Source organism: Somniosus microcephalus, unplaced genomic scaffold (genome assembly GCF_052327205.1).
Source record: "Somniosus microcephalus isolate GS21.2 unplaced genomic scaffold, FLI_Smic_1.0 scaffold172, whole genome shotgun sequence".
NCBI lineage: Eukaryota > Metazoa > Chordata > Chondrichthyes > Squaliformes > Somniosidae > Somniosus > Somniosus microcephalus.
In genome coordinates, this window is record NW_028225359.1 from 499988 (window position 1) to 570940 (window position 70953).

A 70953-nucleotide genomic window follows, 5' to 3' on the forward strand; every position below is an offset into this window, starting at 1 on the left:
GCACCAACGTCAGTGTTCTTGCTCAGGCCAACATCCCCAGCATCGAAGCTCTGACCATGCTCGATCAGCTCCGATGGACGGGTCACATTGTCTGCATGCCCGATATGAGACTCCCAAAACAAGCGCTCTACTCGGAGCTCCGATACGGCAAGAGAGCCCCAGGCGGGCAGAGGAAATGCTTCAAGGACACCCTGAAAGCCTCCTTGAAAAAGTGTAACATCCCCACCGACACCTGGGAATCCCTGGCCCAAGACCGCACAAAGTGGAGGAGAAGCATCCGGGAAGGCGCCGAACACCTCGAGTCTCTTCGCCGGGAGCAAGCGGAAGCCAAGTGCAAACAGCGGAAGGAGCGCACGTCAACCCAAGCACCCCACCCACCCGCCCCTTCAACCACCGTCTGCCCCACCTGTGACAGAGACTGTAGGTCCCGCATTGGACTCATCAGTCACCTGAGAACTCATTTTTAATGTGGAAGCAAGTCATCCTCGGTTCCGAGGGACTGCCTAAGAAGAAGAAGTACTGAGGGAGCCTCCGTTGCACTGTCGGAGGTGTAGTCTTTCAGATGATACAATAAACCCTCTCAGGTGGCCGTAAAAGATTCCATGGCCATTATTTTGAAAAAGAGATGGGGAGTTTGCCCTGGTGTCCTGGGCCAACATTTATCCCTCAACCAACATCGTTAAAAACAGATAACCTGGTCATTATCACATCGCTGTTTGTGGGAGCTTGCTGTGCACAAATTGCGATTCCTACATTAGAACAGTGACTACACTTCAAAAAACGACTTCATTGGACTATAAAACGCTTTGAGACGTCCTGAGGTGGTGAAGGGCGCTACAGAAACGCAACTCTTTTCTTTTTCTTTCTCTAGAAAGGAGCCAGCAGAGACACAATGGACTGAATGGTCTCGTTCTATGCTTGCTGCTGCACCAGATATGATTGAGGGAGCTGGTCTGTGCGACACTTTGAGATAATTTCCCAAGAAGTCAGCACTGAATCTGCAGATCAGCACATCCTCGACTGAACCTGCCCATCAACCCTACTCCCGCAGCAGATTTCTTTCTCTCCTGAAAACCACGTTATATTTCTCAATCCTTGGCAGACAGTGGATTAGGTTTACAGTTTATAATTGATTTACTTGGAGCTAAAGCCTTCGAATGAATTCCTCTTCATTCTTCCATTTAATTTAATTAACATTTTCCGATAAGTTTTTTTTTAAAGAAAAATGTAGGCTTGCTTTCTTTCATGGAGCAGAAAATGCACATGAGCAGTCAGCCGTGCTTGTTATTTAGCATTTGGAAACCCAGGAGAGGTTGGGCATTGACCCCTTGGTTTGATTTAGCAGAGTAGGGATGCCTATCCTGGCACAGGGTGATGGTTGAATCGATGGACAAACAATGCTGACTTGTGCAGGGGAAAAGGGGACACATAGTCCAGTGTAAAGGCCGGACATAAACACTTGCTATACACGCAAGCCATTGCATGTACATACATATTATATAAAGACAGAAATATGCCGGTTATAAAGTACTTTTGGCCGCGTATAGAGGGCTTGTTTTGTTCTTGCGGAACGGAGGTGAAGGGTCAAAGATGAAATTTAACTCAGAAAAATGTGAAGTGACACATTTTGGTAGGAAGAACGAGGAGAGGCAATATAAACTAAAGGGTACAATCCTAAAGGGGGTGCATGAACAGAGAGACCTGGGGGTATGTGTGCACAAATCATTGAAGGTGGCAGGGCAGGTTGAGAAAGCCGTTAAAAAGGCTTACGGGATCCTGGGCTTCATAAATAGAGGCACAGAGTACAAGAGCAAGGAAGTTATGATGAACCTTTATAAAACACTGGTTCAACCGCAACTGGAGTATTGTGTCCAATTCTGGGCACCGCACTTTAGGAAGGATGTGAAGGCCTTAGAGAGGGTGCAGAAAAGATTTACGAGAATGGTTCCAGGGCTGAGGGACTTCAGTTACGTGGATAGACTGGAGAAGCTGGGGTTGTTCTCCTTGGAGCAGAGAAGGTTGAGAGGAGATTGGATAGAGGTGTTCAAAATCATGAGGGGTCTGGACAGAGTAGATAGAGAGAAACTGTTCCCATTGGCGGAAGGGTCGAGAACCAGAGGACACAGGTTTAAGGTGATTGGCAGAAGAACCAAAGGCGACAGGAGGAAAAACTTTTTTACGCAGCGAGTGGTTAGGATCTGGAATTCACTGTCTGAGAGGGTGGTGGAGGCAGATTCAATCATGGCTTTCAAAAGGGAATTGGATAAGTACCTGAAGGAAAAAAATTTGCAGGGCTACGGGGAAAGGGCGGGGGAGTGGGACTGACTGAAGGGCTCTTGCAGAGAGCCGGCATAGGCTCGATGGGCCGAATGGCCTCCTTCTGTGCTGTAACCAGTCTATGATTCTAAAGCTCAATGTGCGGGACAGCACTATGGCTGGATAAAAGGAGATCAGGAATCGTGTGTCCTCCAGTTTGGGTTTGAAGAGGCAGTAGGTGGTTGGAAGAAGGGAAGGCCGAGGGAGGTGAGGAGTTCCGCAGCTTTGAGCCCCTAGAGAAGAATGAGTTGGAGCAAGAGATGGTGCGATGAGTCTCGATTGCAACACAGGGAAGAGAACGAGTATGTAGGGTGGAGATAAGAGAGGACACTGACCAAAGTAATATTGATGAAAGACAGACAAGAACAATTGAGATCCAGAGATATAGAGAAGTTGGAAGCTCGAAGTAGGGAAAACATTCCCACCGGGGGGCAAGACTTCCCTTGTATAGGGGTATGAGGGATGGTCTGAAAGAGCCTTCTAAATATAAGAACGTGCATTTATATGGTGCATTATTATTTCCCTCAGAAAGGTACCAAAATATTTCATATGGTATGAATTACAGAGTGCAGTTACTGTCGATAATGTATCATAAAGCCACGTGTAGAAATGGGAGCAGGACACATATCTAGGGATGGACCTGCAACGTGTACAGACTTGTAGTTGTGCAAATGTGAATATACAATGCACAGACATGCATAAAAATACTAACAAATAGATCAAATAGCAATAGAACGTGTGTTTACATTATGTAAATACAAGCATATGCCACACACAATCACCCACACTCACAACAGGTTCAACTTTTAGATTCCCCTCTTTTCCATTTTGAGGCTCTGCTTGAAAACTCGCCAGATTGTTTTTGCACTCATTGCTTAAAAGTTGTAATATCTGAGACTGTACTCCTGTTTGACGGATGTGAAAGATTTAATTCTATACTTAATTACTGTCCTTTTGTTTTATAGTCACTCAGATTTTTTGTATCATTTATCGCACAACCGGGTGTCGGGCAACTATAAGTGCGTATACAGCGACACCCTCTGGTCTACACTTCCTGCACATACGCCTGTTAATTACACAAGTGGGGGAGTGTCAAAACTAGGGGTCATAAATATAAGATAGTCACTAATAAATCCAATCGGGAATTCAGGAGAAGGTTCTTTACCCAGAGAGTGGTTAGTAGGTGGAAATTGCTACCACAAGGATAGTTGAGGTGAATAGCGGGCAGCACTCTCACCTCTGAGTCAGAAGATCGTGAGTTTAAGCCCCACTCCAGAGACTTGTGCACGTATTCCAGGTAGACACTTCCAGTGCAGTACTGAGGGGGCGCTGCACTGTCGGAGGGGCAGTACTGAGGGAGTGCAGCACTGTCAGAGGGGCAGTACTGAGGGAGCGCCGCACTGTGGGAGGGGCAGTACTGAGGGAGCGCCGCACTGTGGGAGGGGCAGTACTGAGGGAGCGCCGCACTGTCGGAGGGGCAGTACTGAGGGAGTGCCTCACTGTCAGAGGGGCAGTACTGAGGGGGCGCTGCACTGTCGGAGGGGCAGTACTGAGGGAGTGCAGCACTGTCAGAGGGGCAGTACTGAGGGAGCGCTGCACTGTCGGAGGGGCAGTACTGAGGGAGCACCGCACTGTCGGAGGGGCAGTACTGAGGGAGCGCTACACTGTCGGAGGGGCAGTACTGAGGGAGCGCTGCACTGTCGGAGGGGCAGTACTGAGGGAGCGCTGCACTGTCAGAGGGGCAGTACTGAGGGAGTGCTGCACTGTCGGAGGGGCAGTACTGAGGGGGCGCTGCACTGTCGGAGGGGCAGTACTGAGGGAGCGCCGCACTGTCGGAGGGGCAGTACTGAGGGAGCGCTGTACTGTCGGAGGGGCAGTACTGAGGGAGCACCGCACTGTCGGAGGGGCAGTACTGAGGGAGCGCTACACTGTCGGAGGGGCAGTACTGAGGGAGCGTTGCACTGTCGGAGGGGCAGTACTGAGGGAGCGCTGCACTGTCAGAGGGGCAGTACTGAGGGAGTGCTGCACTGTCGGAGGGGCAGTACTGAGGGAGCGCCGCACTGTCGGAGGGGCAGTACTGAGGGAGCGCTGCACTGTCGGAGGGGCAGTACTGAGGGAGCGCCGTACTGTCAGAGGGGCAGTACTGAGGGAGTGCTGCACTGTCGGAGGGGCAGTACTGAGGGAGCACCGCACTGTCGGAGGGGCAGTACTGAGGGAGCGCTGCACTGTCGGAGGGGCAGTACTGAGGGAGTGCAGCACTGTCGGAGGGGCAGTACTGAGGGAGCGCCGCACTGTCGGAGGGGCAGTACTGAGGGAGCGCCGCACTGTCGGAGGGGCAGTACTGAGGGAGCGCTGCACTGTCGGAGGGGCAGTACTGAGGGAGCGCCGCACTGTTGGAGGGGCAGTACTGAGGGAGCGCCGCACTGTCGGAGGGGCAGTACTGAGGGAGCGCCGCACTGTCGGAGGGGCAGTACTGAGGGAGCGCTGCACTGTCGGAGGGGCAGTACTGAGGGAGTGCAGCACTGTCGGAGGGGCAGTACTGAGGGAGCGCCGCACTGTCGGAGGGGCAGTACTGAGGGAGCGCCGCACTGTCGGAGGGGCAGTACTGAGGGAGCGCTGCACTGTCGGAGGGGCAGTACTGAGGTGGTGCTGTACTGTCGGAGGGGCAGTACTGAAGTGGTGCTGCACTGTCGGAGGGGCAGTACTAAGGGAGCGCTGCACTGTCGGAGGGGCAGTACTGAGGGAGCACCGCACTGTCGGAGGGGCAGTACTGAGGGAGGGCTGCACTGTCGGAGGGGCAGTACTGAGGGAGCGCCGCACTGTTGGAGGGGCAGTACTGAGGTGGTGCTGCACTGTCGGAGGGGCAGTACTGAAGTGGTGCTGCACTGTCGGAGGGACAGTACTGAGGGAGCGCCGCACTGTCGGAGGGGCAGTAGTAAGGTAGCTCTGCACTGTTAGAGAGGCAGTACTGAGGGAGTGCTGCATTGTTAGAGGTGCTGTCTTTTGGACGAGACGGATGAGGCCCCCGTCTGCTCTCTCAGATGAATGTAAAAGATCCCACGGCCACTATTTTGAAGAAGAGCAGGGGTGTTCTCCCCGGTGACCTGGCCAATATTTATCCCTCAATCAACATCACTAAAACAGATTATCTATTCATTATCACATTACTGTTTGTGGGAGCTTGCTGTGTGCAAATTGGCTGCTGCATTTCCTACATTACAACAGTGACTACACTTCAAATGTACTTCATTGGTTGTAAAGCGCTTTGGGATGTCCTGAATTCGTGACAGGCGCTGGAGAAATGCAAGTTCATTCTCTTTAATGGGCATCTGTCTCAGAGTGGGATGGGGGCAGGAGGGGTGCGGTGGCTGTGTAATAGCTACACCCTGGACATTTTGTTTTATTGTACAGCAAACTCAATTTTGATCCTGAAGGGCCGGTGTGATTAATTCTTGAAAAGTTCAAGTACAGAACTGGGAGCTGGAATTGGCATTATTGGTGCCCACAGACCGTGGTGTTCCAATTGTAGTTAATTGTCAAAAAAGAGAGAGCATGTTCAGCAGACAATACAGAGAGGGGCAGGATCCAGGTGGAAATGAAGGACTTCAAAGGAGAGATATATGTTTACAACACAGAAAGAAAATGAAGATCACGATTCATTGCGTGCACCGTGTTAAAATTGCAAATGTCAGTTTCATTGAGAAATAATAACACATTGGTCTTTTTTTTAAAGAGAGGAACACATCTTTTGTCGTGCTAGATGTCTGAGAAATAGAATGCTTTAACAATTTTGAATGTGGCATTAATTTCTCCTCCCGCAGCCGCTCGCTGTTGGTGGTGGGGGGGGGGGGGGGGGGGTAGAGACAGGTGGCGAACACTCGCTCAGCTCCGAGCAAGCAGTCAATCCTCCCCATCTCCCTCTCCCCATCCAAGCACAACTGCGGACACTGGGCCCCCGCAGTGTCTCAGCAAACATCGCGAGATTCTTCCCATTTGCTCATCATCATCATCATCATTATTATTATTTCCCCCCCCGCTCTCCAGACACACAACACAACCTTGGATCAAACGACACAGACAGCAAGCAAGTCTGTCCTGTCCTGCTCGCTCATTGTCTCCGAACACCTGCAACTGACTGTCCAGTGTGCGTCTCCCCAGTCAGACACCGGTAAGGCGCCTGTCTCGCCTCGATTCATTTCTCCATTCTGCACAGAATGCATGCGGTTTTAATGAGCAGGGACATCTCATTCTGTGTGTGTGTCTCTCTCTCCCTCTTATTTTGAATGCATCGCCTTTTGGGAAGGGGCTGTGGGGAGGAGGCTGTGAAATTACCATTGCAGTCTTTCAGTTGCAGTCGGCGTGCAAGAGCTTGACAGGAGCTGTTTCATTGTGTGTGTGTGTGTGTGTGTGTGGTGATTGTTGCGAGCGAATCCCACAGGAATATCCATTTGAATCGGTGGTGTGTGTGTGCAAGGCTCTGAAAATGTGTAAGGCATCACCTTGCACGAGAAATAGAGAGGCAGGAAGCAATCGATCCCTCTCAGTGCCCATGGCAACACCATCATAATAAGGCGCCTGTGGTTGACAAAAAAAGACTTAAGGTTGTTTTCTTTTTAACCCTAGCTGCAGCAGGTGATGGGAAAGAGTGCTAAATATCACCCTGCCAAATCCCCAGCACCTTCTGACAGTGCTGGCTGCCGGCAGCAGGGACCCACACGGCTGGCATGGATGTACGTTCGCGAGAGATTTTAACACAGGCGGCAGTCGTTGTGTTTGAGTAACATTGAGGCGGAAGGGACAGAGTGGGAGGAGTGTGGTACAAACGGGTTAAAGCGTCTGTTGGTTGGATAATCATTCCTGGGCCTTTTCCCACCAGGGCTTTCACGCCATGAACTCGGTCTGGAGTCCAGTAGCTGTTGTCAGGCCCACTCGCGGCCCTCTGGTGGCGTTGCTCATCGCGACAGCAGCTCCGTTGAGCAAAGTGTGAGGAGCAACCTGTTACAGGAGAGAGAGCGAGTGTGGGACTGGCAGGAAGGGTGCCCTCTTGTGCAAGAACTTTAACAGATTATTTTTACACCTGCGTGCTTGGTACTTCAGTGAAGTGCAACAAAAAAAAATAGGCCGTCTCCAAATGGTTAAGTGCAAGGGACAGATCGGGGAGGGGCATTCTGGTCAGGGGTAGTGTTCTCCGAATGACTGCACGCTCTGCTAGAAGCTGCTGCCCAGTTACTGTGGGGAGCAGCCTTTTCCTTTTCATTTAATGCAGCTTGTAAGAATGATTTGTTTTTGCAGTGATTTTGCTGATGAAGATGAAAGGTGGAGCACTTTCCATTTCAGGTACCAAGCATGCCCAGACCAGAGGATGCAAAGTAAAGGTCCCTCTGGAACATTAGGAGCAGGAGGAGGCTATTCACCCCCACCAGCCTGTTCCGCCATTCAATTGGATCATGGCTGATCTGTACCTCAACTCCAATTACCAGCCTTTGCTCCATATCCCTTGATATCCTCACCCAACAAAACCTATTGATCTCAGTCTTGAAGATCCAGATGTCCCGAAGCATCCACAGACATGTGGGGGAGAGAGTTCCAGATTCCCACCACTCTTTGTGTGAAGAAGTGCTTCCTGATTTCACCCCTGAACAGCCTGGCTCTAATTTTAAGGTCCTGCCCCCTTGTTCTTGACTCCCCCGTGAGAGGAAATGCTTTCTCCGTATCTCTCCTGTCGGATCCTTTTAACATTTTGAACACCTTGATCAGATCACCATTCCATCTTCTAACCTCAAGGGAGCCTGATGGCTGATCCCACTCCTTGATTCACACATCAACTTCAGCATCCCAATGCAGCAAGAAACCACCCCCCTGCGATATTAAAGTTAGCGCGTTAATGCATCCCAAACGGGTTCTTCGTGATCCATGAAAGGAAGGGGCTTGATCATTCTCATTCCGTGCTTAAGCTGTTAGCAATCCAATGGAACACTTGTAATGAATCTTTGGGTCGAGAAGGCGTAGGAACATAGGAACAGGAGGAGGTCATTCAGCCTCTCGAGCCTGTTCCGCCATTCAATTACATCAGGGCTGATCGGTATCTTGACTCCATCTACCCACCTTGGTTCTGTAACCCTTAATACCCCTTACCCAACAAAAATCTATCAGTCTCAGTTTTGAAATTTCCAATTGATCTCCGGCCTCAACAGCTTTTTGGGGGAGAGAGTTCCAGATTTCCACCCCCCTTTGTGTGAAGAAGTGCTTCCTGACATCACCCCTGAATGGCCTGGCTCTAATTTTAAGGTTCTGCCCCCTTGTTCTGGACTCCCCCCACCAGAGGAAATAGTTTCTCTCGATCCACCCGATCAACTCCTTTAATCATCTTCAACACCTCGATTAGATCACCCCTTAATCTTCTAAACTCGAGGGAACACAAGCCCAGTCTGTGAAACCTGCCCCTGTAATTTAACCCTTTTAGCCCCGGGTATCGTTCTGGTGAATCTGCGCTGCTCCCCCTCCAAGGCCGAGATATCCTTCCTGAGGGGCGGGGCCCAGGACTGAACACGGTCACTCCAGGTGGGGTCTGTGTAGTGTCAATGTGGGGCTGAAGTTACTAGGGGAGGACTTTATTGAACTCTGATATTAGAGGGCCATGTACTGTCCAACAATAGAACCAGCATGGAATGAATCGAGTGGTTTCCCAGTGAGCCTTTACTCGGCTATCTATTCAGAGACGGCTACAAATGCTTCTTCCCTATTGTGTGGAGAAGGAGTCAGTGTCCACAGATGTGATAGAAGGCCTCGCCCCTCCCTATCTCTGTAACCTCCTCCAGCCCCACAATCCTCCACAAGATCTCTGCGCTCCTCCAATTCTGGCCTCTTAAAGGTGCTATATAAATGCAAGTTGTCATTGTTGTTGTTGGACGGGGGTGGGGGGGTACGAGTCCTAATCAATAACAAGCAGTCTAACAACACAGGCTGTGGTGGGGTCGAGAGCAGTGATGGAGAGGTAGAGCTGGGTTTCGTCAGCGTACATGTGGAAGCTGAGCCCAAGGGGGCGATCTCGCCAGCCCTGGGGAGGCGGGTATGGAGGCGGAACTGCCGGGAAAATGGCAGAATCTGGGGGCGGGTACCCATCCTGCCCCCAACCCGCCTCTGTGCCATCTTCCCAGGAGGCGGGTAGCCGACCCGCGCCAGGTCCCGTCTCCTGGAGGCGGGAAGGGGGTTACAGCCACTCAACTGCCTGTTAACAGGTAGTTAACAGGCAGTTAACAGGTAGTTAACAGGTAGTTAGCAGGTAGTTAAGAGCATTATCCCCATTTTTCCACCAGAGGACGTTGGGAAACCCCGCCAGGGTCACCGAGGCGAGTAGTTGGTCTGCGGGGGTCTGCGGGGTGCAAAAGTGCGCTGTGGAGGTGAGTGATGGGTGCAAGTGTGGAGAGGTGAGTGAAAAGTGATAGAAAATGTTTACTTACCTTTGTTTCTTCCTGCAGGCTTCAACACTTGGGGAACCGGAGACTCCCGCATCTCACCGGCAGAGATGACAGATGGCTGCTGCATTCTCCGATGCAACAACCATCTAATTTCTGCTCAGCAGATAGGTTTGATGAGTCTTGAACACAAGGACTCATCAAACAACAGAGAATGTCAGTGTTTGACAGTTTCACAGAGCTGTCAAACGATGACAATTCATCTGTCAAAATTTTTTGTCGGATGAAGCGACATATGCTGACGTTCTCTGTAACTGGCTTCCCTTTAATTGGCCTGCTGGGCCCACTGGGCGGGCTTAACAAGGTCAATCAAGGGAAAATAGCGTGGATTGGCCGTAAACATAGAAATATAGAAGATAGGAGCAGGAGTAGGCCATTCGGCCCCTCGAGCCTGCTCCGCCATTCAATGCGATCATGGCTGATCATCCAAGTTCAGTACCCTGTCCCTGCCTTCTCCCCATATCCCTTGATCCCTTTAGCCTTAAGAAATATATCCAACTCCTTCTTGAATATATTTAATGAATTGGCCTCCACTGCCTTCTGTGGTAGAGAATTCCACAGGTTCACCACTCTCTGGGTTAAGAAATTCCTCCTCATTTCTGTCCTAAAAGGCCTACCCCTTATCCTTAGACTGTGACCCCTGGTTCTGGATTCCCCGGCCATCGGGAACATCCTCCCTGCATCTAGTCTGTCCAGTCCTGCCAGAATTTTATAAGTTTAAATGAGATCCCCTCTCATTCTTCTAAACTCCAGCGAGTACAAGCCCAATCGACCTAATCTCTCCTCATACGTCATTCCTGCCATCCCAGGTATCAGTCTGGTGAATCTTCGCTGAACTCCTTCCATGGCAAGAACATCCTTCCTCAGATAAGGCGACCAAAACTGCACACAATACTCAAGGTGTGGTCTCACCAAGGCCCTGTACAACTGCAGCAAGACATCCTTGTTCCTGTACTCGAACCCTCTCGCTATGCAGGTGCAGCAGGCGGTTAAGAAGGAAAATGGTATGTTGACCTTCGTAGCGAGAGGGTTCGAGTACAGGAACAAGGATGTCTTGCTGCAGTTGTACAGGGCCTTGGTGAGACCACATCTTGAGTATTGTGTGCAGTTTTGGTCGCCTTATCTGAGGAAGGATGTTCTTGCCATGGAGGGAGTGCAGCGAAGATTCACCAGACTGATACCTGGGATGGCAGGAATGACATATGAGGAGAGATTGGGTCTATTGGGCTTATACTCGCTGGAGTTTAGAAGAATGAGAGGGGATCTCATTGAAACTTATAAAATTCTAACGGGACTAGACAGACTAGATGCAGGAAGGATGTTCCCGATGGCGGGGGAGTCCAGAACCAGGGGTCACAGTCTAAGGATAAGGGGTAAGCCATTTAGGACTGAGATGAGGAGGAATTTCTTCACCCAGAGAGTGGTGAACCTGTGGAATTCTCTACCACAGAAGGCAGTTGAGGCCAATTCATTAAATATATTCAAGAAGGAGTTAGATATATTTCTTAAGGCTAAAGGGATCAAGGGATATGGGGAGAAAGCAGGGACAGGGTACTGAGTTTGGATGATCAGCCATGATCTCATTGAATGGCGGAGCAGGCTCGAGGGGCCGAATGGCCGACTCCTGCTCCTATCTTCTATGTTTCTATGTAAGTCGATGGAGGCGGGACTGAAACCCGACAAGCAGCAGTCCCGCCTCCAACACGCCCCCATTGGCAAAATCAGCCCCCATGTCTCTGAATGATGTCACCAGGGGCAGTGTGTAGATGAGGGAGAGGAGGTGGCCAAGGATAGATGGTTGGGGGACTCCAGAGGTAATGGCGCAGGGTGGGCAGTGAAGCCATTACTAGCGATGCTCTGGCTATGATTGGATAGGTCAGAGTGGAAGTAAGTGAAGGCAGTCCCGCTAAGCTGGAGGAGGATGGTGTCATCGGCCAGGTCAAAGGCTGCAGATAGGTCAAGGGGAATGGAGAGGGATAGGTCACCCCGGTCACAGTCACAGAGGATGTCATTTGTGACTTTGTTGAGGGCTGTTTCAGTGCTGTGGCAGAGGTTGAAACCAGACTGGCGCGATTCAAACGTGGAGTTGCAAGAAAGGTGCGCATGGATTTTGGAGGCGACAACATGATCGAGGAATTTTGGAGAGGGAAGGGAGGTTGGAGATGGTGATGGCAAGGAAGGACAGAGGATGTTATTTATGTCTTTTGGTGCTGTTTCAGTGCTATGGTAGGGTCGCCCGAAAGATGGGCATGGATTTGGGAGGTGACACTACCTTCAAGGACTAGAGAGGAAAGCAGGTTGGGGATGGGGTGGTAGTTTGCAATGGCAGAGGGGTGGAGGGTGGGTGTTCTGAGGATGGGGGGTGCTGACGGTGGTTTTGGCAGCACCTGAGAAGAGGGAACCATTTACAATGTTAATCTAATAGCAAAATACTGCGGCTGCTGGAAGTCTGAAATAACAACAGAAAATGCTGGAAACACTCAGCAGGCCAGGCAGCATCGAGAGAGAAACAGAGTTAACGTTTTGGGTCGAACCCGTCATCAGAACAGGCAACATGTAGACGAGGGAGAGGAGGTAGCCAAGGATAGATGGTTGGGGGACTCCAGAGGTAATGGTGCAGGGTGGACAGTGAAGCCATTACTGGAGATGCTCTGGAGATGTTAATCTAACTTGGGGGCCAGGAAGGGAAGTTGAGCAGTTCATCCGCTTAGTAGGAATGGGATGGAGGGAGCAGGTGGTGGGTCTCATGGATGCGAGGAGCTCGGAGAGGGCATGAAGGTAGATAGGAGAGAAACTAGAGAATGACATGGGTTCAGGGCTAGGGTAGGGGGGAAACCTGAGGTAAGATTTGACTTCATTGGATAAGAAGAAAAGGGGAGACAGCCTTTGCTCTATTAGTTAGGAAATATGTGCATACACATCCACCTCTGCATGTATACATGTTACTTCAGTTCAGTGCAGAGATGAGAAAAGCTGGGATTAGAGCAGAGAAAGTCAAGGGGAGATTCAGTAGAGATGTTAAAAATGATCAAGGGTTTTGATAGAGTAAATAAGGAGAAAATGTTTCCACTGGCAGGAGGGTCGGTAACCAGAGGACACAGATTGAAGATAATCGGCAAAAGAACCAGAGGGGAGATGAGGAGAATGTTTTTACGCAGCGAGTTGTTGTGATCTGGAACACGCTGCCTGAAAGGGCGGTGGAAGCGGATTCAGTGGTAACTTCCAAAAGGGAATTGGATAAATACTTGAAAAGGAAAATATTGCAGGGCTGTGGGGAAAGAGCAGTGGGGAGTGGGACTAATTGGAGAGCTTGTTCAAAGAGCCGGCACAGGCAGGATGGGCCCAATGGCCTCCTCCTGTGCTGTAAGATTTTATATAAATTTACATGAATACATATATTTTACCTGGTATATCAAATAAGTACATGAATACTTCATTCATGTGTATACCACATGTGGATATTACTCTACTTTTTCATATATAGCAAATATTATTCATAGATTCAAATATCAAAAATAGATACGTGAAATAGGATGCATAATTCAAACATGAATATATTATACTACATCCATATATTGTAGCTGTGAATGTGTACATATAAACGTAATAAACGTGCCTTTAGCTATCTAGGCCCTAACTCTAGAATTCCCTGCCTAAACCTCTCCGCCTCGCTCTCCTCCTTAAAACCTCCCTTCTGGACCAAGCTTTTGGTCACCTGTCCGAATGTCCGCTTCTTCAGCTCGGCGTCAGTTTTTTGTCTAATTACACTCCCGTATAACGCCTTGGGGATGTTTCACCTCGCTGCAGGCGTTCACAGCACTTTATTTATTTCATTATTTATCGGGCCCTGTTCTTTTGGACCTTTCAGTTTGAAAATAAAGGAAAGAGAACTGGACGGATCCTGTAAGGACAGACCCCACATGGAGCAGAATCTGCGGAAACCTCCATCCCTAATGTCACCTTCAGTGAAATTAGAGAAGCATCTGACAGATTTTAAATAAGCCGCTTAATATAACCGGAGCCACTTCACATAGAGGGCGTTATATGTTGTTACCAAGGAGCGAAATGTGTCCCCCTAAACTCAGTGGCCTGTGAATGGTGATGTGTAAATCCTCTGATCTTATTAATAGATGACTCTCTCTCTCTCTCTCTCTCTCTCCCCCGCGGAAGGCTGTGTTACTGGAAATGTAATTACACTGCTGTGTAACCAGTCCAGGGGAGCTGGCAGCTTCACTTAATCCAGTTATGCTGCATTCGCCCACCCCTTGAGAGGGGAATTAACGGAGTGAGTTCATAGAATTGTGCAGGCGTACCGAGTAAACATCCAATAATTCACTTCCATTGCGTTTCGAACTTACTTCATTGATGATATTGAGTAATTGTGGAGAAAATTGCAGGTTTGACATAACTGGGAAACAGGATACATATACACAGACACAATCTGAGCTATCAGCCAAGGTTAGACAGATATAGAGATATGGAAGAGGGAGTCAAATCAGGAAAGGCATGGATAAGGATATTGAAATGGATAGAGAGTCCGATATAGAGATAGTCAGACAGAAATAGAGAAATGTAGATAGAGTGGCTGATACAGAGAGTCAGCCAGAAATATGAGAGTGCAGATAGAGTCAGAGATAGACTTGCATTTATGTAGCACCTTTCATGACCACCGGATGTCCCAAAGTGCTTTACAGCCAATGAAGTACTTTTTTGAAGTGTAGTCACTGTTGTAATGTAGGAAATGCGGCAGCCAATTTGCAAGCTCCCACAAACAGTAATGTGATAATGACCAGATAATCTGTTTTAGTGATGTTGATTGAGGGATAAATATTGGCCCAGGACACTGGGGATAACTGCCCTGCTCTTCTTCGAAATAGTGCCCGTGGGATCTTTTACGTCCACCTGAGGGAGCAGATGGGGCCTCGGTTTAATGTCTCATCCGAAAGACAGCACCTCCGACAGTGCAGCACTCCCTCAGCACTGCACTGGAGTGTCAGCCTAGATTTTTGTGTTCAAGTCCTGGAGTAGGTCATCCAAAGCTCGGCTGCCCATGTCCTAACTCGCACCAAGTCCCGTTTGCCCATCACCCCTGTGCTCGCTGACCTACATTGGCTCCCGGTTAAGCAGCGCCGCGATTTCATAATTCTCATCCTTGTTTTCAAATCCCTCCATAGCCTCGCCCCTCCCTATCTCTTAAAATCTCCCCAGCCCCACAACCCCCCAAGATACCTGCGCTCCTCTAATTCTGCCCTCTTGAGCATCCCTGATTATAATCGCTCAAACTTTGGTGGCCGTGCCTTCCGTGGCCTGGGCCCTAAGCTCTGGAATTCCCTGCCTAAACCTCTCCGCCTCGCTACCTCTCCTCCTTTAAGACGCTCTTTAAAACCTACCACTTTGAGCAAGCTTATGGTCAACAGCCCTAATTTATCCTTATGTGGCTCGGTGTCAAATTTTTTTGTCTTAAAATACTCCTGTGCAGCGCCTTGGGACATTTTACTATGTTAAAGGTGCTATATAAATACAAGTTGTTGTTGTTGTTGAAGCCACAACCTTCTGCCCCAGAGGTGAGGGTGTTCCCAACTGAGCCATTGGCTGAGAGAGGCAGACCTGGAGATTGATAACGGATAGAGAGAGGTAGTCAAATGAATAGAGAGTAACGGGGAGTTATTCAAGCAGAAATAGAGAGTTACAGATGGAAATAAATCAACATAAATCGAGAATTACTGATATGCAGATAGCCCATCATAAAAAGAGAGTTCAAGATAGAGAGTAAAACAGGAATAGAGATATAGATTGAGTGAGCTAGTAAAACAGGAATAGAGATACAGATTGAGTGAGCTAGTAAAACAGGAATAGAGATACAGATTGAGTGAGACTAACAAGATGGAGAGATAGACATAAATAGTGCGTTAAAGATAGACAGATGGAGAGTTAGACAGAAATAGTGCGCAGACAGGAAGATGGATACAAAATAAAGCGAGGGACAAAGGTAAGATAGATTGACATCGAGTGCTCTCTCCTGACAGGCAGAGCTTGATTCACAAGCCTCAGTATAACTCTGGTCCTGCCAGCTGTGGTCGCTACCCTATAACTAGTTTGTGGAACAGAGACACGCCGTGTCGGTCGCCTTGTTCTGTTTAATTGACGCCTCCAGTGTTGGCGGGTTTTCTTTAAACTCTTGAGTTTTGGGGCGAGATATTTTAGTCAATCATTTTCTGCGCGTTTACTGCAATTAAAATTTGAAACATCTTCGGGGAAATTTTCACCTTGAAATAGTAGACCGTCAAAATTTAAAAATAAATAAAATCACTGTATAGAACCGTGACAGCGAAGTTATTACCCGGGAGCGACGGGAAAGAATTTCCGCAATTGGAAAATCTATCATGAGATCCTCTAAATTCAGACTGGGCGATGACAGCTGGCGCTCCTCTTAACACTGCGCCCGACCTCCGCATGCCAACTGCATGGGGTGTCAATGACAGGCCACACGGAATACTTGGGGAAATGTCACCGGAAAGAATGCCGATGCTATTCACGCAGAAAGGCAACATGGGTCTATTGTTACTCTCCCAGCTTCCTCCCCGGTATAATTAGCCCAGCTCTGGTGTTTACCTCTCCAGCTCGCCCAGAATCCACAGGAAGATCTCAGATGCAATGTCTGGCTGATTGGAAATGCCTGTCCTGTTCCTCTGGCGCGCGCCAGCGGCTAGTTTGCAGTTTCTCTGTTGCGGCAGTGTGGCTTTGTTGGGCTATTTCAGCCAGTTCCTGCCGGCGTGTTTCTGAATCGGTTGGAGTGGGCACACAGGCACCGTAAGGTATCTCTGAAAAAGAAAGACTCGCATTTACACCACGCCTTTCACCACCTCAGGACCTCCCAAAGTGCTTCACAGCCAATGAAGCACTTTCTGAAGTGCAGTCACTGTTGTAATGTAGGAAGCGCGGCAGCCAATTTGAGCACAGCAAGATCTCACAAACGTCAAAGTGATAATGATCAGATAATCTGATTTTTAGTGATGTTGGTTGAGGGATAAATATTGGCCCAGGAAACCCGGGAGAACTACCCTGCTCTGCTTCCAATAGTGGCCGTGGGATCTTTTCCGCCCACCTGAGAGAGCAGATGGGGCCTCGGTTTAACGTCTCATCCGAAAAACAGCACCTCCAACAGTGCGGCACTCCATCAGTACTGCCCCTCTGACAGTGCAGCACTCCCTCAGTACTGCCCCTCTGACAGTGCTGTGCTTCCTAAGTACTGACCCTCCAACAGTGCGGCGCTCCCTCAGTACTGACCCTCCGACAGTGCAGCACTCCCTCAGTACTGCCCCTCCGACATTGCTGTGCTCCCTAAGTACTGACCCTCCAACAGTGCAGCGCTCCCTCAGTACTGACACTCCGACAGTGCTGCGCTCCCTCAGTACTGCCCCTCCGACAGTGCAACACTCCCTCAGTACTGCCCCTCCGACAGTGCGGCACTCCCTCAGTACTGCCCCTCCAACAGTGCGGCACTCCCTCAGTACTGCCCCTCGACAGTGCGGCGCTCCCTCAGTACTGCCCCTCCGACAGTGCGGCACTCCCTCAGTACTGCCCCTCCGACAGTGTGGCGCTCCCTCAGTACTGCCCCTCCGACAGTGCGGCACTCCCTCAGTACTGCCCCTCCGACAGTGCGGCACTCCCTCAGTACTGCCCCTCCGACAGTGCGGCACTCCCTCAGTACTGCCCCTCCGACAGTGCGGCACTCCCTCAGTACTGCCCCTCCGACAGTGCGGCACTCCCTCAGTACTGCCCCTCCGACAGTGCGGCGCTCCCTTAGTACCGCCCCTCCGACAGTGCAGCGCTCCCTCAGTACTGCCTCTCCGACAGTGCGGCGCTCCCTCAGTACCGCCCCTCCGACAGTGCGGCGCTCCCTCAGTACCGCCCCTCCGACAGTGCGGCACTCCCTCAGTACTGCCCTTCCGACAGTGCGGCGCTCCCTCAGTACCGCCCCTCCGACAGTGCGGCGCTCCCTCAGTACTGCCTCTCCGACAGTGCGGCGCTCTCTCAGTACTGCCCCTCCGACAGTGTGGTGCTCCCTCAGTACTGCCCCTCCGACAGTGCGGCGCTCCCTCAGTACCGCCCCTCCGACAGTGCGGCACTCCCTCAGTACTGCCCCTCCGACAGTGTGGCGCTCCCTCAGTACTGCCCCTCCGACAGTGCGGCGCTCCCTTAGTACCGCCCCTCCGACAGTGCAGCGCTCCCTCAGTACTGCCTCTCCGACAGTGCGGCGCTCCCTCAGTACTGCCCCTCCGACAGTGCGGCACTCCCTCAGTACTGCCCCTCCGACAGTGCTGCGCTCCCTCAGTACTGCCCCTCCGACAGTGCGGCGCTCCCTCAGTACTGCCCCTCCGACATTGCTGTGCTCCCTAAGTACTGACCCTCCAACAGTGCAGCGCTCCCTCAGTACTGACACTCCGACAGTGCTGCGCTCCCTCAGTACTGCCCCTCCAACAGTGCAACACTCCCTCAGTACTGCCCCTCCGACAGTGCGGCACTCCCTCAGTACTGCCCCTCCAACAGTGCGGCACTCCCTCAGTACTGCCCCTCGACAGTGCGGCGCTCCCTCAGTACTGCCCCTCCGACAGTGCGGCACTCCCTCAGTACTGCCCCTCCGACAGTGTGGCGCTCCCTCAGTACTGCCCCTCCGACAGTGCGGCACTCCCTCAGTACTGCCCCTCCGACAGTGCGGCACTCCCTCAGTACTGCCCCTCCGACAGTGTGGCGCTCCCTCAGTACTGCCCCTCCGACAGTGCGGCGCTCCCTCAGTACCGCCCCTCCGACAGTGCAGCGCTCCCTCAGTACTGCCTCTCCGACAGTGCGGCGTTCCCTCAGTACTGCCCCTCTGACAGTGCGGCGCTCCCTCAGTACCGCCCCTCCGACAGTGCGGCACTCCCTCAGTACTGCCCCTCCGACAGTGCTGCGCTCCCTCAGTACTGCCCCTCCGACAGTGCGGCGCTCCCTCAGTACTGCCCCTCCGACAGTGCGGCGCTCCCTCAGTACTGCCCCTCCGACAGTGCGGCGCTCCCTCAGTACTGCCCCTCCGACAGTGCGGCGCTCCCTCAGTACTGCCCCTCCGACAGTGCGGCGCTCCCTCAGTACTGCCCCTCCGACAGTGCGGCGCTCCCTCAGTACTGCCCCTCTGGCAGTGCGGCACTCCCTCAGTACTGCACTGGGAGTGTCAGTCTGCATTATGCAACCTCTGTCTGAAAGGCGAGAGTGCTACCAGTGAGCCGAGGCTCACTCTAGCAGGACAGAATGTTGACATGAAAAATGCTACCTTGACTTTGCAGAGGGTAGTGGATTGGGATTGTATGATGCACACTGGGAGAGATTCCCTCTGACCTATCCGGGTCTGTGGGCCACTGTCGGAGGTGCCGTCTTTCGGATGAGATGTTAAACCGAGGCCCCGTCTGCCCTCTCAGGTGGATGTAAAAGATCCCACGGCACTATTCGAAGAAGAGCAGGGGAGTTCTCCCCGGTGTCCTGGGGCCAATATTTATACCTCAACCAACATCACTAAAAGCAGATTCGCTGGTCATTATCACATTGCTGTTTGTGGGAGCTTGCTGTGCACAAATTAGCTGCTGCATTTTCTACGTTGCAGCAGTGAATACAAACGGCTATGTCACGCTTTGGGACGTCCTGAGGTCGTGAAAGATACTATATAAATGCAAGTCTTTCTTTTATAAAAAAAAAATGGTCTGAAGTATTATAAGTGTGATATTGTCCAGCGGGATCCAGCTGTATTTTACCATTTTAATACATTCAGTAGACGCCTAATTAACACGATACACTCAAATGTCAGGGCCGACTTGATGTCAAGAGGTCAGCCGAGGGGTTAGGAAGTTACATTTCCCTTGACGGTTTTTTGAAAGCTAGCCTGGCCAGATGAACAAGAAAACCCCTGTGACTCTAAAACAGTGCAGCCTCTCTCTGGCCAGAGGGCCCTCACTCCCCCTTATTAGGAGCCACTAAGTCTCTCCCCCCCCCCCCGATTTGCATCGACGCTCAAACCTTGGAGTGTTCCTGCGGGACAGCTGCTGCCTTTAAATAGCTTCAGCTGGTGCAGGGGGCTTGAAGCAACTCTGACTGCTGGTATCGATGCCGGTATGTGTCCTCTTATTCATTTCTGTCTGTCTCTAGGTAACAATTATCGGGGGGGGGGAAATGGGCAAGAACGAAGGGTTTTGATCAGGGTAGAAAAGGGGAAGCTGGGATTGTTCACCAGCGAGCAGAGAAGGTTAAGGGGAGATTTAATAGAGGCATTCAAAATTCTGTGGGGTTTTTGATCGAGTAGATCGAGAGAAACCGTTTCCAGTGGCAGGTGGGTCGGTAACCAGAGGACACAGACTTAAGATAATTGGCAAAAGAGCCAGAGGATGAGAAGAGAAGAATTTTTTTTTACGCAGCTGGATCTGGAACGCGCTGCCTGAAAGGGCGGTGGAAGCAGATTCAATAGTAACTTTCAATTAAGGGGAATTGGAGAAATACTTGAAAAGGAGAAATTCACAGGGCTGTGGGGAAAGAGCCAGGGGGAGTGGGACTAATCGGAGAGCTCGTTCAAAGAGCCAGCACAGGCACGATGGGCCGAATGGCCTCCTCCCGCGCTGTAAGATTCTATCATTCTAAGAAAGCGGGAGAGGGGATAAAGATTGTCTTTATTATGTCCCACAGAAAGATTTAGTCCCATAACTAGTTGCCACTAATTGAGGTGAAAGGGCGCGTAATCCGCTCCGCAGTTGTCGTAATTGAGGCGTAACCCCTTTATTTTAAAAGAGTGAATGCCTCTGATAAACGGCACAGAATGAGGGGGAAGGGGCTACGCCTCATCGGCGATGGTAATTTCTAGATTTCAAGCGTGTTCTTCGCAACATTATATAAATCGATAAGCGGCGCAGCAAAAATCTGTCAATGGCCGATCTTGAGTGGCGTTGCACCCGGGAAGTCAAGAGCGAAAAGGAAGAAAGCCTTTCATTTCTCCAGCGCCTTTCACCACCTCAGGACGTCCCAAAGCGCTTCACAGCCAATGAAGGACTGTTTGAAGTGTGGTCACTGTTGTAGTGTACTGTTGTACTGTTGTAATTTAGGAAACGCTAATTTGCGCACAGCAAGCTCCCACAAACAGCAATGTGATAATGACCAGATAATCACTTTTTAGTGTTGCTAGCTGAGGGATTAATATCGGCCAGGACTGGGAGAGAACTCCCCTGCCCTTCATCAACTTAGTGCCCTGGGATCTTTTATGTCCACCTGCCTTTGATCTGCCGTCCGTTGAACGCGATAGACGGATATTCATGCGCACAGATTTCCTGTATGCGCTAGCGGCCAGCATGATCCCCACCTCTGCCACAGTTACTTAGAAGATGTAGAACTCTAGGATCATTGGAATAGCTGGAGGCCATTCAGCCCCTCGAGCCTGCACCCCCATTCAATCAGATCTTCATTGCTGATCTGTATCTCAACTCCATTTTTCCGCCTTTGATACCCTTACCCAACAAAAATCTATCGATCTCAGTCTTGAAATGTTTTCAGTTGACCCCCCCGCCGAGCCTCAACAGCTTTTTGGGGGAGAGAGTCCCAAAGATCATAACAAGATCATAAACCTGTGACGCACGGGTGAAATCTTACTGAAGTCCTGATTTGTGGAGCAGTGGAAGGTAGATTTGATCCTTGGACCCCCCCCCCCCCCAAGGTGAAAGGTCACTGTCACCGCCCACACGGGCTCTCAAAAACAAATGTTTAATGTGGTGCAGCCTGCTGATCATCCATGTCTAGCCTCACTTACGCAGGTGAGGTAATGGTGGCCCAGCATCAGCTAAAGCCTTGAGGGGAGCAAACAGCCCCCCCAAGAAAGGCCTACAGATTAAAGTAGCAAGGACTGGTAGCCCCTTATTGAACGCAAGTATTATTAGTCGGCCTGCCAAATCCCATCTATCCTCATGACAGTCAGGAGCTCTGATGAATAATGTTTGGGATGTAATTGTGCAAGTGTTGTTTCGGAATGAGTCCCAGAAGTCCCATTGATCTCCCTCTCACGCAGTCCCCACATCGGTTCAGAATCCAATAACCACCTTCCTGCCTTTTGAAATCCTGAGGGGGAGATTTCCTGGGTCTGGGGGTGAAATTAGACTTGAGGCGGTAGCTCAAGACGGGCGATAGCGAATCAGGCGCCTGCTTTTCACTGCGCCCGAAGACCGATTTCATCCCTTTTGTTGACTGTCTTTACAAGCTCACTACAAGTACTAAACAGAGAAAATCTCCCCACTGCAATAAATAAATGGCACCCCCTCAAATGGGATCCCACTCTCCCTCCCTCCACTTTAAGGGTGGCTCTCCCAATTAAACAAAGAAAGATCTTGCATTTCTACAGCGCCTTTCACATCCGCAGGACGTCCCAAAGCGCTTCGCGGCCAATGAAGTACTTCTGAAGCGCAGTCACTGTTGTTCTGTAGTAAAACACAGCAGCCAGTTCACACACACACACAGCAAGATCCCACAGACAGCAACTGAGGTGAATGGCCCCAACCAGTCATTTGTTTGGTGACGCTGGTTGAGAGAGAAAAGCCGGCTGGGACACCAGGGAGAACCCCCCGGCTCTTCTCTGAGATAAAATAATCCTTCAAGACTCACCGTGATTTAACGTCTCATCCGAAAGCTGCACCCCTCTTAAAACGGGAGGGTCCGGCCAATTGTCTGAACGGCGATATGGCACTGTGTTGCCCAAGCCCAAGAAGTCCCCTCAGTTTGATCGCCGGTCTCCGCTTTTTTGGCTGAACTAATTCAACGCAGAAAAGTGTGAAGTGATACATTTTGGTAGGAAGAACGAGGAGGGGCAATATAAACTAAAGGGTACAATCCTAAAGTGGGTGCAGGGACAGAGAGACCTGGGGGTATATGTGCACAAATCGCTGAAGGTGGCAGGACAGGTTGAGAAAGCCGTTAAAAAAGCTTACAGGATCCTGGGCTTCATAAATAGAGGCAGAGAGTACAAGAGCAAGGAAGTTATGATGAACCTTTATAAAACACTGGTTCGGCCTCAACTGGAGTATTGTGTCCAATTCTGGGCACCGCACTTTAGGAAGGATGTGAAGGCCTTAGAGAGGGAGCAGAGGAGATTTACAAGAATGGTTCCAGGGATGAGGGACTTCAGTTATGTGGATAGACTGGAGAAGCTGGGGTTGTTCTCCTTGGAACAGAGAAGGTTGAGAGGAGATTTGATAGAGGTGTTCAAAATCACGAGCAGTCTGGACAGAGTAGATAGAGAGAAACTGTTCCCATTGGCGGAAGGGTCGAGAACCAGAGGACACAGATTTAAGGTGATTGGCAGAAGAACCAAAGGCGACGTGAGGAAAAACTATTTTACACAGCGAGTGGTTAGGATCTAGAATGCACTTCCTGAGAGGGCGGTGGAGGCAGATTCAATCACTGCTTTCAAAAGGGAGTAGGATAAGGACCTGAAGGAAAAAAATTTGCAGGGTTCCGGGGAAAGGGAAGGTGAGTGGGACTAGCTGAAGTGCTCTCGCAGAGAGCCGGGACCGTCTCGATGGGCCGAATGGCCTCCTTCTGTGCTGTAACCATTCTATGATCTCAGCCAATGCGTCAATCCTATTAGCCTAAGTGCCTCTGTGATCGGGAGAGATAAATTTCATGGTGTTCCATCGCCGGATCATTAGCCACTAACCGCTGCCGGAAAGTGGCTCTGTGCCAATTCCGGGTGAGAGCAGAATCGGCCTGGGGTAAATCCCCCTGCGGTCGAAGAGCCCGGAGCTCATTTACCAATAGACACTGCATTATTTTGATGGCAGTTTTCTCCCGAAGCTTTCTGAGAGCACAGACTGTTGCTAGGGAACGGGCATGATGCCTGTCAGTGGGCTGTTCTACCATGGCTGGCATCACAGCCACGCCTCATCCTGCCCTCACCAGACAATTGCACGCAAGCACAAGTTCTCAGCCGTGGCTGAGTGGGTCGCACTCTCACCTCCAAGGTTGTGAGCCAAAGTCCCACTCCAGAGTCTTGAGCACAAAAATCTAGGCTGACACGGCAGTGCAGTACTGAGGGAGCGCCGCACTGTCGGAGGGGCAGTACTGAGGGAGCGCCGCACTGTCGGAGGGGCAGTACTGAGGGAGCACCGCACTGTCGGAGGGGCAGTACTGAGGGAGCGCCGCACTGTCGGAGGGGCAGTACTGAGGGAGCGCCGCACTGTCGGAGGGGCAGTACTGAGGGGGCGCCGCACTGTCGAAGTGGCAGTACTGAGGGAGCGCCGCACTGTCGGAGGGGCAGTACTGAGGGAGCACTGCACTGTCGGAGGGGCAGTACTGAGGGACTGCTGCACTGTCGGAGGGGCAGTACTGAGGGAGCGCCACACTGTCGGAGGGGCAGTACTGAGGGAGCACTGCACTGTCGGAGGGGCAGTACTGAGGGAGGGCTGCACTGTCGGAGGGGTAGTACTGAGGGAGTGCCGCACTGTCGGTGGGGCATTACTGAGGGAGCGCCACACTGTCGGAGGGGTAGTACTGAGGGAGCGCCGCACTGTCGGAGGGGCAGTACTGAGGGAGGGCTGAACTGTCGGAGGGGCAGTACTGAGGGAGCGCTGCACTGTCGGAGGGGCAGTACTGAGGGAACGCTGCCACTGTCGGCGGGGCCGTACTGAGGGAGCGCTGCATTTTCGGAGGTGCAGTACTGAGGGAGCGCCGCACTGTCGGAGGGGCAGTACTGAGGGAGTGCCGCACTGTCGGAGGGGCAGTACTGAGGGAGTACCGCACTGTCGGAGGGGCAGTACTGAGGGAGCACCGCACTGTCGGAGGTGCAATACTGAGGGAGTGCCGCGCTGTCGGAGGGGCAGTACTGAGGGAGTGCCGCACTGTCGGTGGGGCAGTACTGAGGGAGTGCCACACTGTCAGAGGGGCAGTACTGAGGGAGTGCCACACTGTCGGAGGGGCTGAGGGAGCGCCACACTGTCGGAGGGGCAGTACTGAGGGAGCATTGCACTGTCAGAGGGGCAGTACTGAGGGAGCGCCACACTGTCGGAGGGGCAGTACTGAGGCAGCGCTGCACTGTTGGAGGGGCAGTACTGAGGGAGCGCTGCACTGTCAGAGGGGCAGTACTGAGGCAGCGCTGCACTGTTGGAGGGGCAGTACTGAGGGAGTGCCGCACTGTCAGAGGGGCAGTACTGAGGGAGTGCCACACTGTCGGAGGGGCAGTACTGAGGGAGCGCTGCACTGTCGGAGGGGCAGTACTGAGGGAGCACTGCACTGTTGGAAGGCTGTACTGAGGGAGCGCTGCACTGTCGGAGGGGCATTACTGAGGGAGCACTGCACTGTCGGAAGGCCGTACTGAGGGAGCGCTGCACTGTTGGAGGTGCCGTCTTTTGGATGAGACGTTAAACCGAGGCCCCGTCTGCTGTCTCAGGTGGATGTAAAAGATCCCATGGCCACTATTTGAAGAAGAGCAGGGGAATTCTCCCCGGTGTCCTGGGCCAATATTTATCCCTCAACCAACATCACTAAAAAAACAAATGATCTGGTCATTATCACATTGCTGTGTGTGGGAGCTTGCTCTGCGCAAATTGGCTGCCGTGTTTCCTGCATTTCAACAATGACCGCACTTCAGAAGTATTTAATTGGCTGTAAAGCGCTTTGGGACGTCCTGCGGTTGTGAAAGGCGCTATAGAAACGCAAGTCTTCCTTTACCATTCCCTGCCGGAAAATGCCTGGATGTCGGGTGAGAAGATCGGGCTGTGATAGCCCCCGGAACCCCATGGTCGAATAAGCGTGCCCAGGTCTGAGGAACAGCCACTTGAGCACGATAATCGAGGGCTGCTGGTGCACGGGGTGGGGTGGGGGTGGGGGGGGGGTCACTGAAACCTCTAGGAGCGGGGGTGGTGGCGACGGGGGGAGGGAAATAAAGTTAAATAACTGTGCCCATTTAAATTGGATCCATTCTTAATATGTAACCACCTGGAAAAGACTTCCTAGATTTTTGTGACATGCTTCTGACAGGGTGATCTGGATGTTATCTTATCTTGCTAATTCAGTTACAAAACAAATCAATAAAATCCCAACATTATCAGCTCACAGGAGCAGTCAGGCTCGTCCTTGCCCAGGGTCCTTGAGTTCAATTGAGCTAGACGAGCGAAGTGGTTGTCTCTCTTGCTATCTGGCTGGTGACGGTGGCTCACTTGAACCTTTCACCATTTTTGTCGGTCGAGGGGGGTCAAGGGATACGGAGCGAAAAGCAGGTGAGTGGCACTGAGGTGCAGCTCGGCCATGACCTGGTTGAATGGGCGGAACAGGCGCGAGCGGCTGTGTGGGCCTACTCCTGTTCCCTGCCTTCTCAGAAAGGCATAGAATGTGCAGCACAGAAACAGGCCATTCGGCCCGACTGCTCCGTGCCGGTGTTTCTGCTCCACACCAGTCTCCTCCCACCCCTCTTCATCTCACGTCCTATCAGCATATCCTTCTATTCCTTTCTCCCGCATGTGTTTATCCAGCCTCCCCTTAAATGCATCTGGGCTATTCGCCTCAACCACTCCCTGTGGCAGCGAGCTCCACATTCTCACCACTCTCTGGGTAAAGAAGTTTCTCCTGAATTCCCGATTGGATTTATTAGTGACTGTCTTATATTGACGGCCTCTAGTTCTGGTCTCCCCCACAAGTGGAAACACCTTCTCTACGTCTACCCTATCGAACCCCTTCACAATCTTAAAGACCTCGATCAGGTCGTCCCCTCAGCCTTCTCTTTTCTACAGAAAGGAGCCCCAGCCTGTTCAGCCTTTCCTGATATTTACAGCCAGGAACTGGATTGGCCCCTGCTTGATTCTCGCACTGTGCAATCCGCGAGGTTCAAAGTTTACTCAGGGCAGTTGGGTTACATGCAGGTGCAGCAGGCGGTTAAGAAGGCAAATGGTATGTTGGCCTTCGTAGCGAGAGGGTTCGAGTAGAGGAGCAAGGATGTCTTGCTGCAGTTGTACAGGGCCTTGGTGAGACCACATCTTGAGTATTGTGTGCAGTTTTGGTCACCTTACCTGAGGAAGGATGTTCTTGCCATGGAGGGAGTGCAGCGAAGATTCACCAGGCTGATACCTGGGATGGCAGGAATGACGTATGAGGAGAGATTGTGTCGATTGGGCTTATACTCACTGGAGTTTAGAAGATTGAGAGGGGATCTCATCGAAACCTATAAAATTCTGTCAGGCCTGGACAGACTAGATGCAGGAAGGATGTTCCTGATGGCGGGGGAGTCCAGAACCAGGGGTCACAGTCTAAGGATAAGGGGTAAGCCATTTCGGACTGAGATGAGGAGGAATTTCTTCACCCAAAGAGTGGTGAAACTGGAATTCTCTGCCACAGAGCGCGGTGGAGGCCAATTCATTAAATATATTCAAGAAAGAGTTGGATATATTTCTTAAGGCTAAAGGGATCAAGGGATATGGGGAGAAGGCCGGGACAGGGTACTGAATTTGGATGATCAGCCATGATCTCATTGAATGGCGGAGCAGGCTCGAAGGGCCGAATGGCCTACTCCTGCTCCTATCTTCTATGTTTCTATGTTTCTATTTGAGATGAGTTTGAGGGCACCTGGCATTGCATTGGCCAATCAAAAGCTTGGCCCTGTCGCTGAGGTGGTGCCCGGTTTGGGCTATGGTCTGTGCCCATGAGAAGTTGGCCTGAGGCCTCCTCAACTCATCCCACATGGGATGTTTCCGATCAGCAGGCAGAAGGAGAGTCCTGGGCTGTTAGTCGAGACTGACCTCCAAGAGGCCTTTGAGACTTTCTTACAAACTAAGGTCAGTGGGTGTCCAGGGTAAGAATGCACCTGGATTGGTAACTGGAAGCAGAGGGTAGTCTTAAAGGGAGTTAGGTTGTGGAGGTGATGAGGGGGCTGTCACAGAGGTCTGGAGTTGGTCCCACATGGTTAGAGGAATAACTTGATAGGCTTCATCAGTCTCAAAGGGAGAAGTCTCCCACCTTCCACCTTCTGTAATCTTGAGCTCATCCAAAACCCTGCTGCCTGTATCCTAACTCCCGTTCACCCATCACCCCTGTGCTCACTGACCTATGTTGGCTCCCAGTCCAGCAACACCTCAATTTTAAAATTCTCATCGTGTTCAAATCCCTCCATGGGGACTGTGCCTTCAGCTGCCTAGGCCCCAAGCCCCTCTACCTCTCCTCCTTTAAGACACTAGTTAAAACCTACATCTTTGACCAAGCTTTTGGTAACCTGGCCTAATTTCTCCTTGTGTGACTCGGTGTCAAATTTAATCTGATGACACTCCTGTGAAGAGCGTTGGGATGTTTTAAAAGCGCTATATAAATGCAAGTTGTTGTTGTTAAAGGGGATCTTGCTGGAGCAGAGGAGTCGCTCTGCAGTACAGACTGAGTAGCTGGGAGAGGCAAAACTGAGCAACTACAGTGCCGCCACTGCTGGGAGGATGTAATTACAGCGTGACGAGTTTACATGGGAAGTTCCAGTAGAAATGTGGACATAGGAATACATAAAGGGGGGAAAAGAATTACACAGAAATGTGGCAACTGAAATAAAATTTTGCAGACAGGAAGTGCACAAAGAAAGCAAGCAAGAAAGATAGAATTTACACCACGCCTTTCACGGCCCCAGGACGTTACAGCCAATGAAGTACTTTTGAAGTGTAGTCACTGTTGGAATGTGGGGAACTACATTATTGAAGTAATATAATACATTATAGATCTAAAACTTGAGGGATGATTTATTTTTTCCTTTAATGAAAAAACAGGAGAATTATTGCTTACCATGACCAAGCAAATTTGCATTCTGAGCAATCGGACGTTTCAAAGCTGCACATTCTATGGTTTTGCCAGCAGGTTGTGAGTTGGCCTGGTCCAGTTAGTCATTTAGAGAGGGGTCATGTTTGTGTGTTTTTCAGCAACGACGGAGATGAGTTACGAAAAGCATGGGCACAGGAGCAGGCAGAGTCCCAGCTGGGAAATGGAGAGTGAGGAGGTGGCAGGGACGGACTAATAGTGAATCCCAACCAGGATGTGGAGAAGCTACACAGCAAAATCACTCGCAGACTCCTTCCAGCAGATCAGATTTAACTGAATGTGACCAGTGTTGCATCTCAGTGAATTTAGTCTGAACACAGTTATTATTGATTTAAGATGGAGGTCTACTTTCCTCTTTCAGTGAATTACGCTCCGTATCTTGCACAATTCATTGGAGCAGTTTCACAGTGGTGGCTGGCTGGTATTTTGCTTGACCATTGAGAACCTACCTGTAATAGACCTGTTCTCCCGTTTGTTAAAGCGCATGAATTGGCATTTAGTTGCTGTATAAATGGAGATTTACCCAGCTCTGACGGGCACGAGTCCTGGAAGAAAGAATTAGTATTTCTACAGCACCTTTCACGACCTCAGGACGTCCCAAAGCGCTTTACAGCCAATGAAGTACTTTTGAAGTGTAGTCACTGTTGTAAAGTAGGCAACGCGGCAGTCAATTTGCGTACAGCAAGCTCCCGCAAACAGCAAAGTGATAATAACCAGATAATCTGTTGTTAGTGATATTGACTGAGAGATAAATATTAGTCCAGGACACCGATTGAGAGTGAATGGGAGGGGATTTGGTCCATTGGGATTCTAAATAATGGGAGTGATTGGGAAAGGGTTTGGTCCATTGGGATTCTGTACAGTGGGCGTGAATAGGAAGGGGCTGAGCCCATTGGGATTCTGTACAGTGGGACTGAATGGGGGGGGGGGGTTGGTCCATTGGGATTCTGTACAGTGGGAGTGAATGGGAGGGGTTTGGGTCCATTGGGATTCTGTACAGTGGGAGTGAATAGGAAGGGGCTGAGCCCATTGGGATTCTGTACAGTGGGAGTGAATGGGAAGGGGTTTGGTCCATTGGGATTCTGTACAGTGGGAGTGAATGGGAGGGGGTTTTGTCCATTGGGATTCTGTACAGTGGGAGTGAATGGGAGGGGGTTTGGCCCATTGGGATTCTGTACAGTGGGAGTGAATGGGAAGGGGTTTGGTCCATTGGGATTCTGTACAGTGGGAGTGAATGGGAGGGGGTTTTGTCCATTGGGATTCTGTACAGTAGGAGTGAATGGGAGGGGGTTTGGCCCATTGGGATTCTGTACAGTGGGAGTGAATGGGAGGGGGTTTGGTCCATTGGGATTCTGTACAGTGGGAGTGAATAGGAAGGGGCTGAGCCCATTGGGATTCTGTACAGTGGGAGTGAATGGGAAGGGGTTTGGTCCATTGGGATTCTGTACAGTGGGAGTGAATGGGAGGGGGTTTGGTCCATTGGGATTCTGTACAGTGGGAGTGAATGGGAGGGGGTTTTGTCCATTGGGATTCTGTACAGTAGGAGTGAATGGGAGGGGGTTTGGCCCATTGGGATTCTGTACAGTAGGAGTGAATGGGAGGGGGTTTGGTCCATTGGGATTCTGTACAGTGGGAGTGAATGGGAGGGGGTTTGGTCCATTGGGATTCTGTACAGTGGGAGTGAATGGGAGGGGGTTTGGTCCATTGGGATTCTGTACAGTGGGAGTGAATAGGAAGGGGTTTGGGTCCATTGGGATTCTGTACAGTGGGAGTGAATAGGAAGGGGTTTGGGTCCATTGGGATTCTGTACAGTGGGAGTGAATGGGAGGGGGTTTGGTCCATTGGGATTCTGTACAGTGGGAGTGGATGGGAAGGGGTTGGGCCCATTGGGATTCTGTACAGTGGGAGTGAATGGGAAGGGGTTTGGTCCATTGGGATTCTGTACAGTGGGAGTGAATGGGAGGGGGTTTGGTCCATTGGGATTCTGTACAGTGGGAGTGAATGGGAGGGGGTTTAGTCCATTGGGATTCTGTACAGTGGGAGTGAATGGGAAGGGGTTTGGTCCATTGGAATTCTGTACAGTGGGACTGAATGGGAAGGGGTTTGGTCCATTGGGATTCTGTACAGTGGGACTGAATGGGAAGGGGTTTGGGTCCATTGGGATTCTGTACAGTGGGAGAGAATGGGAGGGGGTTTGGGTCCATTGGGATTCTGTACAGTGGGAGTGAATAGGAAGGGGTTTGGGTCCATTGGGATTCTGTACAGTGGGAGTGAATAGGAAGGGGTTTGGGTCCATTGGGATTCTGTACAGTGGGAGTGAATGGGAGGGGGTTTGGTCCATTGGGATTCTGTACAGTGGGAGTGGATGGGAAGGGGTTGGGCCCATTGGGATTCTGTACAGTGGGAGTGAATGGGAAGGGGTTTGGTCCATTGGGATTCTGTACAGTGGGAGTGAATGGGAGGGGGTTTGGTCCATTGGGATTCTGTACAGTGGGAGAGAATGGGAAGGGGTTTGGTCCATTGGGATTTTGTACAGTGGGAGTGAATGGGAAGGGGTATGGGAGAAGGGGAAGTGCAACGAGACCTGGGTGTCCTTGTGCACCAGTCGCTGAAGGTAAGCATGCAGGTGCAGCAGGCGGCTAAGAAGGCAAATGGTATGTTGGCCTTCGTAGCGAGAGGGTTTGAGTACAGGAACAAGGATGCCTTGCTGCAGTTGTACAGGGCCTTGGTGAGACCACATCTTGAGTATTGTGTGCAGTTTTGGTAGCCTTATCTGAGGAAGGATGTTCTTGCCATGGAAGGAGTTCAGTGAAGATTCACCAGGCTGATACCTGGGATGGCAGGAATGACGTATGAGGAGAGATTGGATCGATTGGGCTTGTACCCGCTGGAGTTTTGAAGAATGAGAGGGGATCTCATCGAAACTTACAAAATTCTAACAGGACTAGACAGACTAGATGCAGGAAGGATGTTCCCGATGGCGGGGGAGTCCAGAACCAGAGGTCACAGTCTAAGGATAAGGGATAGGCCATTTAGGACAGAAATGAGGAGGAATTTCTTCACCCAGAGAGTGGTGAACCTGTGGAATTCTCTACCACAGAAGGCAGTAGAGGCCAATTCATTAAATATATTCAAGAAGGACTTGGATATATTTCTCAAGGCTAAAGGGATCAAGTGGTATGGGGAGAAAGCAGGGACCGGGTACTGAATTTGGATGATCAGCCATGATCGCATTGAATGGCGGAGCAGGCTCGAGGGGCCGAATGGCCTACTCCTGCTCCTATCTTCTATGTTTCTATGTCCATTGAGATTCTGTACAGTGGGAGTGAATGGGAGGGGGTTTGGGTCCATTGGGATTCTGTACAGTAGGAGTGAATAGGAAGGGGTTTGGGTCCATTGGGATTCTGTACAGTGGGAGTGAATGGGAGGGGGTTTGGGTCCATTGGGATTCTGTACAGTGGGAGTGAATGGAAGGGGGTTTGGGTCCATTGGGATTCTGTACAGTGGGAGTGAATGGGAGGGGGTTTGGTCCATTGGGATTCTGTACAGTGGGAGTGAATGGGAGGGGGTTTGGGTCCATTGGGATTCTTTACAGTAGGAGTGAATGGGAAGGGGTTTGGTCCATTGAGATTCTGTACAGTGGGAGTGAATGGGAGGCGGTTTGGTCCATTGGGATTCTGTACAGTGGGAGTGAATGGGAGGGGTTTGGGTCCATTGGGATTCTGTACAGTGGGAGTGAATGGGAAGGGGTTTGGTCCATTGGGATTCTGTACAGTGGGTGTGAATAGGAAGGGGTTTGGGTCCATTGGGATTCTGTACAGTAGGAGTGAATAGGAGGGGGTTTGGGTCCATTGGGATTCTGTACAGTGGGAGTGAATGGGAGGGGGTTTGGGTCCATTGGGATTCTGTACAGTGGGAGTGAATGGGAAGGGGCTTGGTCCATTGGGATTCTGTACAGTGGGAGTGAATAGGAAGGGGTTTGGTCCATTGGGATTCTGTACAGTGGGAGTGAATAGGAAGGGGTTTGGTCCATTGGGATTCTGTACAGTAGGAGTGAATAGGAGGGGGTTTGGGTCCATTGGGATTCTGTACAGTGGGAGTGAATGGGAGGGGATTTGGTCCATTGGGATTCTGCACAGTGGGAGTGAATGGGAGGCGGTTTGGTCCATTGGGATTCTGTACAGTGGGAGTGAATGGGAGGGGTTTGGGTCCATTGGGATTCTGTACAGTGGGAGTGAATGGGAAGGGGTTTGGGTCCATTGGGATTCTGTACAGTGGGAGTGAATGGGAGGGGTTTGGGTCCATTGGGATTCTGTACAGTGGGAGTGAATGGGAAGGGGTTTGGTCCATTGGGATTCTGTACAGTGGGTGTGAATAGGAAGGGGTTTGGGTCCATTGGGATTCTGTACAGTGGGAGTGAATGGGAAGGGGTTTGGGTCCATTGGGATTCTTTACAGTGGGAGTGAATGGGAGGGGGTTTGGTCCATTGGGATTCTGTACAGTAGGAGTGAATGGGAGGGAGTTTGGTCCATTGGGATTCTGTACAGTGGGAGTGAATGGGAGGGGGTTTGGGTCCATTGGGATTCTGTACAGTAGGAGTGAATGGGAGGGGGTTTGGGTCCATTGGGATTCTGTACAGTAGGAGTGAATGGGAGGGGTTTGGGTCCATTGGGATTCTGTACAGTGGGAGTGAATGGGAAGGGGTTTGGTCCATTGGGATTCTGTACAGTGGGAGTGAATGGGAGGGGGTTTGGGTCCATTGGGATTTTGTACAGTAGGAGTGAATGGGAGGGGGTTTGGGTCCATTGGGATTCTGTACAGTGGGAGTGAATGGGAGGGGGTTTGGGTCCATTGGGATTCTGTACAGTGGGAGTGAATGGGAGGGGGTTTGGTCCATTGGGCACAATCCACTCACAGTTCAGCTCAATTGATCACAGAGCGAGTGGGAATGTCTCCCTGGTACAGCCAGGGGAACTCTACTGATACAGAGGTTAAGGTGCATTCAGGAGCCGAATAGAATGGGCTTTAGGTGAAATTGTACTCGATAAGATGGTCCCATGCATAATGCTGATAACAGCAACATACATTCACTCCACCCCTCCCCCGCTCCTCATGTCTTTTTTTAAAGTTAAGATTGAATCTTTATACACGCTTTATATACCATACAGCTGCCCTTTCCTGGGGCCTTTCCTGACACTGTCACGTGTACTCCTACTCCATTACAAGGCAAACAGCTGGCACTCCATTTCTGCTCTTACACATTATTCACACATGCCAACTTGACATCTCCCGGAAACGATTCACGTCAGGTTTTCCGAAGTTACAGTTACCCACAGCTATTTCCACAAGGTGTGTTATGGATGCTGTTGGCAACTGGCATTACAGAGTGGGAGCGGGGGGGGGGGAAGTCGTTGACAGGCCGGCTATTCCACCGTGACATCAGACACAGGAGAGCTCTTTACATCGCCAACCATCCGACATTGTTTCCTCCACTCTCCAGACTCAATCTAGGGGGTCCACCGGACTGTCCGGTACCTCACCTCATATATATTCATTCTCGGGATGTGGACATCGTTGGCAAGGCCAGCATTTATGATCTATCCCTAGTGATCCTGAGAAGGTGCTGGTGGGTCCTCTTCTCTGTAGTGGTTTATATAACTGAGTGACTTGCTAGGCAACTTCAGAGGTCAGTTAAGAGTCAGCCACATTGCTGGTGCGGTCTGGAGATTTCCTTCCCTAAAGGACATTAGTAAACCAGATGGGTTTTTACAACAATCCGGTAGTTTCATGGTCACCATTACAGGAAACTTTGGTTTATCCGGAGGTTAAATGTCCGGAATGCTCGAGCCACCGGCAAAAATCAGGAGCCGTTTCGTGAGGTTTTTTTTCTTTTCGTTGCTTTTTTTTCACCAGTCAGGCTCTGCAAGGTCTCGCTGAAGCTGTTGCTAAGCTACAGAGATGCTTGCAAGGTACGGCCGACTGTTCAGAAGCTGTTGCTAAGCAACAGGGTTTGTTGCCAGATACGGAGCTCAAAATCTCCGTATGTTTCAACATTAGCGCTGGTTTGTCCGGCAGTTTTGATGGGACGGCAACAGCTCGGCCCCGTCGGTGCCGGATAGCACAAAGTTTCCTGTACTGACACTGGCTTTTTAATCCAGATTTATTTAATTAACTGAATTTAAATTCCCCCGCTGCCGTGGTGGGATTTTGAACTCCTGCCTCTGGATCATTAGTCCAGGCCTCTTGGCTTACTAGCCCAGTAACATGACCACTATGCTACCGTGCCCCCTATTTTGAACTCGCGTTCTCTGGATTATCAGTCCAGGGTCTCTATAACTAAAAGAAAGACTTGCATTTATATAGTGCCTTTCACGACCTCAGGACATCCCAGAGAACTTTGCAACCAATTACAGACTTTTGAAGTGTAGTCACTGTTGTAATGTAATAAATGCAGCAGCCAATTTGTACACAGCAAGCTCCCAGAAACAGCAATATGATAATGACCAGATCATCTGATTGGTACAAATGAAAGTTCTTGCTGTGGTACGAAGGATTTAACTGTAGACCAGAAAGCCAGCAGCTATTTTCATTCCTCTCTCTCTCTTTCTCTCCTCATTTTTCCTTTCAGCTCCATCATAGCCCCAAGAAAAATGAAGATGCTCGTCGCCTCTCCGCTAGGCGTGCTTCCGCTCTTGATAGCCCTGTGCCAATCGCAGCATCCCGGCGAACTTCTAGTCAGCACCAAGTCGGGGAAGGTGTTGGGCACGAGAATGCCTGTTCTGTCCAGCCACCTCAGCACTTTCCTGGGAATACCCTTCGCTGAACCTCCAGTTGGGAACTTGAGGTTCAAGAAACCCGAAGCCAAGACGCCGTGGTCGGGAACCTGGAATGCTTCCTCCTATCCCAAGAACTGCCAGCAATATGTCGATACTCAGTTCCCCGGATTTCCCGGCTCAGAGATGTGGAATCCAAATAAAGAGATGAGCGAAGACTGTTTGTACCTCAACGTGTGGGTCCCCTCTCCAAGGCCAAAAAACGCAACCGTCATGGTGTGGGTCTACGGAGGTGGTTTCTACAGTGGGGCTTCGACCTTGGACATCTACAATGGGAAGTATCTTGCTCACACCGAGAAAGTGGTGGTAGTCTCCATGAACTACAGGGTTGGCACTTTTGGTTTTCTTGCCCTACATGGAAACCAAGAGGCGCCAGGGAACGTTGGGCTTCTGGACCAAAGGCTGGCGCTGCAGTGGGTGCAGGAGAACATCCAATTTTTTGGTGGAAACCCAAAGACGGTGACTATTTTCGGAGAGAGTGCCGGAGGCGCTTCCATTGGCATGCATCTGCTCTCTCCAGGGAGCAGAGACCTCTTCAACAGGGCCATCCTTCAAAGCGGCTCGCCGAATTGTCCATGGGCTACCATCTCCGTCGCTGAAGGTCGCAGGAGGGCGGTCGAATTAGGAAAACTCCTCAACTGCAACATCAACAGTGACGAAGAGTTAATCTACTGTCTTCGGACAAAAGAGCCTCAAGAGCTCATTGACAAGGAGTGGTCTGTCCTTCCCTACTCCAGTGTCTTCAGGTTTTCCTTTGTTCCGATCATCGATGGGGACTTCTTCCCAGACTCCCTGGACTCCATGCTGAACTCGGGCAGCTTCAAGAAAACTCAGGTCTTGCTGGGAGTCAACAAGGATGAAGGTTCCTACTTCCTTCTGTACGGAGCCCCGGGTTTCAGCAAGGACTCGGACAGTATCATCACTCGTGAAGATTTCATGGAAGGGGTCAAGCTAAGTGTCCCTCACGCCAGCGACCTGGGGCTGGAAGCTGTTGCCCTTCAGTACACGGACTGGATGGATGAGCACAACGGCATAAAGAACAGAGATGCGATGGATGACATTGTAGGAGACCAAAACGTCATCTGTCCCTTGATGCACTTTGCCTACAAGTACACTGAATTTGGTAATGGCATCTACATGTATTTCTTCGATCATCGAGCCTCCAACTTGGCTTGGCCGGAGTGGATGGGGGTCATCCACGGCTATGAGATTGAGTTTGTCTTTGGGCTCCCTCTGGAGAAACAACTAAACTACACAGAGGAGGAGGAGATGTTGAGCAGAAAGATAATGCGCTACTGGTCGACATTCGCAAGAACTGGGTAAGAGTAACACTAGATACAAAAATACCGTAATTCACAAAAAAATGACATCTTACATTTCTATAGTGCCTTTTGACGTAATAAAACTCACTACGCACTTGGTTTGAGTATAAAGCAAGGCTTTAATCAACTTGTTTCAGAACATGGAGGTCCAGTTGTACTTCACTAGTTCCTGTCTTACAAAATGTCCCTGGCAAGCTGGGCCCATGCCGAGTATTTATACTCCTTGGACGGCGCCACCAGCTGGCCGTCCAGCGTTATTTCATGAGTAGTTTCTTGATGAATGATGAGATTTATAACACCTTTCACGACCTCAGGACGTCCCAAAACGCTTTACAGCCAATTAAGTACTTTTGAAGTGTAGTCACTGTTGTAATTTAGGAAACGTGGCAGCCAATTTGCACACAGCAAGCTCCCACAAACAGCAATGTGATAATGACCAGCTAATCCGTTTTACTGATGTTAGTTGAGATATAAATATTGTCCCAGGTCGCCGGGGAGAACTCCCCTGGTCTTCTTCGAATATTGCCGTGGGATCTTTTGCATCCACCTGAGAGGACAGAGGTATTGGTTTAATGTCTCATCCTAAAGACGGCCCTCTCCGACAGTACTGCACACCCTCAGTACTCACTGGGAGTGTCAACTTGGGTTATGTGCTCAAGTCTCTGGAGCGGGGCTTGAACCCACGACCTTCTGACTCGGAGGTGAGAGGGAGAGAATGCTACCCACTGAGCCACAGCATGGTTCAGCTTTTTAATTTCCAGATGTATGAGAAGTACTGAACTGAAATTCTCAAACTACTGTGGTGGAAGAACCCCTGTTACTCCAGATTATTAGTCCAGGCCTGTAGATTACTAGTCCAGTAACATAACCACTACACCACCGCACCCTAGTTTAGTGGGAATCAAGTTCAAATCAAGCCCAGGTCGACAGGAGGAAAGCCTCTTTGCCAGATATAAGGGTGAAATGCGTTTGACATGGACTCAGTTCAGTTGAATAGGGGACTACACCCCGTCAGAATCTAGCCATACTTTGTCAGTAAGCTCCAGAAATACCTTAAATAACAACAGAAAATGCTGGAAATACTCAGCAGGCCAGGCAGCATCTGTGGAGGGAGAAACAGAGTTAACGTTTCAGGTCTGGGACCCTTCATCAGAACTGGAAAAAGTTGGAGATGTAACAGATATTAAGCAGGTGCAGAGACGGAGGGTGGGGGGGGGTTTAGGAGGGGAGGAAGGAATTGAAAGAACATACTGTGAAAATGTTGCAAATGGGAATGGCAAAATCATACTGCATGAAAAATGGGGGCAGGGATAATTACCTGAAATTGTTGAACTCGATGTTGAGTCCAGAGGGCTGTAAAGTGCCCAATTGAAAGATGAGGTGCTGTTCCTCGAGCTTACGTTGAGCTTCATTAGAACAATGTAATAGGCCGAGGACCGAGAGGTCAGAGTGGGAGTGAGGTGGAGAATTAAAGTGACAGGCGACCGGAAGCTCAGGGTCACCCTTACAGACTGAACGGAGGTGTTCCGCAAAGCGCTCGCCCAATCTGCGTTTGGTCCCCCCAGTGTAGAGGAGACCGCATCGTGAGCAGCGAATACAGTATATTAAATTGGAAGAAGTACAAGTAAATCGCTGTTTCACCTGGAAGGGGTGTTTGGGGCCCTGGACAGTGGGAAGGGAGGAGGTAAAAGGGCATGTGTTGCATCTCCTGCGCTTGCACGGGAAGGTGCCAGGTGAAGGAGAAGGGCTGTTGGGGGTGATTGAGGAGTGGACCAGGGTGTCGCGGAGGGAGTGGTCCCTTCGGAATGCTGAAAGGGGAGGTGAAGGGAAGATGTGTTTGGTGGTGGGATCACGTTGGAGATGGCGGAGGATGATCCGTTGAATGTGGAGGCTGGTGAGGTGAAAGGTGAGGACAAGGGGAACCCTATCATGGTTCTGGGAGAGAGGGGAAGGGGTGAGAGCAGAAGTGCGGGAGATGGAACGGACACGGTCAAGGGCCGTGTCAACCACAGTAGAGGGGAATCCTCGGTTGAGGAAAAAGGAAGACATGTCGGAAGCACTGGTATGGAAGGTGGCATCGTCAGAACAGACGCGGCGGAGATGGAGAAACTGGGAGAATGGAATAGAGTCCTTACAAGAAGCGGGGTGGGAGGAAGTGTAGTCCAGGTAGCTGTGGGAGTCGGTGGGCTTGTAGTGGATGTTTGTTGAAAGCCGATCGCCAGAAATGGAGACGGAGAAGTCAAGGAAGGGAAGGGAAGAGTCGGAGATGGACCATGTGAAGGTGAGGGCAGGGTGGAAATTGGAAGTAAAGTGAATGAACTTACCCAGTTCAGGGCGAGAGCAGGAAACGGCACCAATACAGTCATCGATGTACCGGAAAAAGAGGTGAGGGAGGGGACCTGAGTAGGACTGGAACAAAGAATGTTCCACATATCCCATGAACAGGCAGGCATAGCTAGGACCCATGCAGGTTTCCATAGCAACACCTTTGATTTGGAGGAAATGAGTGGAGTCAAAGGAGAAGTTGTTCAATGTGAGAACAAGTTCAGCCAGGCGGAGGAGGGTGGTGGTGGATGGGGACTGGTTGGGCCTCTGTTCAAGGAAGAAACGGAGCGCCCGAAGGCCGTCCTGGTGGGGGATGGAGGTGTAGAGGGATTGGACGTCCATGGTGAAAAGGAGACGGTTGGGGCCAGGAAACTGGAAACTGTTAAAGTGACGGAGGGCGTCGGAAGAGTCGCGAATGTAGGTGGGAAGAGACTGGACAAGGGGAGAAAAAATAGAGTCGAGATAGGAAGAGATAAGTTCCATGGGGCAAGAACAGGCTGAAACGATGGGTCTACCAGGGCAGTCCTGTTTGTGGATCTTGGGAAGGAGGTAGCAGCGGGCTGTGCGGGGTTGGGGGACTATGAGGTTGGCGGCCATGGAGGGAAGATCTCCAGAGGAGATGAGATCAGTGACACACTTGGAAACAATGACTTGATGTTTGCTAGTGGGGTCATGGTCCAGGCGGAGGTAGGAGGAGGTGTTGGAGAGTTGGCATTCAGCTTCCGCACGGTGGAGGTCGGTTCGCCAAACAACAACAGCACCACCCTTATCAGCAGGTTTAATGATAATGTTAGGGTTGGATCGGAGAGAACGGAGTGCAGCAAGTTCAGAGGGAGTTAGATTGGAGTGAGAGAGGAGAGCAGAGAAATGGAGGCGGCCGATGTCACGGCGGCAGTTAGCAATGAAAAGATCTAGAGAGGGCAAGAGGCCAGGGGGAGGGGTCCAGGTAGAACGAGAATTTAGAAAGCGGGAGAAAGGTTCAGCCGTGCGGGGGGAAGACTCCTGGCCAGAGAAGTGGGCACGGAGACGAAGGCGATGGAAGAAGAGCTCAGCATCGTGCCGAGCTCGAAATTCATTCAGATGGGGGCGTAAGGGGATGAAGCTCAGGCCTTTGCTGAGGACTGATCATTTGGGGTCAGAAAGGGGAAGGTCAGAGGGGATAGTGAAAACATGGCAGGGGGTGAGATTGGAAGAAGGGATGGGATCAGAGGAAAGTAACGGGGAAGAAGGTTCTGGAGGGGCGTTAGTGTCCAAGAGTTGATGAAGCTTGCGATCCTTGACATCAGAAAGGAAGGAAAAAAGTTTTTTGTTGAAGCGTCAGATGAGTCGAAGGATGAAATGGAACTGTGGACCCGGACAGCTTTGAAATAGAGTGCGTCGGTGCTGCTGAAGAGAGAGGTCAAGGTTGTTCATGTGGCGGCGCATGGCGTTGAGCGTGGATCTCAAGACGCGGCGAGAGCAGTAGTTCTAGAAATACCTTTGTGGATGCTGGGGGTGAATTGGAGCTTTCGAGTCTGGGATGGATAGATTTTTGTTGGGTGAAGGTATCGAGGGATGTGGAGCAAAGGCGGGTAAATGGAGTTGAGGTAGAAGGTCAGCCATGATCTGATAGAATGGCGGAGCAGGCTTGAGGGGCTGAATGGCCTCCTCCTGTTCCTGTGTTCCTATCCCGTTAGGTACCTGTGTTTGAAGCACAATAGTTGAAGGCCCATCTAACAAGTATCTGATTGTGGAGTTTCTTTTCTCTCCAGGAACCCAAATGAGCCTCACACGCAAAAAAGAAGATGGCCGCCCTTCACCACCAGTGACCAGAAGTTCATTGACCTCAACGTGGAGCCCATCAAGGTCAATAAAGGTCTACGAGTTCAGATGTGTGCATTCTGGAACCAGTTCCTCCCCAAGCTCCTCAATGCCACAGGTAACGTGTTTCCCTCCTCGGTGCGGCCAGGCTCTAATCCACGCTGAGTTTTATTGATGCTCTTCGCCCGCTCTTCTCTCCCCCAAGACGCTGGGTTCGCTCCCACGGGCGCTCTGGTACCTCACCTGTCCGTCCATCCTGGGCTATCCTTGTGGGCTGAGAGTGGGCCCAATAGTCGGTGGGCAGGTAGAACCCAGGCTGGGTTTTTGCCCCTCTCCGATGCGGGGAAGGGGGACCAGTTATAGTTTCCTCCCACCCCCCACCACCACCCACACTGGCCCAGCTCACTCAGAACAGGCCGGGATGCAAACCTGGGACCATTCCGTGTGACTCAGTTCCACATTGTGCAGGGTAGTTACCATCGACACCACCGGTGAGCTGTTTCCACCTGCGTTTCCATTTAATGGGTAATTCATCCATGTGCTGCGATGTAAAAGGTTTTTAAAACAAATGGACAGCAATATTCTTAAGACTTTGCTAAGATGGTAGTTTGGGACTGAGTGCTGATCAGGAGCTTGGTATTTACTTCAGTAGGGTTCTGGAGCCAGGTATTTATTTCAGCAGAGTTCTGGAGTCAGATATTTACTTCAGTAGAGTTCTAGAAGCTGGTATTTACTGAAATAGGGTTCTAGAGGTTGGTATTAGCTTCAGTCGGGTTCTAGAGCCTGGTATTCACTTGAATAGGGTTCTGGAGCCTGGTATTTACTGAAATAGGGTTCTGGAGCCTGGTACTTACTTCAGTAGGGTTTTAGAGCCAGGTATTTACTTTAATAGGGTCCTAGAGCCTGGTATTTACTTCAATAGGGTTCTAGAGCCAGGTATTTGCTTTAATAGGATTATAGAGCCAGGTATTTACTTCAATCGGGTTCTCGAAGCTGGTATTTACTTCAAAATGGTTCTAGAGCCAGATATTTACTTCAGTAGGCTTCTAGAGCCAGGTATTTACTTCAATAGGGTTCTAGAAGCTGGTATTTACTTCAATAGGATTCTAGAGCCTGGTATTTACTTCTATAGGATTCTAGAGCCAGGTATTTGCTTTAATAGGATTCTAGAGCCAGGTATTTACTTCAATCGGGTTCTAGAAGCTGGTATTCACTTCAAATGGTTCTAGAGACAGATATTTACTTCAGTAGGCTTCTAGAGCCAGGTATTTACTTCAATAGGGTTCTAGAGCCTGGTAATTACTTCAATCGGGTTCTAGAGCCAGGTATTTACTTCAATAGGGTTCTAGAGCCTGGTAATTACTTCAATCGGGTTCTAGAGCCAGGTATTTTACTTCAATAGGATTCTAGAGCCAGGTATTTGCTTTAATAGGATTCTAGAGCCAGGTATTTACTTCAATCGGGTTCTAGAAGCTGGTATTTACTTCAAATGGTTCTAGAGACAGATATTTACTTCAGTAGGCTTCTAGAGCCAGGTATTTACTTCAATAGGGTTCTAGAGCCTGGTAATTACTTCAATCGGGTTCTAGAGCCAGGTATTTACTTCAATAGGGTTCTAGAGCCTGGTAATTACTTCAATCGGGTTCTAGAGCCAGGTATTTTACTTCAATAGGATTCTAGAGCCAGGTATTTGCTTCAATAGGATTCTAGAGCCAGGTATTTACTTCAATAGGATTCTAGAGCCAGGTATTTACTTCAATAGGATTCTAGAGCCTGATATTTACTTCAATAGGATTCTAGAGCCTGATATTTACTTCAATAGGATTCTTGAGCCAGGTATTTACTTCTGTAGGGTTCTAGAGCCAGGTATTTACTTCAATAGGATTCTAGAGCCAGGTATTTACTTCAATAGGATTCTAGAGCCTGGTATTTACTTCAATAGGGTTTTAGAGCCTGATATTTACTTCAATAGGATTCTAGAACCAGGTATTTACTTCAATAGGATTCTAGAGCCTGGTATTTACTTCAATAGGATTCTAGAGCCTGATATTTACTTCAATAGGATTCTAGAGCCAGGTATTTACTTCAATAGGATTCTAGAGCCAGGTATTTACTTCAATAGGATTCTAGAGCCTGATATTTACTTCAATAGGATTCTAGAGCCAGGTATTTACTTCAATAGGATTCTAGAGCCAGGTATTTACTTCAATAGGATTCTAGAGCCTGGTATTTACTTCAATAGGGTTCTAGAGCCTGATATTTACTTCAATAGGATTCTAGAGCCAGGTATTTACTTCAATAGGATTCTAGAGCCAGGTATTTACTTCTGTAGGGTTCTAGAGCCAGGTATTTACTTCAATAGGATTTTAGAGCCAGGTAGTTACTTCAATAGGGTTCTGGAGCCTGATATTTACTTCAATAGGATTCTAGAGCCAGGTATTTACTTCTGTAGGGTTCTAGAGCCTGATATTTACTTCAGTAGGATTCTAGAGCCAGGTATTTACTTCAATAGGATTCTAGAGCCTGGTATTTACTTCAATAGGATTCTAGAGCCAGGTATTTACTTCAATAGGATTCTAGAGCCTGATATTTACTTCAATAGGATTCTAGAGCCAGGTATTTACTTCTGTAGGGTTCTAGAGCCAGGTATTTACTTATGTAGGGTTCTAGAGCCAGGTATTTACTTCAATAGGTTTCTAGAGCCTGGTATTTACTTCTATAGGATTATAGAGCCTGGTATTTACTTCTATAGGATTCTAGAGCAAGGTATTTGCTTTCATAGGATTCTAGAGCCAGGTATTTATTTCAATCGGGTTCTAGAAGCTGGTATTTACTTCATAACAGTTCTAGAGCCAGAAATTTACTTCAGTAGGCTTCTAGAGCCAGGTATTTACTTCAATAGGGTTCTAGAAGCTGGTATTTACTTCAATGGGACTCTACAGCCTGGTATTTACTTTAATTGTGTTCTAGAGCCTGGTAATTACTTCAGTAGGATTCTAGAGTCAGGTACTTACTCCAATAGGGTTCTGGAGCCTGGTATTTGATTTAATAGGATTCTAGAGCCAGAGAATAACTTCAGTAGGATTCTAGAAGCTGGTATTTACTTCATAATGGTTCTAGAGCCTGGTATTTACTTCTATAGGGTTCTAGAAATTGGTATTTACTTCAGTAGGATTCTAGGGGGGGGAATTCAGTTGTTTGCACCTCCCGTTAGCGCCTTAAGAGGGCACTAATGGGGCGCAAAGCAACTAGCGCCCGGGCGCGGCGATGTTTGCGCCGCTCGCGAAATTAACTAGACATTTTGCGACGGCGCTAAACACTACCGCCACGATCTCCTGCGCCAGCAGATTGTGATGTCAGTCGAGTGCGCAATGCCCCGGTAGCGCCCCGGACCGGATATTGGGTGGCGCTCCTGCCTTACCGCCTGCCGCTAGCAACGACAGGTTGAGGGGAGCGTTATGCTGTCAGAAAGGGACTGGGGGAGCGCTATTTAAAGGCAACCGCTTCCTGCCTTTTTTTCTCGGTGACATTTTTGCACCACACATTCTGAGAGAGAGAGAGAGAGAGACTTCTGGAGAGATTCAATGCTGTGTGAAGGAGTTTTGAGTACTGAGCAGCACTTTGCAGGTTTATTTTGATTTGCCCTTGCTTCGCCAGCGCTCTGAGATAGCGCCTCGCTCCTTGGCCTTTGCGCCTTAAGACAGGTGTGAAGCGCCTGATTTAGCGCTCCAATCACCTCCAGGGGTGATAAAAAGTTTGCTGTCGGAGGCGATAGCTAGCGCCAGGCGCTAAACTTTGCGCACGGCCGATAATGGCGCCACAAACAGGGCGATATTGAATTTTTCCCCCTTGAGCCAGGTATTTGCTTTAATAGGGTCCCAGAGCCTGATATTTACTTCAAAATGGTTCTAGAGCCTGGTATTTACTTCTATAAGGTTCTAGAAGCTGGTATTTACTTCAGTAGGATTCCAGAGCGAGGTATTAACTTCAGTAGGGTTCTAGAAGCTGGTATTTTCTTCAAAACGGTTCTGGAGGGAGGTATTTATTTCAATAGGGTTCTGGAGCCTGGTATTTACTTCAAAACCATTCTAGAACCTGGTATTTACTTCAGTGGGGTTCTGGAGCCCAGTAATTAGTCCAAAAGCATTATCAACCCTGGCATTTACTTAATATGGTTCTGTAGCCTCATATTTACTGCACTATGATTCTGGAGCCTGGTATTTAATCTAATCAGGTTCTAGAATCTGGTATTTACCTAATATGGTTCTGGAGCCTGGTATTTACTTCAGTAGGGTTCTAGAGCTCACGCCAACTCCACATGTGGCAGGTGATACCATTCCTAATGGCTAGAATCATACCGCACAGGAGGAGGCCATTCAGCCCATCGTGCCTGTGCCGGCTCTTTGAAAGAGCTCTCCAATTAGTCCCACTCCCCCCTGCTCTTTCCCCAAAACCCTGCAAATATTAACATTTCCGGTTTCCTTCTGAAAGTTATTGAATCTGCTTCCATTGCCCTTTCAGGCAGTGCATTCCAGATAACAACTCGCTGCGTAAAAAAAATTATCCTCATCTCCCCGCTCCCTGTTTTTTCTGTTGCAAATTATCTTAAATCTATCTTAAGTCGGAGATTGATAGTTTTATGTTAACCATAGGTATTAAGGGATATGGGCCAAAGGTGGGTATATGGAGTTAGATCACAGCTCAGCCATGATCTCATTGAATGGCGGAACAGGCCCAAGGGAATGAATGGCCTCCCCCTGTTCCTCTGGTTACCGACCCTCCTGCCAGTGGAAACAGTTTCTCCCTATATACTCTATCAAAACACTTCATAATTCTGAACATCTCTATTAAATTTCCTCTTAATCTTCACTGCTCTAAGGTGAACAATCCCAGCTTCTCCAATCTCTCCACATAACTGTAGTGCCTCATCTCTGGTATCATCACCATATTATAAAAGGGATATAGAGGCACTGGAGAGGGTGCAGAGAAGATTTACAAGGATGATACCAGAAATGCGAGGTTATAACTATCAGGAAAGGATGAACAGGCTGGGTCTCTTTTCTCTTCCCCTGAAAAGAGAAGGCTGAGGGGTGACCTAATAGAGGTCTTTAAAATTATGAAAGGTTTTGATAGAGTGGATACAGAGAGAATGTTTCCACTTGTGGGGAAGAGCAAAACTAGAGGCCATCAATATAAGATAGTCACCAAGAAATCTAACAGGGAATTCAGGAGAAACTTCTTTACCCAGAGAGTGGTGAGAATGTGGAACTCGCTACCACAGGGAGTGGTTGAGGCGAATAGTATAGATGCGTTTAAGGGGAGGCTGGACAAGGATATGAGGGAGAAGGGAATCGAGGGCTATGCTGATAGAGTTAGATGAGGAAAGACGGGAGGAGGCTCGAGTGGAGCATAAACACCGGCATAGACTGGTTGGGCCGAATGGCCTGTTTCTGTGCCATATATCCGATGTAATCCTGTGTAAAATTGTAGTAAATCCCCTCTGCACCCTCTCCACGGCCTTGACATCCTTCCTAAAGGTCTGGTGCCCAGAATGGGACACAATATTCCAGCTGAGGCTTAACCAATGATTTAGAAAGGTTTAGCATAACTTCCTTGCTTTTGTACTCTGTGACTAAATGGACAACCTTTCATAGCAGACAAAGTGCGCGCCGTCGGTGGATCCAATATGTACAGCTCTCACTGTACATCCATAGTGTGGTCCATATCGCATTCCCGAGGGAAGGCTGAGCGGTCGAAAGGACCAATCCTTCCTCAGTGGATATCCTCGAACTGCAAGCTGTCTCGTTCGGACGTATTTTGTAACCGCACTTCAGGAAACCGACCCGGGCGGGGAGGGGTGGGGGTGGAGGGGGAGAGTTGGTGGACATTTGCTATTCGCATAACAGCCAATAGTAAAACACTTAAAGCTACAGTGGGCTGGCCTCCGTTTGACAGTTAATTATGCCACGGAAAAGTAATGCTGGCCCTTTAAGGACCGGTTGATGCTTCTCTGTGTGGCTTACCTGCTGTGGAAACTGAGCCTTTACTGGGACGGAAGGTTCCACCCTCCCCGACCTCCCAATCTGCCCTGCCGCCAGGCTCGAACTCCGCTTCGCACCCCTCAGCCATGACCAGACCTCGCATTAGGGCAGAGGAAACTGAGCTGGTAAATGTGGGCGGGGACGTGTGGCGTGAGGGCAGGATCGAGCTTGGGCGTGATGCCCTCCACATCCGAACAGCCCATTGGCACTCATTGTCTACGCTGAAGAATGGGACCACAGTGGGGTGGGGGGGGGGGGGGCACGTTGCCCTTGGCAACAAATCACCATCTCAAATCAAATCAAAAATCAAATCAACTTTTATTGTCATTGTTAGTGCGCAAGTGCAGTACAACGAAATGTAGGCTTGCGGCTCCCGAGAGTGTACATTTAGATTAAGACATTTAAACATTTAACATACATTTGGCTTGTAATACATTAACATAAACATAACCATAATAAAGTGCATTGGCAGATGTGCAGGCTTTAGAGTTTATTTGTGGAGTTCAGTAGGATGACAGCCCTGGGAAAGAAGCTGTTCCTAAATCTGGTCGTACGGGTGCGAATGCATCTGTAGCGTCTCCCAGATGGCAGGAGGGCGAACAGACTGTGGCTGGGGTGGGTAGGGTCTTTGATGATGGACCGTGACCTCCGTAGACAGCGTTTCTGGTATATGTGCTCTATGGTCGGTAGCCGGGTGCCGGTAATGCGTTGGGCAGTTTTGACTACCCGCTGCAGGGCTTTCCGGTCATAGTAGCTACAGCTGCCATACCATACTGTGATACAGTTTGTCAGGATGCTCTCTATAGTGCAGCGGTAAAAGTTAGAGAGGATCAGGGGTGACAGGTTACATCCCTTCAGCCTCCTTAAGAAATATAGGCGCTGCTGGGCCTTCTTCACCAGAGAGGTGTTGAGGGACCAGGAGAGGTCTTCTGTGATGTGGACTCCGAGGAACTTAAAGCCGTCCACCCTTTTGTGGGGGAGAGGCTGAAAAATTGGAGGCGATAAAAGGACAGCTGATTAACGGTAAGGCATTCTTAAATTAGTTATCCTAATTACAGAAGTGTTTTAATTTCACATTTTGAGTTAATTTAACCCTTGTTCCCTTTTTATTTTAGCATGTGATGGAGGACTTTCTGGCAACGGGACACCTAGTTGTAAGGGGAACGGTTTCTATGTTGCTTTACTTTCCCTTCTCTGCTTCTCTCTCCGCTAAGCAAAAAAAACCCGCCCGAGACGTGTAACGTCCATCCTGATGTGAGAAAGCCAGTACAAGGGTGAAAGGAGGAAAGGGGGACTGTTGATCAGGAGTTTGCGAAAGGCACGGGACCAGAGGTGCTCAGAATGCAGATCGGGGGCAGTTCGGAACCTCCTTCACTCCTGGACCACAGTTGGCCATTGTTGTCTTGCCTGACTGTGAGATGTTGGCTTGAGTTGGCTGGGAAGTGGGTGGGGGGTGATTTCAGTAAGCCTACCACTCCGGTTGTATCGCGAAGCGGGGCGATAGGCAAACGCAAAATTTAAAGACGCAAGTCCTGCACCTTGGCCCCCCGAGGCCCGCCCGACTGGATTTTCTAGGAGTCCTCGGGATGGGTGGCCATCGTTCCCACCTGAAATAGGTGGGAGCATTATTTCAATGTAAGACCCCCCCCGAACCCGAGGCAGTTTTCATGGACCAGTGGGCAAGCCTTGCGTGCGCCTGCCCCACCTCATTGGCCCCTGGTGACGAGCAGCCTGACCAGCGGTTTTTAAAGGGCCGCAGGCCACTCCCAAAACAGGCCCAAATTTTCTTTTACAATTCTGCCCCCACAGAAATGATCTGGTTCGTTTCGTCCTCACCAACCACCATCCCACGACCCCCTCCGCACCTCCCCCACCCCCCCCAGCTCACCTACATCCATCCCCCTCCTTTCCAGTTCCCGCTCTTCCTGATCGGTGAGCCGCTCGCTGGCTGTACCAAGATGGCTGGGGCCTCTCCGGCCCAGCGCACCAGACTAAACTCAAACCCCGCTCCCGGCGATTCAGTGCTGCCCCCCTCTCCTCCACCTTGCTCGCAGCGAGCAAAGGCAAGGACAGGCCATTGGGCGTTTCCCCCGAGCTGTCGCAACGGCCTGCATCTAGGCTCACTTTCCTGGCTGGAAATAGTGTGCTGGAGTAGGCCGGGGTGGGGGGCGGTGGTGGGTGGCCAAAGAAGAAAAGGGGGAGCTGCGATGCCTGGTTTGTGGCCTAGTCCTCGGCCTAGCTTGCTGAGTTACCCAGAAGGAGATGAGGTACAACAGGCTGGTAACGGAGCTGCCTTCCCCCCCACAGCTTGAGGGGGGGGGGGGGGCGCGAAGGTGGGTACTCCAGCCTTCAAATGCTTCACACAATGTAGAAAAAACAAAGGGGCTTTTATTAAAAAAATTGAGTTTTGTAAAATCAAACCACCAGAACACTCCTGTTGAGACAATCAGTTAATTTTAACTTTTTTTTAACCTTCGTAAACTACCCTCAGAATCTTGGCTGTTTGAAAGTTATTTAATTTTAAAATTGTCTTCGTTGCTTCCCTGTTGAACAGCTCCAGCTCTATTAATCTCCAAGCGGTGCTACATTAATATCTCTATCGTGTGTTACTGTCGCACATTTGCCTGAAACCTTGGAATGTGTCCTTTAACTCTGTCCCGATTCGGACCCTGAGGGACTGAGCTGTTTCTCAGGGCCGTTCATGAACAGATTACCTTATCCCTGTTTCCCCAGGCCTTCGTGCTTCGTCTAACCGTCGTTGCATCTCAGAGCGGCTTTGCTGAATATAGAAGTCTCAGGCTTACGGGAAACTTCTACCAATGCCCGCTCTCGGCACCAAGGCTCGCCCTTCCGAGGGGGCTTCTTGGGAAATTGTGAGCACACGACTGTTATCTCCACCTCCCCACTGTCTCTCCGCCTTGGTGTCAATCAATGCCGGGCACTCTCTCCCTCTCTCCCCCAGCTGTCGGGGTTCAATGTAAAATGAGTTGGCACAGTCTCGGCCCAATTCAACACACTTTGGCATCGAATGCTGAGGCTAGCTGAGAGAGATAGAGGGTGGCTGGCTTGGAAAATGAAAATTCCCCACTGGGCTGCTTCTGTAATAGGCCCGTCATTCTGGGCGTTTTGCACTGGTGCCCGCGTTTTGGTTTGAACTGGAGGATCCAATGGTAGAGCTTGTGAGAGCCGCTGAAATGTGGTTCTCTGACTCGCTGAATCATTTACCTTAAAAACCGAGAGAGTGACAGTGGGGGAGTGACTGACAATCCGAATACTGCCCTTACCCAAATACTGTCCCTACCCTTATACTGCCCCAACCCAAATACTGCCCCAACCCAAATACTGCCCCTACCCAAATACTGTCCCTACCCAAATACTGTCCCTACCCTTATACTGCCCCAACCCAAATACTGCCCCTACCCAAATACTGCCCCTACCCAAATACTGCCCCTACCCAAATACTGCCCCTACCCAAATACTGCCCCTACCCAAATACTGCCCCTACCCAAATACTGCCCCTACCCAAATACTGCCCCTACCCAAATACTGCCCCTACCCAAATACTGCCCCTACCCAAATACTGCCCCGTACCCAAATACTGCCCCTTACCCAAATACTGCCCCTTACCCAAATACTGCCCCGTACCCAAATACTGCCCCGTACCCAAATACTGCCCCTTACCCAAATACTGCCCCTTACCAAATACTGCCCCTACCCAAATACTGCCCCTACCCAAATACTGCCCCTACCCAAATACTGCCCCTACCCAAATACTGCCCCTACCCAAATACTGCCCCTACCCAAATACTGCCCCTACCCAAATACTGCCCTTACCCAAACACTGCCCCTCCCCAAACACTGCCCCTCCCCAAACACTGCCCCTCCCCAAACACTGCCCCTACCCAAACACTGCCCCTACCCAAATACAGACCCTACCCAAATACTGCCTCTACCCAAATACTGCCCTTACCCAAATACTGCCCCTCCCCAAATACTGCCCCTCCCCAAATACTGCCCCCTCCCCAAATACTGCCCCCACCCAAATACTGCCCCTCCCCAAATACTCCCCCTCCCCAAATACTGCCCCTCCCCAAATACTGCCCCTCCCCAAATACTGCCCCTCCCCAAATACTGCCCCTCCCCAAATACTGCCCCTCCCCAAATACTGCCCCTCCCCAAATACTGCCCCTCCCCAAATACTGCCCCTCCCCAAATACTGCCCCTCTCCAAATACTGCCCCTCCCCAAATACTGCCCCTCCCCAAATACTGCCCCTCCCCAAATACTGCCCCTACCCAAATACTGCCCTTTACCCAAATACTGCCCCTACCCAAATACTGCCCTTTACCCAAATACTGCCCCTCCCCAAATACTGCCCCTGCCCAAATACTGCCCCTGCCCAAATACTGCCCCTGCCCAAATACTGCCCCTGCCCAAATACTGCCCTTTACCCAAATACTGCCCCTGCCCAAATACTGCCCCTGCCCAAATACTGCCCCTGCCCAAATACTGCCCCTGCCCAAATACTGCCCCTGCCCAAATACTGCCCCTGCCCAAATACTGCCCCTCCCCAAATACTGCCCCTCCCCAAATACTGCCCCCTCCCCAAATACTGCCCCCGCCCAAATACTGCCCCTCCCCAAATACTGCCCCTCCCCAAATACTGCCCCTCCCCAAATACTGCCCCTCCCCAAATACTGCCCCTCCCCAAATACTGCCCCTCCCCAAATACTGCCCCTCCCCAAATACTGCCCCTCCCCAAATACTGCCCCTCCCCAAATACTGCCCCTCCCCAAATACTGCCCCTCCCCAAATACTGCCCTTTACCCAAATACTGCCCCTACCCAAATACTGCCCTTTACCCAAATACTGCCCCTACCCAAATACTGCCCTTACCCAAATACTGCCCCTCCCCAAATACTGCCCCTGCCCAAATACTGCCCCTGCCCAAATACTGCCCCTGCCCAAATACTGCCCCTGCCCAAATACTGCCCTTTACCCAAATACTGCCCCTGCCCAAATACTGCCCCTGCCCAAATACTGCCCCTGCCCAAATACTGCCCCTGCCCAAATACTGCCCCTGCCCAAATACTGCCCCTGCCCAAATACTGCCCCTGCCCAAATACTGCCCCTGCCCAAATACTGCCCCTGCCCAAATACTGCCCTTTACCCAAATACTGCCCCTGCCCAAATACTGCCCCTGCCCAAATACTGCCCCTGCCCAAATACTGCCCCTGCCCAAATACTGCCCCTGCCCAAATACTGCCCCTGCCCAAATACTGCCCCTGCCCAAATACTGCCCTTTACCCAAATACTGCCCCTACCCAAATACTGCCCTTTACCCAAATACTGCCCCTCCCCAAATACTGCCCCTGCCCAAATACTGCCCTTTACCCAAATACTGCCCCTCCCCAAATACTGCCCCTGCCCAAATACTGCCCCTGCCCAAGTACTGCCCCTGCCCAAGTACTGCCCTTTACCCAAGTACTGCCCCTGCCCAAGTACTGCCCCTGCCCAAGTACTGCCCCTGCCCAAGTACTGCCCCTGCCCAAGTACTGCCCCTGCCCAAGTACTGCCCCTGCCCAAGTACTGCCCCTGCCCAAGTACTGCCCCTGCCCAAGTACTGCCCCTGCCCAAGTACTGCCCCTGCCCAAGTACTGCCCCTGCCCAAGTACTGCCCCTGCCCAAGTACTGCCCCTGCCCAAGTACTGCCCCTGCCCCAAGTACTGCCCCTGCCCCCAAGTACTGCCCCTGCCCCCAAGTACTGCCCCTGCCCCCAAGTACTGCCCCTGCCCCCAAGTACTGCCCCTGCCCCCAAGTACTGCCCCTGCCCCCAAGTACTGCCCCTGCCCCCAAGTACTGCCCCTGCCCCCAAGTACTGCCCCTGCCCCCAAGTACTGCCCCTGCCCCCAAGTACTGCCCCTGCCCCCAAGTACTGCCCCTGCCCCCAAGTACTGCCCCTGCCCCCAAGTACTGCCCCTGCCCCCAAGTACTGCCCCTGCCCCCAAGTACTGCCCCTGCCCCCAAGTACTGCCCCTGCCCCCAAGTACTGCCCCTGCCCCCAAGTACTGCCCCTGCCCCCAAGTACTGCCCCTGCCCCCAAGTACTGCCCCTGCCCCCAAGTACTGCCCCTGCCCCCAAGTACTGCCCCTGCCCCCAAGTACTGCCCCTGCCCCCAAGTACTGCCCCTGCCCCCAAGTACTGCCCCTGCCCCCAAGTACTGCCCCTGCCCCCAAGTACTGCCCCTGCCCCCAAGTACTGCCCCTGCCCCCAAGTACTGCCCCTGCCCCCAAGTACTGCCCCTGCCCCCAAGTACTGCCCCTGCCCCCAAGTACTGCCCCTGCCCCCAAGTACTGCCCCTGCCCCCAAGTACTGCCCCTGCCCCCAAGTACTGCCCCTGCCCCCAAGTACTGCCCCTGCCCCCAAGTACTGCCCCTGCCCCCAAGTACTGCCCCTGCCCCCAAGTACTGCCCCTGCCCCCAAGTACTGCCCCTGCCCCCAAGTACTGCCCCTGCCCCCAAGTACTGCCCCTGCCCCCAAGTACTGCCCCTGCCCCCAAGTACTGCCCCTGCCCCCAAGTACTGCCCCTGCCCCCAAGTACTGCCCCTGCCCCCAAGTACTGCCCCTGCCCCCAAGTACTGCCCCTGCCCCCAAGTACTGCCCCTGCCCCCAAGTACTGCCCCTGCCCCCAAGTACTGCCCCTGCCCCCAAGTACTGCCCCTGCCCCCAAGTACTGCCCCTGCCCCCAAGTACTGCCCCTGCCCCCAAGTACTGCCCCTGCCCCCAAGTACTGCCCCTGCCCCCAAGTACTGCCCCTGCCCCCAAGTACTGCCCCTGCCCCCAAGTACTGCCCCTGCCCCCAAGTACTGCCCCTGCCCCCAAGTACTGCCCCTGCCCCCAAGTACTGCCCCTGCCCCCAAGTACTGCCCCTGCCCCCAAGTACTGCCCCTGCCCCCAAGTACTGCCCCTGCCCCCAAGTACTGCCCCTGCCCCCAAGTACTGCCCCTGCCCCCAAGTACTGCCCCTGCCCCCAAGTACTGCCCCTGCCCCCAAGTACTGCCCCTGCCCCCAAGTACTGCCCCTGCCCCCAAGTACTGCCCCTGCCCCCAAGTACTGCCCCTGCCCCCAAGTACTGCCCCTGCCCCCAAGTACTGCCCCTGCCCCCAAGTACTGCCCCTGCCCCCAAGTACTGCCCCTGCCCCCAAGTACTGCCCCTGCCCCCAAGTACTGCCCCTGCCCCCAAGTACTGCCCCTGCCCCCAAGTACTGCCCCTGCCCCCAAGTACTGCCCCTGCCCCCAAGTACTGCCCCTGCCCCCAAGTACTGCCCCTGCCCCCAAGTACTGCCCCTGCCCCCAAGTACTGCCCCTGCCCCCAAGTACTGCCCCTGCCCCCAAGTACTGCCCCTGCCCCCAAGTACTGCCCCTGCCCCCAAGTACTGCCCCTGCCCCCAAGTACTGCCCCTGCCCCCAAGTACTGCCCCTGCCCCCAAGTACTGCCCCTGCCCCCAAGTACTGCCCCTGCCCCCAAGTACTGCCCCTGCCCCCAAGTACTGCCCCTGCCCCCAAGTACTGCCCCTGCCCCCAAGTACTGCCCCTGCCCCCAAGTACTGCCCCTGCCCCCAAGTACTGCCCCTGCCCCCAAGTACTGCCCCTGCCCCCAAGTACTGCCCCTGCCCCCAAGTACTGCCCCTGCCCCCAAGTACTGCCCCTGCCCCCAAGTACTGCCCCTGCCCCCAAGTACTGCCCCTGCCCCCAAGTACTGCCCCTGCCCCCAAGTACTGCCCCTGCCCCCAAGTACTGCCCCTGCCCCCAAGTACTGCCCTGATGCCAAATGCCAAAGTCGAAAATGATAAACATTTATCACTGCTGTTCTGAAGTAAGTCATAGAATCACAAAGCACAGAAGGAGGCCATTCGGCCCATCGTGTCTGTGCCGGCTCTTTGAAAGAGCTCTCCAATTAGTCTCACTCCCCCCTTTCCCCACAGCCCTGCAAATTTTTCCTTTTCAAGTATTTATCCAATTCCCTTTAGAAAGTTACTATTGAATCTGCTTCCACCGCATTCCAGATCGCAATTACTCGCTGCGTAAAAAAAATTCTCCTCAATCTCCCCTGTGATTCTTTTGGCAATTATCTTAAACCTGTGTTCTCCGGTTACCGACCCTTCTGCCACTGTATATAGTTTTCCTTATTTTCTCTATCAAAACCTTTCATGATTTTGAACATTGCTGTTAAATCTCCCCTTAACCGTCTCCGTTCCAAGGAGAACAATCCCAGCTTCTCCAGTCTCTCCAAGTCTTGTTATGTGACTGTTCTTTTTTCATTTCCTCATCCTGATTATCACTCTATGAAGGCTTCATATCAATTCCCAGAGAACCAGCCAGACGAAGAAATACTTTCCCCGAAAATGATGGGATTTAAGTTAGCAGAAAGGAGCCTGTCAAACGTAATTAGAACTAGTCCCACTCGATGTTTGTAGTTGAATTGAATAGCTTGGCCCCTCCCTCACGCAACTAGCGCCGGAAAGGTTGACGACCTGTTACAGCGGCGTCAAAAGTAAACTGGAACTCATTCTGTGTGTGCGAAGCTGGCTTTTTAATACCCCAAATTACCATGACAACAGAAGAAGCTAAAAGCACAATAAATCGTGGAGAAACATACTTCATTTCTGTTGTACAAGGTTTATCACAATAACACAATCGTTCCAGGAAAGAACTCCAGTCTCAGAATGTATTCCAATATCCATTTGGCTCCCAAACTCAGCTTGTGGAAACATCACCTTTTAAAACAGCCATTCACAGTTTTCTTTGGGAAATCAGAAGAATTCAGGAGAAACTTCTTTACCCAGAGAGTGGTGAGAATGTGGAACTCGCTACCACAGGGAGTGGTTGAAGCGAATAGTATCGATGCATTAAAGGGGAGGCTGGACAAGCGATAGATATGAGGGAGAAGGGAATCGAGGGTTATGCTGATAGTGAGATGAGGAAAGACGGGAGGAGGCTCGAGTGGAGCATAAACGCCGGCATGGACTGGTTGGGCCGAATGGCCTATTTCTGTGCTGTATATCCTGTGTAGTCCAGTTCTGGTCACCACACTTTAGGAAGGATGTGAAGGCTCTTGAGAGGGTGCAGAGGGATTTACCAGAATGGTTCCTGGGATGGGGGATCTTAGCTACAAGGACAGGTTGGAGAAGCTGGATTTGTTGTCATTAGAGCAAAGGATGTTGAGGGGTGATTTGATCGAGGTGTACGAGATTATGTCGGGTTTGGATAGGCTAGACGGGGAAAGGCTGTTCCCACTAGTTGATGGTACGAGGACTAGGGGACACAGATTTAAGGTTTTGGGCAAGAGATACAGGGGAAACATGAGGAAAACCTTTTTTACGCAGTGAGTGGTGAGGACCTGGAACTCGCTCCCGACGGAAGTGGTGTAAGCGAAGACACTCGGGGAGAAATTCAGTTGTTAGCGCCACCCATTAGCGCCTTAAGAGGGTGATAAGTGGGGCGCGAGCCGGCTAGCGCCTGGGCGCAGCGAGATCTGCGCCTCTCGCGAAATTGAGCGGACATTTAGCGGCGACGCAAAACCGCAACGCCCGCTCAGCTGCGCGCGCAGATCCTGACGTCATTTCATGGTGCAATGCCCTTGGGGCGCCCCGAACCGGAACTTCAGTGGCGCCCCCCCTCCTCTCCGCCTGGCGCTCCCAGCGACTGGTTGACTGGAACGGTTCCCAGTCGCTGTGGGGCTGGGAGGGCGGTATTTAAAGGGGGCTCTTCCTGGCTTCTTTGTGGTAGCCATTTTTGGACCACTCCTTCTGTGAGAGAGAGAGATTTGCAGAGAGACAAAGGGAGAGAGCTTTCTGCATTGACTCAGCGCTCGCACAGGTACTTCTGGCTTCGGCCCAGAACTTTGTAGTTGGTTTGCTTTTTCACTGGCATAACTTTGAGTGGCCACATACTATGGGGGCTGCAATGGGTGGAAACGTTGGGCTTCTCCATTACATTGAGAGGGCTCAGAGACGCCGCGAGAGAGTGCCAATCATGGCCAGACGGAGGAGGGCCAACAGGCGTCGGCACAGGAGACCTTACCCTCCCAGGGTATTCCGCCAACAGTTCTCATACCTCAACATGTCTGAGGAGCAGTGTTTTCGGAGGCTTCGATTCAGCAGGGAGGTGGTCACTGAGCTCTGCCACCTGCTTCAACCAGATCTGCACCCTCAACTGAGGAACAGGACCTCTCTGTTGGTGGCAGTGAAGGTGACAGTGGCTCTCAACTTCTATGCCACCGGCTCCTTTCAATCTGCTACTGGGGACATTGCCAATGTCTCCCAGTTCGCGGTGCATTGCTGCATCCGTCAAGTCATGAATGCCCTCTTTAAAAGGAGACGTCAGTACATTTCCTTCCCCATGACCCTGGACAAGCAGCAAGAGCGTGCAATGGGATTTGCAAGAATAGCGGGCTTCCCCATGGTCCAGGGCGCCATTGACTGCACGCATGTGGCTTTGCGGGCGCCGCAAGAGAATGCCGAGTATTACCACAACCGGAAGGGGTTCCATTCGTTGAACGTCCAGTTGGTGTGTGACCACAGACAGCTGATACTAGCTGTCAATGCCCGCTTTCCAGGCAGCAGCCACGACGCCTTCATCCTGCGCCAGACTTCTGTGGCAGACCTTTTCGAAGCCCCGGCTCTCCCAGGAGGCTGGCTTCTCGGGGACAAGGGCTATCCTCTGTGCACCTGGCTGATCACCCCGCTCCGTGCGCCCAGCACCCCTGCTGAAGAACGATACAATGAGAGCCATCAAGCGACCAGGAACATCATTGAGCACACAATCGGCGTGCTAAAGCAACGGTTCCGCTGTCTGGACCATTCCGGGGGAGCCCTTCAGTACTCACCTGAGCGAGTCTCCCATTTCGTTGTAGTGTGCTGCATGCTGCATAACCTGGCAATCCTTAGGACTCAGCCACTGCCACCAGACATTGGAGCACCAGCAGAGGAGGAGGAGGAGGAGGAGGAGCACCAAGACGGGAGGGAGGCACAAAGTGCAAGGGCCGTCCATCAGCAGCTTATTGCAAGTCGGTTCTAGGCCCCCTCTGAGGGAATGGCTTGTGCCATTGAAAGAACATGAATGGAACCGTTCCGCAACCCCTGAGCCGGCCAAGGCAACAAATAGTTCAAAGAGCAAACATGCACAATCTGAATAAAGACACTTCTTTATTTAACAAACTGTGTGCCCTTCCCGCATGACAAAGTAATAGAGAGAAACCCCCAAAAAATCAGTCAGACACATAACTGGCTCTCACAACCTGGAGACAATGAACAAAAGAGTAAACAAAAGATGACCACGATCCTCGGCCTTCACTAAAAAAATTAACAGCATTTTGCCACACCTCTTACTTTTTGCCCTTCGAGGGTGATCTGCTTCGCTTGCGAGATTGTCCCCTTCCCACCCTGCAGCTCCTCCGCAATGGGACCCCAGTGGCTGCAGCAAGGCTGCTGAGTGTCAGAAACTGAGTCGGCAGATGCCCTTGAGGTACAGCCTGGACCAGCTCTGGGCCTGGAGGGCCCGGCTGCTGACTGCTCCAACTCTGCATGTTCGGCAGCAGTCTGTCCTACAGGTGGTGGCAGCTGCAGTGGAGAAGTGACAGTGTCGGCAGCAGGAATGCTGCCATCCTGACAGAGGACAGCCACTCCCTGGTCGGACGACACGCTGGCACTCCCACGGGGCAGCACTGCAGCATGCGGAGCAATCTGCTGAAGCACAGACTGCTGGCTGCTGTGGTGCGGTGAGGGCCCCGGCGATTCGTGCACGATCCAGCTAGGGTGGCAGCAGTCAGTGCTCGTGTGGCCTCAATCTGCGTCTGCATCAGACCAGCCACCGACTGCATTGCACCACTAAGCACTTGTGTGGAAGCCGCCTGTGCTGCCCCGAATTCCTGCAGACTCCTTGCCTGTGCTGCACCGAAGTCCTGCAGACTCCTTGCCAGTGCTGCGCCAAGGTCCTGGACACTCCTTGCCAGTGACTCAATGGATTCGGGCATCCTTGCCACTGCAGCCATGAGCTCAAGTGTGCCTGTGCTCCGCCTGGGCGCCCATTTCAGCGAGGAGCCGCACCTCTTCTGTGCTCACTGTAGCAGGACTCGAGGCCAGACTCTCCCTCCGGGGAGAAGGCCGCCGAGCTTCCCTACCCACCCTCCCCCCCCCCCCCCCCCCCCCCCCGCGTTGCTGCAGCCCACTGGGCCCCGGAGCTTCACCCTCCTCAGACCCTTCCCCCCTGCTCCCCTCCAGGGAAGACGTGTCCCCATTATGGCCATGGGCTGCCTCGGCTGAGGGTGGCACTGATGGTCCGGCTTCCTCTTCCTCCTTGCCTTCAGAGTCACTCACAGTGGCAGCTTGAGGGCCCGCCTCCTCACCTGGCGAATCAGCATCTGAAAGCAGGGAGGTACAAGAGTGGCTTTAGCGTGAGGACAGGGTGGCAGCGAGGGAGGCATGAGTGCTGCAATGCACTGTATTGGTTCGATAGTGGCAAAGGATGCTGGTGTGAGGCACAAGTGGAAGGAGAGAGGTCAAAAAGGTGATGACCTTACCATTGCTGTCCAGAATGGGGTCGGCATCTCCAGTGGTGACGGGGCCAATCATCCGGCCTGCCATAATCCGCTGGACTCGCTGCTCCAGATCGCTGAGGTCTTGAAGGTGAGGCCGGCCTCCCCCGGTCCATTGCTGCTGCCTCCTGTTATGGGCCAGCTTGCCCTGCAAGAAAAAGGACGGGCTCTGAGTACAGTGTGAAGCCCTGATCTCGGCTGCACTGCCTCCCATGGTGGAATAGCCCTTACAGTGTGAAGCCCTGATCTTGGCTGCACTGCCTCCCATGGTGGAATAGCCCTTACAGTGTGAAGCCCTGATCTTGGCTGCACTGCCTCCCATGGTGGAATAGCCCTTACAGTGTGAAGCCCTGATCTCTGCTGCACTGCCTCCCATGGTGGAATAGCCATTACAGTGTGAAGCCCTGATCTTGGCTGCACTGCCTCCCATGGTCGATTAGCCCTTACAGTGTGTAAAGTGCTGAATGTGCGTGTGAGTTTCATGAAAGGCCCATAGGTGTTGGATGAGGGTTGGGCATTGGGGCTTTCAGGACCCTTTGGCCATAAAGTGAGGTGGAGATGCAGGGATGAAGAGGATACTGAAAAGGGTACTCACCCTGACGACCCGAGTGAGGTCGTTGAACTTCTTCCTGCATTGCACAGGGGTCCTAGGCACCATGCTGCTGGAGGTCACTCGGTGAGCCACCTCCCTCCAAGCTTTGCGATAGTCATTGGGCAGCGGCCTCCTGCCACCGTCCGGGAACAGGATAGATCGCCTGCGCTCCACTGCGCCAACCAGAACCTGCAGGGCCCCCTCACTGAACCGCTGCGCTCGCTCCCTGGCCCTCTCCATGGTCCTAGGCGTTAGAATGTGGCAGCAGGTCTGTCCAGGCCGAGAATCAGGGCTCCGATGCGCAGGGTGTGGCTGCAATCCAAGATCGAACCTCCCCTTTAAGAGCTGACCGGCGCCAGCGTGTCTGCGTGCAATCGCTAACTGGCCGCACCTGTGCTGCGCCCGCCCTCAGTGGTAACGCCTCGCTTCTCCGGCTTAGCGCCTTAAGACAGTCGTGCAGTGCCTGTTTTAGCGCTCCAAGCACCTCCTGGGGCGAAGCAGGTCAATTTAGCAGTAGGTGGCGATAATTTGCTGGGCTCACGGAGAGCACCTGCACCCCGCGGCGGGGGGGGGGCTTCATGGGGGTCGGGGACAGCAACGGGGGCAGGTGCTAGCAGGCGGCCAGCAACAAAAATGGCCGCCCGCCACCTCCCCTTTAACTAGCGCCGGCCTGGCCGCAGGTAGGCCCCCCTGACCCCAGCAGACATAGCGTCTGGCGGTTAGTTGGGGGGGGGGGGGGGCGCCACCCAATATTACAGCCGGTTAACGCCGCCGCTAACCTCCCGCTGAATTTCGCGGGAGGCGTTAGCGGCACCGCGCCCAGGCGCTAGTTGATTTGCGCCCCGTTATCTCCTTCCTTATGGTGCTAACGGGAGGCGCAAATCAACCGAATTTAGCCCCCCATGACTACAATCTTATGAATTTTGGGATCAAAATGAATAATGAAATGGTGTTAAAGGGGAGGGGATTCTGCCAAGTTGCCAATATTCGTATATGTTACAAATGGAAATGCATGGAGCAGAGAAGGCTAAGAGGAGATTTCATTGAGTTTTTTTTTAATTATTAAGATTTTATTTCGTCTGATTGGGGAATCAGTGACAAGGGATCATCAGTTGAAAATTGTCACTCAGAGAGTGGGGTGAGATTAGGAGAAATCTCTTTACGCAGTGAGTTATTGGAGCAGGGGGTACTTTGCCACAGGGAGTGGTTGAGACAAACCATTGTATCTTTTTTAAGGCAAAAATTTGAAGCCAAGCCTATTGGGGGAAGAGCAGGGTATGGGACTGGTTTGGGATTCCTGTAGGAAAGAGCCAGCACAAATGCAATAGGCCAAATGGCCGCCTTCTGTGCTGTAAATTTCTGCCCATACAGAGGTCTCACAGGCCTCCATTTCTCACCTCTAAGTCAGAAGGTTGTGGGTTCAAGTCCCACTCCAGAGACTTGAGCCCATAATCCAGGCTGACACTCCCAGTACAGTACTGAGGGAGCGCCGCACTGTCGGATGAGACGTTAAACTGAGGGCCCCGTCTGCCTTCTCAGGTGGACGTAAAAGATCCCATGGCCGCTATTTCAAAGAAGAATAGGGAAATTATCCCCAGTGTCCTGGCCAATATTTATCCCTCAACCAACATCACTAAAACAGATTATGGCCCAGAAATTCGGGTCGGGGGCTTCCCGCGGGTGTAAGCCCCCGACCTGCACTTACCTTGCGCGCCGGCCGTTGAGCTGTGGGCCCGCGTGGGATTCCGATCCTGGGCCTCCTCCAACTGCCGGCGCGCAGTGCTTGCGTATCCCAGGGGCGCAGTTAGTTCGAAGCGTCCCCTGGGATCACGTGGGCCATGGAGAGCCAATGGGAGCAGGGAATGCTTCATTCATAAGTTTGACAGGAAGAGCTGTCAAACCTATAAATACTATAAGCCCCAAAACATCACTAAATCTTCAAATAATTTTTTTTTTTAAATCACATTTTAAAAATAACTATAAATTACATGAAATAACTATTTTAAACAATAATTTAAATTTTTGAAAAAATGAATTTTATTTTCTAACGGGGCTAAAAATAAACTTACCTTTCTTTAAAGTATTTAAAAATAATAAACCTGTGGAAAAAATGTTTTAATTTTAATTAATTCACCACTTACCTTGTTAAAAGCAGGCCTTGCGACTGCTTTTTAAAAGTGTAACTCCTGGAGACTTACCCTCCCGGAGAAACCTGCAAAAAAACCGTAAGTTCGATGCGCACGCGCTGCCTCTCCGGCGCACGCGTTCCACCTCTCAACCCCTTCTTTCAGGGGAACGGAAGTTCCAGTTTCCCGCGCGTGTGCAGTGCATGCACGAAACCGGCACTTCCATTGGGCCTACGGGTGAGTACCCCATGCGTACTCACCCGGGGAGACCCAAATTTCTGGGCCAATTAATATCTGGTCATTGTCACGTTGCTGTTTGTGGGAGCTTGCTGTGCGTAAATCGGCAGCTGCGTTTCCTACAGTGACTACACTTCAAAAAGTACTTCATTGGCTGTAAAGCGCTTTGGGACATCCTGAGGCCGTGAAAGGCGCTGGAGAAAGGCAAGTCTTTCTCCCGATACAGGCTGCAGGCGGGCACGAGTTCGTAATAAACGTGATGGCGACACGGCGTGACAGAGCTTCCAGCCTGTGCCACCCTTTCCTGTTTTAGTACATCGGAATGACCATCCAATCTTGGAGCCAAATTTCCTCATCCCGAACTCTCATTTTCAGGGCGTTAAGATGAGGGAAAAGGGGCGGAAAACCCACCCTGCCGCATCAACAATGAAACATCATGCGGCATTTAAAAAATGGTCTTTAGGAAACTAAAGCTCTTTGGTTATAAAAATAGCGGAGATGGAGGGAAAAAAGGCTGTTTGACTGAGAGTCAAAAATCATCCAATCAGGTAACGAAGAGTCTGTTCGCTTTTCGATTGGCCGTGGGAAGGCGGGACGCGGCGAGGATTGACGTGTCGGGCGACCAATGGCGGGAGTGTGGGGGGGGGGAGGGGTGTTTGGCAGCAGGAAGTCAGGTGATGGAAGCTCCAGGATTGCGTCCAACCAGTGCACAGTGATCGGACAGGGCGGGAGCCACAAGCACCTTGTCCGAGGAAGGTGAACAATGGACCGGAGGAATTCACGACAGAGGTGAACTGATCCCACACGGACCAGTATTCCACCCCGCCACATTCTCACTGACTGATGTAAACCTCCTCTGTAAGAAAGAACTTGCATTTCTCCAGCGCCTTTCACGGCCTCAGGACGTCCCAAAGCGCCTCACAGCCAATGAAATAGTGTTTTTTTTAAACTGTTGTAATGTGGGGAAACGTGGCATCCAATTTGCGCACAGCAGGATCCCATAGGCAACATCGGGGAATCCCCAGCATGAATATCAGTTCGAGACTGGGATTCAAAAACTGGCACATCGAGTTGAAAGCCCCAATGCTCCAGCTCCATTACTGAGCTCTTGTTGCGCGGAGAACTGGGCAAAAGGGCTCCCACGTAGGAAACTGTATGGTAAGCTTCACTGGCACGGCTTTAGTTTGACCTCCTTTAGATTATTCCCCATCAGCCCTGTGATCTCCCGCCTTTCACAAGTGGGGTGCCGGGGGCGGAGAGGTTAAGACGTAAAGTGAAAATGAATCGTCACGATAGTAGGGGAGCAGCGGCAGATAAGAAGTGAGTAATTCACGGCGCTTTACCGAATGGAGAAAGCAGGCACAGGGAGATCCCACTGCGCCAAGGCAGGACTTGGGCTGGTGCTTGTGATTCCCGACACAGTAACTGGTGGAGGCAGATGTGGCAAAGAGAGGCCCAACAGCAACTCTCAGTGATGCGATGCTTTGGGCCCAACTAGAACTTTACAAGAGGATCGAGATGATGTCAAGCAGCCGGTGGAAGTTGGGGGCGGGTGTCGCGAGGGGTAGGGTTTGGGGGGAAGGATAGGATAGGTTAGGGAGGTAGGTAGGTGGAGAGTGCAAGGGTGTGGAGGCCAAGGCCTCAGGGTGGCGGTGGGTGGGATGTGCAGTAGGCCAGTCAGAAGCTGGCTTGTGTTCCTTTAAGTTCAGGAGATTGAGGGGTGATCTGATCGAGGTGTTTAACAGGATAAAGGGATTCGATAGGGTGGATAGAGAGAAACTATTTCCTCTGGTGGAGGGAGGGGGGGGGGGGGGGAGTCCAGAACAAGGGGGCAGAACGTTAAAATTAGAGCCAGGCCGTTCAGGGGTGATGTCGGGAAGCACTTCCTCACACAAAGGGGAGTGGAAATCTGGAACTCTCTCCCCCCAAAAAGCTGTGGGTGCTGGGGGCAATGTTCCCGCTAACATGTCGTTGTTGTGCGCGGGCGGTTTTATCAATGTACGGTACTTTTGAATTTTTTGCGCGGCTGCAACACGCGGTATTTGAGCGCTTGTGAGCGGCCTGCGTGGTACCTTCAAGATTGCTGCACGCCCGCACACACATGCAGCTTAGAGGGAACGTTGGCTGGGGGTCAGTTGGAGCTTACAAGACTGAGATAGATAGGTTTTTGTTGGGTAAGGGTATCAAGGGATATGGAACCAAGGCAGGTAAGTTGAGTTGAGGTACGGATCAGCTATGATCTAACTGAATGGCGGAGCAGGCCCGAGGGGCTGAATGGCCTTCTCCTGGTTGGTTCCTATGAAAGAAAGCGAGGGCGTGCATTGCATTGTAGGGCTGGAGAAGGATCAAGACTGCAAGCGAAGGACTTTGAAAAAGGAGGACGAGATTTCGTAGCTGATGCACTGGCGGACGGGGAGTCAGTGACGCAAAGACGGGGGTGGGATAGGTGGAGTTGAGTTATAAATGTTGTAGCAATTCGGCCAGCTTAGTTTCTGGATGGTGTAGAGTTTCTGTTAGGAAGGCAGCGAGGAGATGGTTGGAGGAAGAAATGAAGAAGAAAAAAAGACTTACAGTTCTATAGCGTCTTTCATGACGACCGGACGTCCCAAAGCGCTTTACAGCCAATCAATTATTTTTGAAATGTAGTCACTGTTCTAATGTGGGAAACGCGGCAGCCAATTTGCGCACAGCAAGCTCCCACAAACAGCAATGTGATAATGACCAGATAACCTATTTTTGTTATGTTGATTGACGGATAAACATTGGCCAAGACACCGGGGATAACTCCCCTGCTCTTCTTCGAAATGCTGCCATGCGATCTTTTACGTCCACCCGAGAGAGCAGACGGGGCCTCACTTCAACATCTCATCCAAAAGACGGCACCTCCAACAGTGCAGCACTCCCTCAGTACTGCCCCTCCGACAGTGCGGCGCTCCCTCAGTACTGCCCCTCCGACAGTGCGGCGCTCCCTCAGTACTGCCCCCCCGACAGTGCAGCACTCCCTTAGTGCTGCCCCTCCGACAGTGCAGCGCTGCCTCAGTACTGCCCCTCCGACAGTGCGGTGCTCCCTCAGTACTGCCCCTCCGACAGTGCGGCGCTCCCTCAGTACTGCCCCTCCGACAGTGCGGCGCTCCCTCAGTACTGTCCCTCCGACAGTGTGGCACGCCCTCAGTACTGCCCCTCCGACAGTGTGGCACTCCCTCAGTACTGCCCCTCCGACAGTGCGGCGCTCCCTCAGTACTGTCCCTCCGACAGTGCGGCGCTCCCTCAGTACTGCCCCTCCGACAGTGTGGCGTTCCCTCAGTACTGCCCCTCCGACAGTGCAACGCTCCCTCAGTACTGCCCCTCCGACAGTGCTGCGCTCCCTCAGTACTGTCCCTCCGACAGTGCGGCGTTCCCTCAGTACTGCCCCTCCGACAGTGCGGCGTTCCCTCAGTACTGCCCCTCCGACAGTGCGGCGTTCCCTCAGTACTGCCCCTCCGACAGTGCGGCGCTCCCTCAGTACTGCCCCTCCGACAGTGCGACGCTCCTTCAGTACTGCGCTCCCTCAGTACTGCCCCTCCGACAGTGCGGCGCTCCCTCAGTACTGCCCCTCCGACAGTGCGGCGCTCCCTCAGTACTGCCCCTCCGACAGTGCGGCGCTCCCTCAGTACTGCCCCTCCGACAGTGCGGCGCTCCCTCAGTACTGCCCCTCCGACAGTGCGGCGCTCCCTCAGTACTGCCCCTCCGACAGTGCGGCGCTCCCTCAGTACTGCCCCTCCGACAGTGCGGCGCTCCCTCAGTACTGCACTGGGAGTGTCAGCCTAGATTTTTGTGGTCAAGTCTCTGGAGTGGGACTTGAACCCACGACCATCTGACTCAGAGGCGAGAGAGAGAGAGAGAGCTGCCCACTGAACCATTTGTGTAGCATCTTTCGTGTCTTGAAGTGCTTCACAACCAATTAATTACTTTTTGAGGCACGATTACTGTTGGAAGGTTGTGGGTTCAAGCCCCACTCCAGAGACTTGAGCGGAAAATCCAGGCCGACACTCCCAGTGCAGCGCTGAGGGAGTGCAGTCGGAGGTGCCGTCTTTGAGATGAGATGTTAAACCTGCTCTCTCGGGTGAAAGATCCCACGGCCACTATTTTGAAGAAGAGTAGGGGAGTTCTCCCCGGTGTCCTGGGGCCGATATTTATCCCTCAATCAACATCACTAAAACAGATGATCTGGTCATTATCACATCGCTGTTTGTGGGAGCTTGCTGTGCTGCGTTTCCCACATTACAACAGTGACTACACTTCAAAAAGTACTTCATTGGCTGTAAAGCGCTTTGAGACGTCCTCAGGATGCGGAGTGCGCTGTAGAAATGCGAGATCTTTCGTTCTGTTCAGCACCAACTCTGAATCCAAGCTGGAACCGTACGGTTTTGTGTATCTCAGTATTGTGCCTCCACTGTGCCATTTAGGGGCAGCTCCCCCGCGTTTACTCGCACGGACTCCTCCGAAGGAGTCGTCGGATCTGGGACCAGCTCCATGTGGTGAAGAGGTGACTGTGGTCGTGACCCGCTCCGTTAGATACTGTGGAAAGGTTGGAGAAGGGTGGGCGAGTGATTTCCCTCCATTGGTGCAACTAACGTCTGATGGGTTCAGAGAAGGTGTTCATTGTACCTCCTGAGCGTGTTAGCAGCGCTCAGATTTCCTGGCCTTGTTCATTTGGGTCATTGGTCACAGGCGCAGACCTGGGTCAATATAGGGAACATACCAGTTCCAGTGAAACACTTAGTGGCAATGGAATTTAAATGGTTGGAAAAATTAAAGGGGAGTGTCAGAACGGGGAGACAAAAATTCCGATTGTCTTTGGGAAAGGTTCAAGTGGGCACCTCAACCCATTAGCAGCCTCAGCGAAGGGTGAAAGGTCAGATTCACCAGACTGATACCTGGGATGGCAGGAATGACGTATGAGGAGAGATTGGGTCGATTGGGCTTATACTCGCTGGAGTTTAGAAGAATGAGAGGGGATCTCATTGAAACTTATAAAATTCTAACAGGACTAGACAGACTGGATGCAGGAAGGATGTTCCCGATGGCCGGGGAGTCCAGAACCAGGGGTCACAGTCTTAAGGATAAGGGGTAAGCCATTTAGGACTGAGATGAGGAGGAATTTCTTCACCCAGAGAGTGGTGAACCTGTGAAATTCTCTACCACAGAAGGCAGTGGAGGCCAATTCATTAAATATATTCAAGAAAGAGTTAGATATATTTCTTGAGGCTAAAGGGATCAAGGGATATGGGGAGAAAGCAGGGACAGGGTACTGAGTTTGGATGATCAGCCATGATCTCATTGAATGGCGGAGCAGGCTCGAGGGGCCGAATGGCCTACTCCTGCTCCTATCTTCTATGTTTCTATGTGAAAGGGCACCCTTACCAATGAAGGGAAAGGAGGCCTAGTGTGAAGGCTTGAGGCCGTCTCCGTCACTGGCTGTTCCCAGCCGAGCAGTAAGATGACCTACTTCTTAAGCAGACCCTGGGAAGATCGTTCCTCCACAGCCGTTGCTAGGTGGGTAAGACCGGCTAATATGGGTGGCGGGTGCAGCCAATCAAGCTCTGTTAGGTTGATGCCCACCCTGGCATGTAGGGATCGAGGTGATCCTGAAGAACCATCTAACCATCATGGTCAGGGACCCAGACGTTTCTGTGCCTTTGGGTCTTTTGCTCGCTGCAGTGTCCTAGAGATTAGCCTTGAATTCCTGGAGACATCCAGGGCAATCCTGGGAGGGTACTTGGCAACCCTACTAGGTGTGGAGCTGACCCATCAGAAAAGGTGGAGCAGATGCGGGCCACGCACTATGGTAGGGGTGAGAGGGAAGAGCCTGTAACCGTGGGGTGGTCTGGCTGCAGCCGTAGTGATGTTTCTCAGAGGTTTTAAAAAAAAATTGTTCATGGGATGTGGGCGTCGCTGGCAAGGCCGGCATTTATTGCCCATCCCTAATCGCCCTTGAGAAGGTGGTGGTGAGCTGCCTTCTTGAACCGCTACAGTCCGTGTGGTGAAGGTGCTCCCACAGTGCTGTTACGGAGGGAGTTCCAGGATTTTGACCCAGCGACGATGAAGGAATGGCCGATATATTTCCAAGTCAGGATGGTGTGTGACTTGGAGGGGAACTTGGAGGTGGCGGTGTTCCCGTGTGCCTGCTGCCCTTGTCCTTCTAGGTGTTAGAAGTCCTGGGTTTGGGAGGTGCTGCCGAAGAAGCCTTGGCGAGCTGTTGCGTTGCAGTGCATCTTGTAGATGGTGCACACTGCAGTCACGGTGCGCCGGTGGTGGAGGGAGTGAATGTTTAAGGTGGTGGATAGGGTGTCAATCAAGAGGGCTGCTTTGTCCTGGATGGTGTCGAGCTTCTTGAGTGTTGTTGGAGCTGCACTCATCCAGGCAAGTGGAGAGTATTCCATCACACTCCTGACTTGTGCCTTGTAGATGGTGGAAAGGATTTGTGGAGTCAGGAGGTGAGACACTCGCCACAGAATACCCAGCCTCTGACCTCCTCTTGTTGCCACAGTATTTATGTGGCTGTTCCAGATTAAGTTTTAGGTCAATGGTGACCCCCCAGAATGTTGATGGTGATGGTAATGCCATTGAATGTCAAGGGGCGGTGGTTCGACTCTCACTTATTGGAGATAGTCATTGCCTGGCACTTGGGTGGCGCGAATGTTACCTGCCACTTATCAGCCCAAGCCTGAATGTCATCCAGGTCTTGCTGCATGCGGGCATGGACTGCTTCATATTCTGAGGAGTTGCGAAGGGAACTGAACATTGTGCAATCATCAGCGAACATCCCCACTTCTGACCTTATGATGAAGGGAAGGTCATTGATGAAGCAGCTGAAGATGGTTGGGCCTAGGACACTGCCCTGAGGAACTCCTGCAGCGCTGTCTTGGGGCTGTGATGATTAACCTCCAACAACCACAACCATCTTCCATTGTGCTAGGTAGGACTCCAGCCAGTGGAGAGTTTTCCCCCTGATTCCCATTGACTTCAGTTTTACTAGGGCTCCTTGATGCCACACTCTGTCAAATGCTGCCTTGATGTCAAGAGCAGTCACTCTCACCTCACCTCTGGAATTCAGCTCTTTTGTCCATATTTGGACCAAAGCTGTAATGAGGTCTGGAGCCGAGTGGTCCTGGCGGAACCCAAACTGGGCATCGGTGAGCAGGTTATTGGTGAGTAAGTGCCGCTTGATAGCACTGTCGACGACACCTTTCATCACTTTGCTGATGATTGAGAGTAGACTGATGGGGCGGTAATTGGCCAAATAGGATTTGTCCTGCTTTTTGTGGACAGGACATACCTGGGCAGTTTTCCACATTGTCGGGTAGATGCCAGTGTTGTAGCTGTACTGGAACAGCTTGGCTAGAGGCACGGCTAGTTCTGAAGCACAAGTATTCAGCATGACAGCCAGGATGTTGTCAGGGCCCATCGCCTTTGCTGTATCCAGTGCGCTCAGCCGTTTCTTGAGTGGAGTGAATCGAATTGGCTGAAGATTGGCTTCTGTGATGGTGGGGACCTGAGGAGGAGGCTGATATGGATCATCCATTCGGCCTCCCGTTAGTTGTTTAATTGCCCACCACCATTCACGACTGGATATGGCTAACTTGACCAAGGGGAGCCAGTGGATGTGGTGTATTTGGATTTTCAGAAGGCATTCAATCAGGTGCCAAACAAGAGGTTATTAAACAAAATTAGGGCTCGTGGGATTGTGATAATATACTAGCATGGATTGAAGATTGGTTAACGGACAGAAAACAGATAGTAGGAATAAACGGGTCATTTTCGGGTTGGCAGGCTGTAGCTAGTGGTGTACCGCAAGGATCATAAGAACATAAGAAATAGGAGCAGGAGTCGGCCATTCGGCCCCTCGAGCCTGCTCCGCCATTCAATAAGATCATGGCTGATCTTCTAACTCATCTCCACTTTCCTGCACTATCCCCCTATCCCTCGATTCCCTTAATATTCAAAAATCTATTGATCTCAGCCTTGAATATACTCAACGACTGAGCCTCCACCGCCCTCTGGGGTAGAGAATTCCAAAGATTCACCACCCTCTGAGTGAAGAAATTCCTCCTCATCTCAGTCCTAAATGGCCGACCCCTTATCCTGAGACTGTGACCCCTGGTTCTCGACTCCCCAGCCAGGGGAAACATCCTCCCTGCATCTACCCTGTCAAGCCCTGTAAGAATTTTGTATGTTTCAATGAGATCACCTCTCATTCTTCTAAACCCTAGGGAATATAGGCCTAGTCTATCAATCTCTCCTCATAGGACAATCCCCTCATCCCAGGAACCAGTCTGGTGAACCTTCGTTGCACTCCCTCTATGGCAAGTATATCCTTCCTTAGGTAAGGAGACCAAAACTGTCCACACTACTCCAGGTGTGGTCTCACCAGGGCCCTATACAGGAAACTTTTTTTTATCCGGGACCGACGTGGTGCCGG

General features: G+C 51.4%; 1 protein-coding gene across 2 annotated transcripts; it reads left to right on the forward strand.

Annotated features, from left to right (window-relative positions):
* The first annotated feature begins 6361 nt into the window (after nt 1-6361).
* Nucleotides 6362-48333, forward strand: LOC147082109 (acetylcholinesterase-like). Of its 2 annotated transcripts, none has more exons than XM_085980443.1 (4): nt 6362-6484; nt 35251-36774; nt 40854-41020; nt 48059-48333. In XM_085980443.1, the coding sequence occupies exons 2-4, from the start codon at nt 35273-35275 to the stop codon at nt 48154-48156; spliced, it is 1767 nt and encodes a 588-aa protein (XP_085836569.1). In that variant the 5' UTR covers nt 6362-6484; nt 35251-35272; the 3' UTR covers nt 48157-48333. The 2 variants fall into 2 exon arrangements, with proteins under 2 accessions (XP_085836569.1, XP_085836568.1); XM_085980442.1 differs by lacking the exon at nt 6362-6484 and adding an exon at nt 19848-19928.
* Nucleotides 48334-70953: the final 22620 nt, after the last annotated feature.

What these genes read in the sequence shown, in the direction of transcription:
- LOC147082109 (XM_085980443.1), top strand. Translation starts at nt 35,273, where the DNA reads ATGAAGATGCTCGTCGCCTCTCCGCTAGGCGTGCTTCCGCTCTTGATA. An exon ending in TCGACATTCGCAAGAACTGG is followed by an intron (nt 36,775 to 40,853) that starts GTAAGAGTAACA and finishes TTTTCTCTCCAG; the next exon opens with GAACCCAAATGAGCCTCACA. An exon ending in CAAGCTCCTCAATGCCACAG is followed by an intron (nt 41,021 to 48,058) that starts GTAACGTGTTTC and finishes TTTTTATTTTAG; the next exon opens with CATGTGATGGAGGACTTTCT.